This window comes from Gymnoscopelus microlampas (assembly GCF_963454915.1).
Source record: "Gymnoscopelus microlampas genome assembly, chromosome: 2".
In the NCBI taxonomy this organism is placed as follows: domain Eukaryota; kingdom Metazoa; phylum Chordata; class Actinopteri; order Myctophiformes; family Myctophidae; genus Gymnoscopelus; species Gymnoscopelus microlampas.
In genome coordinates, this window is record NC_139939.1 from 4,958,274 (window position 1) to 5,030,362 (window position 72,089).

Consider the following 72,089-nt stretch of genomic DNA (forward strand, 5'->3'; position numbering starts at 1 on the left):
CAACAGCGACACCCGCAGGCAAAGATTTATTTTTTCATTGCAGTTGAAAAGGCTTTCAAAAATGTGAGAGAAAAACACCTGCCATGGCTCAATGGAGTGGATTTTTTGTTAAAACTTTTTATACACGTTTGAAGGACCATGACAAAGACTTTTAATGTGTGGTAAAACTGAACGTCATGAAACCTTTAACATGCAGTTGGAGAGCTCTAACACAGAGGTCGGTGAGTGCATGCAGGACATCATAAAGTTCATGTTTTAGAAATGTTTTTCAAGTGAAATTGAAAGCGGTCGAGTGGTTCTGGACGTACCATGTTTCCACCCGACAGCGACGATATAAAACAGGTCGTCATGGTTGAGTGATTCGAGAAACACACAGCACACCTAAATGCTTTCACAGGTTGTTCAAATAAACAAACACATAAATGATATAACAGGTTGTTGGGGTCACAGGTTGATTGGCTGTGCAGACACAGGAAGTGTAGAACTCACTCCTCCCTTCCTCGCAGAAGAATGGAGCTGGTCCACTTGTGTTTTTATTTTTCCATTAATTTACACCCCCCCCCCTCTCTCTCTGGCTCCTGTCTCCATACCTCTCTGCCCTTCACTGCCCCCCTCTCCCTCTATCACTCATATCATGCTCTCTCTCTCTCTCTGTCTGTCTGTCTGTCTGTCTGTCTGTCTGTCTGTCTGTCTGTCTGTCTGCCTCTCTCTCTCTCTCTCTCTCTCTCTCTCTCTCTCTCTCTCTCTCTCTGTCTGTGTCCTACCTTGCTCTAAAGCCAAATTCCAATACCGAAAATCTCGGCCACTCGCTCACTCCCACTCGGTCACTCCGACTTCGAACCGGAAGTAGTCGCGGTCCAATTGTTCATGTGCGTCATGGAGGAGGCGAGTGGAGGAGGCGAGGAGGCTCTCCACTTCCGCATTGAGCGAGTGTACATCAAGTGTATCCTCGACCACTCTCAACAGCTCCTCCGCGGCAGACTTCCGCATCACGTGTACACTTTTTTTTAGTTTTTTTCCCCTTCTCCCGTGACGTATACATGGTCCTCCTCCTCCACATGTGCCGAAAACACCGGCCGCACTCCCCCCCCCCTCGCCCCCGCAGCTCACTCGTTGCGCATCACACACACACACACACACACACACACACACACACACACACACTCACACAGTGTAAAGTAACTGAAAAGACCGCAACAAGCCACTGGCTTTATTGCGTTGTATGATATAAAGCATAATACAATTATACATTGTAAAATGTATTGTGCACATTTATTCTCTCTCAAAAGCTGATAGTTTATCTTCGTGCATGCCTCAATGCAGTGCACGGACTACTATAAATTACTGTGACAAAGATTATGTAAACATTGTTAACTTCTGGGACGAAGAAAAAGAAAAGACAACAGGAGGAAAACGGAACGCTCGTCCAAAACACACTGCCCCATTTTTTTCGCGGGCCGAGGCCGCCGGATTAGACCTGGGGCGAAGGTGTTTTAGGACGAGAGGTGCGCGAGCAGCACAATGGAGAAGAAGGACCCGCCGATATTTCCTTTTTGCTTGTTATTGTTTGATGGCGAAACAATCATGACTGATACACATGGAAGAAGACCATTCACAGCTAATAGGGAATTTTACATTTTAAGAATCTGTTCATATTTGAATGAGTATGGCTATAGTTAAATGTGAAGCTGTTTCTGCTATAAATATGCATCCACCCTTCTGCGCGCCCCTCGGCTGCGACGTTTCCTTTTTGACACACATCTACACTTCATGGAGTACATTTTTGTACTGGGGTTCTGGGGACTGTACGAGCAAAAAGAGGGACAGGTCAGGATTAAATTCATAAATGTACGTTTGCTCATCCTGGCGCTTCATTCACTATTTCAGGAATAAATGGCCTTGCACAACAATGTTAACTATAAAGATAACAATGTTGTGGCCGTCCACATTGAGGAATTGTCTATTCTTATATTCTGTATAATTCTATAGCTGCATATTATTCTATGCATGTATATTTTCATCCACGGCTCTGGTCCAGCTGTGTGAGATGTCATAAGTGATCGCGGAATTTGCCGTCGCTTTGAAATGACGCTGCTGAGTGCAGTCCGATCCTTTGAGGGAAACCGCTCGACCACTCGTCCTCTCAAATAATCCTCGGCTCCTCGCAGGGGCGGGGCTTAGGCGCGAGTGGAGGAAGCGAGGAGAGGGAGCGAGTGACCGAGTTTTGGGGAATGGAATTTGGCTTAAGTCTCTCTCTACTTTGATACCCGTGCTCTCTCTTCCTCATCATTCTCTCTCCTCCTTTCTTCCTCCCCCTCTGTCTCTCCTCTCCCCCACTCTCTTCATGTATATGTATTTGCCCCCTCCCTTTGTTCCCCATCTACACCACAATCTCTTCATAGTTATGAGACTAACACTAGGGTTCATGTGGTTAAACATGAACGTGTACATTCAGCTTAGAAGCATCTGTGGGTGACTTAAGTTTGTATACATAGAGATGGGTTTTCAGAGCAACTCATGATGCTCGTATCTAACCTTTACAGTAAGGTGAAAATACTGTGGTGATAACAAATAAATAAAAACACCCAGTTCCGAGGAAAATATCCAATTCCTTTGGAAATAGTATAATATGTTGCTAATAAATTAAGCAAAGAACATATGAGGCCAGATTACCCGCCCCCCCAACACACACACACACACACACACACACACACACACACACGCACACACACACACACACACACACACACACACACACAGTCCCAACTGTTTACTGTACTGTACTGTCATTTCCAGTGATGAGTTTTTAGACATTTTACTTTTCACAGGGGCCAGTTGCAATTTGCAGCCTCCTGTAGGTGGGGGCGGTAGTTGCCAGGGTCTAATTTGCTTCCTTTTTTGTACAGATTGGTGACTCTCGCTAGTTTGAAATGTTGCGGGACGTGCCCCTGGCTGATGGAGACGTTTGATATGTGGGCAATAGAGGGGGCTGCGTCTCTGAGAAGTTTGGAGGTGATGTTGTCGTGGTTTTTGAATATTTTTTTTTAAAGATGATGTAGTGATCACTTACACCGCATTCAAAAACCCCCACTCCTGCAGATTCTGGACCTGTCCGATGCCAGGATGAGATCTACGAGGGTTTGAGTAGAACCACACACTCTTGTGTATTGGGTAATCAGCTGGGTGTGGCTGTGTAGGTTACAAAACGTATTAAAGGACTTGAAGACGGGTGCGTTTTTTCCGCCCCATGTCCGTGTTCCAGTCCTCAATAAGTATTGTCTCCTCACAGTCCTCTATAGGGCATCGCAGTTGCGGCCACTTCCGGGTTCCACTGCAAAATACTCAATGCATTTTTCCCATTGACATTTCCAAAAATATTTATATCAATTAATTTAAGCCTAGAATCAAGCTGTCCAGGGTCCTGGTGAATCATGACCATTAAACATTTTTTTCCTGTGATTTAATTATATGATATACTATATTTAATAAATACCCTTTGTTTTGCCGTTTTCAAAAAAGTGTTTTCACAGAATCAAACGTTTTATGGTCATGATTCACCAGGACCCTGGATAGCTTGATTCTAGGCTTAAATTAATTGATATAAATATTTTTGGAAATGTCAATGGGAAAAAATGCATTGAGTATTTTGCAGTGGAACCAGGAAGTGGGCGGGAACTGCGATGCCCTATAGTAAGTGTGTCTATTTGGTCCAGAAACGGTTGCCAGGTTTTATGGAACAACTTCAAGGAGCCGTTAAGGGAGAACCTGATCTTTTAAAGTTTGATACAATTTCGTGAATCCATTTATTATGCGTTTAAGGGGAGATTAAGGAGGATTAGAAAAAGCGCTCCTTGGAGCACAGGTCTCCGCCAGGTCAGGTATGTTATTGTGGCCTCCTGGTGGCGCTATAACAGGCCAATGTGAAAAGGGTGCCATTTCTTCCCCGGCCTAGTGGGAATGTGCGTGTGAAATTTCACGGAAATTGCAAGCTGCGTTCATGATTTGAGGAATTTTGTTCAAAACGGACCAATCCTGCAATGGAAGCCAATAGCCAATGAGGATGGAATATGGGAAATCGGACAGATCCGTGTTGATCACATGACTATAGAGATACTGTGTACCGATTTGCATGACGTTTGGATAACATCTACAGGAGTAATATTAAAAAAATGGGTTTTGCACAAATCGGCCTCCTGGTAGCGCTATAACAGGCCCATGTGAAAAGGGGCAGAGGTTCTGAATTGCTATCCAGGGAGTGTGTGTGCATAGTTTCGCAGCGACCGGGCTAACGGTGCCAGAGATTAGCTGCTCGCGGACGGACAGGACACACTGACACACGGACACGCGGACGGACAGGGGGTAAAACATACTCTCTCGCCATGCCTTTCGGCCTGGCGGAGACAATAAGCCTCCTAGCAAGCAATGTTGTGAAGGCAATAACTCGACGGGCGGAGCCGGACGCATCAGGCATTGAGGGGTTTCCGAAAAGGGCAGTGAGGGGACCAGAGTCAATCGGTTCACCCAACACCTCCCCAAGTGAGTCAAACACAGCAGAAAATGTGCATGTAATCCGCTGGCGACTGCTTACTATAACAACCCTGGCACACCGTGGATGAGAGCACATCCTGGCCTACCTTCAAACAGACACGACTCTGTGATCTTTGGCACCCCTCCCCAAGAGGGGGCCCACCCCGCCCCCCGGGACCCCAGCTTGGGGAGGGAGGGGACCATCTTCGTGAGGATGTGAGGAGTGAGCGACGACCTTGACCCCTGGACCTTCAGAGCTGTCCAGCCCCCTGGCTACGATGAGCAAGTTTGAACCATCCCACGTCCTTCCTGTCTTTGTCTGTCGCCATGGTTACGCGATGCTTCCGCGGAGGACAAAATGGAGACCCCAGACTCACCTGTAAACACCATGACATGGACCGAGGGGCCCGACGCAGGAAAAATAAACGTGCGAGGGGGGACAAAGAGTGAAATTGTTGTCTTTTGGGACCTTTATCTGGTTTTTAGGTGTTTTATCTTCAGTGACGCAACAGCGGGCTGAGATGTTATGTCATCTTAAGACACTGTGAACTCCATCCCGAGGCCTACTGCTGTATACAGGACAGTGTTGTCACTCAAGGGTCCTGGCTAAGTTGTGAATAAGAATTATCGTGGCTGTCGGGTGGAAACCTTGTATGTCCAAATCGATTGCTTTTTTATAGTTATTTAAAAAAAAAGATGAAAATAGCTGATCTACAAGCTCACAACGTGTCGCATTGCGACGCGCTGTGAGCTTGTAGATCGGCTATTTTCACTACTTTCGCGCGACACCCTTATGACGAGGTAGGGCATTAATTTACGAAAACAAATAAATAAATATGGAGATACAAGGTTTCTGCCTGATTAACCCATTAAGACCTGAGGCGATTCTTAAAATGTTTTCTAAATCCTGAAAAAAATCAAAGCAAAAAAAAAATCACGATTTTTCAAAAATATCTACAAGCTCGTAGTGCGGCACCGAGTGCCGCGCTACAAGCCTGTAGATCTGCTATTTTTGAATAGCCAAATAAATCTAAAGTGACACAGATGCGTTCCAGGTCTTAATGGGTTTCTGCAATAATATGCATTAATCAGTTAGCCTGCTAAGGTAACAATCTAACCATGAGTTATGCAAATCTATGCATCCGTGTACCCCCAGGAATCAAACCCGGGTGTAGAAAGTCAACTTCTTATCCACTAGCAGCCTAAAGGGGAAGTCTGGGGGTTCGAATCCAGAGTACTTGAGTATAGATAGATACTCAAATAGATAGTACTGTAGATAGTGTAGATCAGGGGTCTTCAACATTTTCAGGCCAGGGACCCCCTAGCTGAGAGAGAGATAGAGCAGGGACCCCCTCTAAAATAAGGTCTGCTCTTTTCTTCCTCTACACCTATACCTCTTTGCCAAAAATAGCAGATCTACAAGCTCACAGCGCCTCGCAGCGCGAGGCGTTGTGAGCTTGTAGATCTGCTATTTTTGGCTAAAGTTCTCCTCAGAAAAGGGATGCTAGGGTTCAAGTGGTTAATGTAAAAAAAAAAATCCTATCACACAAAGATTTGGCGGACCCCATGTAGTAACTCTGAGGACCCCCTAGGGGTCCCGGACCCCCTGTTGAAGATCCCTGGTGTAGATAGATGGTCAACTGTTACTCAGTAAAAGTTGCTCAGTCAAATTTCTACTTGAGTTAAAGTAGTGGAGTGTTTGCTTTTAAAAATACTTCACTACCATGCGAAAAGGCACCTGACCAAGCAATGAAATATGATGCCTCCTACCTACAGTACTGCTGCACTTCTTATCCTGTTGTGTTATTCAATGTGGCCACTAGATGGCCACGTTAGTCTAACTTGCTCTCATTACATTGGTACACACTCATACATTCCCCATACATTTTTGGCATATTTGACATCTACTGCTATTTCATATGTTTTTATTTACACAAGACTAACCAGAAATCTGCCTTCCCAGGCTTCAAAATGAACAAAACATGTGACACAGGTCCAGTCCATGAGGCCAAACATGGTCAACTAGCATTGTGGGCCAACAACATGTCCTAATGATGATGCTACAGTAACCATCCAAATATCAAAACTTTGAAACTGTCACGATCTTGGCCTCTGCCCCTGCCCTGTCCAGTGACCAGAGTACCAGTCCAGTCATGTCCAGTGCCCCCTGTGTGTTTTCTGCCCACCCCAGTGATGTAAAATAACTAAGTACATTTTCTCAAGTACTGTACTTAAGTACAATTTTGAGGTACTGTATGTTTTACTTTACTGGAGTATTTACAATGTTCAATACTTTAATTCTACTCCACTATATCTCAGAGGCAAATCTTTTTTTACTTTTACTCCAATACAATTATTTGAAAACTTAAGTTACTAGTTACTTTGTAGATTTAGATTATTACAAAATATACATTAACCACTTCAGCCCTATATACATTTTGGCCATTTGAAAATAGCAGATCTACAAGCTCACAATGTGTCGCAACGCAACACACTGTGAGCTTGTAGATCTGCTATTTTCAAATGTTGTTTTATACTGTACCATTGAAAACTTGAAATGGGACATTCTGCATAATGAGTACTTTTACTTTTGGTACTTTAAGTAGAGTACATTTTGATTACCTGACTTTTACTTGTAACAGAGTGTTTCTACATTGCAGTATTGATACTTTTATTTAGTACAAAACATAAGTATTTCTTTCACCACTGGCCCAACCCCTCACCTCTACAAATGCCCTGAATTCTCTCCCTCCCTGATTGAACTGAGTGGACTCACCTGTGGTTGCCAGCTGAGCCTGGTCTGACTGACGAGGCCAGAGACCATAAATACTGTGTCATTTTTCCATGGAGTGCTGGATTGTGGGTGATGTGCCAAAGTACATGTCTGGTGAAACTGTTGTGGAGGGCTCTTTGTTGTGGTATAAGTGAAGTTTTATCAAACTTCATCCTGGTTCCCAGAGTTGGGTAACTGCGTATGAGTCCTACATTTGAATAACATTGGGTCGTGACAGAAACAAACATTCACTAAAATGCAGGCCCAACTGAGCAGACATTTTCATATGCGTTGAGTTTGTAGGAATTATCAAGTCAATCACTCCATTTGAGTCATAAACTGAAGCCAATAAAACCTCCTCCCACATCTTTTTGCTCATTATGATGACAAACTAACTACAGAGCAGCACCATACTGTCCTCCACAAACGATCCAGACAAAACATTTAGCCCACAGGCCATCAAAAATGTTTTACTGTAAACCGTGGCGTAAATCAGATGCTAAATCAGGGGTCTTCAAAGTTTTTCAGGCCAAGGACCCCTTAGCTGAGAGAGAGATGGTGCAGGGTCCCCCACTACATATTGTATATTAAATAATACAGTCATGATAAACTTTTTGTTCCTTTGATTTCGTAGATAGCTTCATAGACTTGTTTGACAGCACTATTATCAGTGGTGTGTAAATGTTTTGTTAAGTTTTATGTTAACGTGTATTTTCAGACACTTAACCACTCACACCCTCAATACTTAGTAACTTGACCTTTGGCTCTGCACTTGGTCTTCTTTTTTCCCTGTACACCAAATCTCTTCGCCGACAATAGCCGTTCTAAAAGCTCTCGAGTCGCGCTGCATTACATTGTGAGGTTGTAGATCGGTTATCTATACCTTTGCCCGGGACGCAAAATAGTGAAAATAGCAGATCTACAAGTGTGCTTCGTGCCGCGTTGCGAGCTTATGGATCTGCAGCTGCTATGTGTTTAATTTTTTTGGTCATGGATTTTTTTTTTTTTTATTTTGTTCCTGAAATACTTTAGACAATTTTGGGAATTGTTTTTAATTGATGAAAAGTTGTGTTTTTTTGTTTAAAACTACATTATTTATTGTTTTCAAAAGATTTAAAAAGTTTAATGTAGGAAACGAAAAAAAGGGGATATTTCCTCTTGACCAATAAAAATTGCTCCGCGACGTCATGTTTGGGAAACAGTGATATAGTGCAAGCAAATGCAGCGGCAATGAGGGATCAGCAGGCAGATGACCGGGTGCGACGCCGTTAGGTGTCTGCCTGGTATTAAGCAAACGGATGACTTTTTTTTTTGTTTATATATCTGTTTATTGTTTTTTTTTTACAGGTTATTTTTTCCTCCCATATGAGGACAACATTCGTTAACTCAAAATACGAGCATATATATTGTACATAGGTACCCCTCATTTCCCTCCCATCCACCCACCCACTCTTCCCGGTTACTGACAGTGCTGCAATCAAAAAGAAAGAAACCAAAACAAAAACAAAAAAAACAACCAGAAATATAAACAACTTTTCCTTTACCTCTCCTTCCCCGCCTCCCCTCCCCACCCCCTTCCTTCATTTAAAAAAAAAAAAGCATTTACAAGTTCTTAGAAAACAAGCGAGGAGGAAAAAAAAAGTCAAAGAGAAATCAAAAACAAAATGAAAGCACCAGTAACAATCATTTAGCAATGAAAATGGAGATGGATGATACAAATCAGATGACCAAGACATTGCATAGATTTTTTTTTATTATTATTATTTTATTTTATTATATATATATATTCTGTTTTTTTTTTTCTCCCATAAATTAATTCTCCCTTCCCTCTCTCCGTTCCCCAGAGGTATTTAAATAGCAGGAGTGAGATATAAAAGTAAATACATAATAATAATACTAATTTAAAGGTAAAAGGAAGGAGAGAAGAGAGGGGACCACAAAGGAGACCACCTTTGTGTGCACAGACACCAGCTCACACGGACAATACGCAAGTCTATATTATCACCATTCCCCAATTCAAGTATCGCTTTCCTCCGGGGCCACTGTCAAGGTCCTTACGTACTCCACAAGAGGCCTCCATGTTTGGTTATACGTTCTCAAAGAACCATTAAGTGAGAATCACATTTTTTCAAGCTTGAGATAGAATAGTACGTCCTTTATCCAACCGTTATGTGTGGGTGGGAAAACTTGTTTCCATTTAAGGAGTATGAGACGTCTTGCTAGAAGAGAGGTGAAAGGAATTATTCTCTTAAGGTGTTGAGGGATGTTAGTCCCTGGAAGAACACCAAATAGGGCTGTTAAGGGGTTGGGTGGGGTGGGTACACCTGATATATCAGAATAAGATTTAAATATGTGTGTCCAAAAGGCCTGTAGTCGAGGGCATGACCAAAACATATGTGTCAGATCCGCAGAGAATTGCCTGCAACGATTACACTCGTCACTAACATCTGGAAATATCCTTGCTAGTCTCGCGTTGGTGTAATGGACACGATGAATAATCTTACATTGTATAAGGCTATGTCTAGCGCAAATTGAGGAGCTATGGACTAGTCTCAACGCCGTCTCCCATGTTGCATCAGGCAGTTCCACCCCCAGGTCTTGCTCCCGGGTGCAGTACGTTAGTCCGACAGCGCATTCCTCCGACAGCGCAGCGCTCCGACGTTTCCAATACTAAACCCGAACCAAACCCGCGCCCTAACCCTAACCGCACGCGGATGCCACATAGTCGGAGAAAAGGTCTGTCGGATTAACGCATGCCTCCCCTTCCCCTTTCTCCCATGCCATTTTAAGACGGTTAAGAGTCTCTGGATTTATTAAATTTAGTTGATTATATATCTCTGAAATAGTGCCCTTTTTGTTGGGATTCAAAGAAATTCAATTGCCGAATGAATAGGCTGGTTTGGGTAATTTGGAAATTGTTTTTGTAGAAAGTGTCTAATCTGGAAGTAGCGAAATAGGTGCGAGCTGGGTAAACTGAATCTCTCGGTCAAGTATGAAAATGGTGCCAGAATCCCATTGCTATATAGGTCTTTGAAACAGATGACTTTTTGCAATCGGTAAATTATTGCATTTAATGTAGGCATTCGCTGTGTTTTAGTTGTTTCACTAGTCAGTCATTTTGTTTTATGCTTTATTCCAGACAGAAGAGGCCTAGCACTCAGTATGTAGCCTCCACACATACTGTCCACAGACAAGCATGCAAAATGACACATTACACTGTGTCATTCCTACTGTCTTCCAGGGGGACCCCCCCTCTCATGCAATGACTATGTCATTATGCTTTTCAACTCACATGCATGTGGAGGTATTGGTGTGTTTATTCTGAAAATAATGATATATCACACAAGGCTGTTCCATCAGACTACTGTCTCCCTCCTGTCCTTTCCTTGAACACATTTGAACTTGTTGAACTTGAAAGGTTCCCTTCCCGTCACAGAAAACGGATAGGCTTGAGTTGACATGTTTTTTAGCGGCGCTAGCCGGATCCTGCTCTATACCTGACTTTGTCCGTTGTCACCGTCAACGTTCTGATTGGTCAGACCCGTCAACGTTCTGATTGGTCAGACCCGTCAACGTTCTGATTGGTCAGACCCGTCAACGTTCTGATTGGTCAGACCCGTCAACAAAGTGATTGGTCAAGCTTCATGTGACACATGGCTATAAACACATTATAAACACATATCGATGACATAATGTATCAAAGGCGCCGCTACCTTCACACAGGGTGTGATTTTTTATTAATAAATCAAAATAACAGCTTTAGCCATAAAGTTAAACGTAAAGTAGGTCTATAATAAAATGATAACACAAATGCTAAGAAACATGTAATGTTTTATTTACATTTAACACAGAAAGAAGCTTGCGCGTGAGGTCAAGGATTGAGTTTTCATGTTTTTACATACATCAAAATGACAGCTTTAGCCATAATGTGAAACGTAAAGTAGGTCCTTATAATAAAAGGATAACACAAATGCTAAGAAACATGTAATGTTTTTTTTATACACCACAGGGTCACCTCAATGGCCTTTTGCAGATGACTTGGTTTTAGTGAGCGACTCCGTGACAGGGAGGGAGGTAAACCTGTCAATTCTGCAGGCGTTCGGTGATATCATGGGACTCGAGTTACAGCCAAAGAAAAATCAAAATCAACAAAAATGATTTCTTACATGCTGGAGATTGTCCATGACTCAATTTGAAGTTGGGTTGATTTGGATCAAGAAAATGTAGATGTTGCTCTCTGTCCTCTCTTTATGAGACCAAGTGACTGCCTGCAAAAGACAGGTCGGATTGCACAGCTGATGCTGATTGCCATGTGGTGCCATGTGTACTGGTGGGGGAGGGGAAGGGATTGTCTATGGGCTGCCCAGCTATGGGACGAACTGCCTCCCGGGTTGCCAGAAGATCATGTGCGCATATCCCCCCACGGATGCGTCGACCGGGTATGGTCTAGTGTTACGTAACAAGCACACCGGAAACAGGTTGAAATCGGGCAAGGCCAAATGTCCATTTGGCAGGTTTTCAGGTTTAGTTTTTTGAAAATGAAAACGGCCCTAGCCCCGCAACCGTGTTAGCTTTTGACGACAGCCGGTTACATTGTAATTATAGCCCTAGATAGTGTTCATACATTATCGGAGCTTGCGGGGGTCCAGAAAATAAATAGTATCAAAAGAGTATCGACTGCGTCGTTTGGGTATGATCTGGTTTATCCCTTTTCAGGCCTGAATCCCTTTTTTGGCCACGGAAGACCACCTGAGGACCCCAGATTTTCAGCAGCATGCTTGAACTCGGGGCATCTGAATCCTCTAAGAAGATTGGCCCTTCAGAGCCTTTTGAACAGAAGTTGATCATTTAAGCCAAACTTTTTTTCTACAGTTTCTGAGCTTATGATTCTGACATTACATATGTTGATCAGTACTCGATTAAGCGCATCCTTGTGGTGGTTTTACGTCTCTAGGTGTCTTGGGAGGCCCGCAATATTGCGTCCAAATGGCAAAATTGACATCAGTGTTTTTCAGCCAAAAAAGCATCAAATGAAAAAAAAAATTGCAAGGCACCTAAATACCACCTTATACACCAGAATCCAGAACGTGTGGTCTGTAGCACCTATTGTAAATAATGTATACATACAAATTAAGCCTTGGTACACTACCATATTCAGTTTCAAACTGTGGTAGGGCTCGCCAGCTGTACTCCAAAGACCTTCACCGTGTTGGTAGTTGGTGACTGTTTTGGTTCTGTTGTACCCCTTCTTGATCTTAATGTCGTACTTGGCTCTGAGCTGCTGCACCGCCATCAACCGCTGCAGGCTGTCATCCACATCCATCAAGCCCTTCTTCAGGCCCATGGAGCCCTCAGGACACCGGTCAACATAGCAAGACAGCATCGTTGTTGGTTGAAGAGCTGGTTGAAGAACGTCAAATCTGACGGAGGATGGAGTCGCGACGAAAAAGCTTAAAAGGACAAGTGTGGCCTTAATGGGTTGCAAAGCTGGCAAAGGTCAAGAGGTCATCCGATGTTCACTTGGCACGCCCCGTGTTTAGGGCCATGCCAAAATGACTGTCCTTTTGGCATAACCCTTATCCACTCGGGCATGACCCATACCTTTTGTGTAACTACGGGATTTAAATTATGTTGACCTGGCATGGCCTTTCACAAGTCTAAACCAATTAGACTGTCATTTTGGGATGACTTTTGTTAACTTGGGCATTACCGGTACACAAGCCCTTGTTTTGGGCCATGCCAGATGGACTGATTAGATTTGGACTGTCATCCCAAAATGACTCTCCATTTGGCATGAGCCCCAGAGGTAAAAGTTGGCAAGTACACTCAATGCCAACTGGACACATACCGGTTTTGGGTGAAGCAGACAGGATTTAGCACTTTTTCAAGATATAAATGGCAGCAGAAGCTAGTGAATACATTAGTGCAATTTCGAATAACATAACAGAACAAAGACCTGACATTCTCTATACATAATATGTATAGAGCAAATACAGTATTTGCCCTAATGTAAAGAGGTAGATTACTACTGGTATAATGGTATGCCCAAAATAGGGACGCCAAGATTAGTATGGCTAAATTGAACGTCATACAGGAGTTTGACAGTCTTACTTAAGAAGAAGCGTAGCTCATTCATGGGAGCCATCTTCAACCAGGAGTTATGGTCAACATCATAGAGCCACAACCCTTGTCATTTCTAAAAAAAAATGTAATACCAAATTGTCAAATATTACGTAAGAAACAGGCAAACACAGCGCCTCGAGCTTGTAGTTTGGCTATTTTCACAATATTTATCTGTGGAACTGAACGCTGTTGGTACACACCTCTTTTCTGATTATACAGACCCCATTTCTTCTCTCCCCCCCCCCCCCCCCCCCCCATGGTAGAACAGTTTGAACCACACTCCAATACTCCTGGTCTTACTCCCCATCCACCTGCTCTCTTGGATGCACACTACCTTTCTTCTTTCCATCATATAGCTCAAACCCTTTTACCAGTCATAGTGCCAACATTTCAAGTTACGTCTTTCATCTAAAATAAATACCAAATAGCATTATTGTTTAGACAGATGGTAAGGTTGGGCGACATGCCAAAATATTTCTAGCGGCCATCGCCGGCCCAAAAATCGCCGCTTGACGATATATTCGTGCTAGACAAGCAATAACTTGAGAACAGCTCCCCAGTCGTTTAAGCTCGAGTTATACTTCTCCGGTCAATACCAGAAAGACTGTCCATTCACAAAAAAAGACTGTCCATTTGGGTAGTTTTCTGTCAAATGGACGGTCCATTATTTGCAAAATGGACCGTCCATTTGTCAGTTCAGTCCGCCCCAGTTTTTTGAAAGAAGTCTCTGCCAAATGGAGCCTATAGGCAAACCCAAATGGTGTCCATTTTACATGGTTTTCCATTACCCACCTTGTTCTAACATGCGATCAAAGTGCCTTCACCTTGGAGACCTGCTGTGGATATGGGTACGGCCTGGCGCAAGATTTACACCTTCTGGCCCGGATTTTCAAGGGCCGGCGAGAGCTTGTTGGACTGATCCACTCATGGGCCCTCATTTATCAACGCAGCGTATAAACCGCCATATATTTTTCCATATATTCGGCCGTACACCAACGTCGAAGTCACATTTATCAAAGGATCCTACACAGCTGATCCGAGCGTACATTTGGTCCCAGCGTTGATAAATGTCACGGCTGAAACCGAGCGTCATTTAAATAACACGCCCTTAAATATTCTCAAAACGCCCCGATTTTACGACATGAAGACGAACCAGAATACGACCAAAGACATGAAAAGCCAATAAGAAATACTTTCCCCCGATCGCTTCGCTTCATCTCGCCGCACACGCACACGCCCCTCTCTCTCTCTCTCACACACACACACACACACACACACACACACACACACACACACACACACACACACACACACACACACACACACACTCCGTACCGTAGCGGTACAATCTAATTGTCACGTAGGCTTGTAGCCTACATGAATGACATATTATGAAACCAATTACATCGCCATGAATGGAATACGTTTGTATATTTATTTATTTACCCCATACCGAGCAGTGCGCGTTCCAAGTTACACTAAAGCAGTCATGTAGTAGGCTATATTCCCCATGAGACTCGGGCGGTCTGCAGACTGCAGTGATCCCGCGCCGCCCACGTTATAAGAGATTGGAGCGTCAGGTTTATATCCTTAACCCAGCCAGGTTGTAACCTATAACTCCCTATGACATAACTCCATACCATAGGACAAGCTACTGTAAGTTAGTAGACCTCACTGTCCCGACCGCGCGACTCCCGACGCAAAAGCGCTTGTTGTTTTGAAAATAGCAGATCTAAAGCTCACAACGCGTCACGATGCGATGCTGGCTTGTGAGCTTGTAGATTTGCTATTTTCAATGCAGCCAGATCTACAATCTTATCTGAATGACTGCTAAAGCAGTTTGTTTAAATTAATTTATAATGTTATATTTTCACAGGGATTATTTATTAGTGTAGATATACATTTTGGAGTGGATATATGTGTCCAGATGCCTGTCAGACCGTCAGACAATGCTGCTCCGCAGGTCTAGGATGAAATAAACGGGTGCAGCCAACGTCAACAACTGGTCTCGACCAGACGTGAGATCTCAGCGTACCGTAGGATAAAGCCCACGTCAGGATATATTGATAAATGCCGAAAATTGCGGTGAAAACGCCGTACGCCCATCATTTGGGCTGCACCGCGTTGATAAATGAGGGCCATGGTGTTCAGACATTCACTCGGCCGGTAGTTAAACAGTGTGAAAACAAATATTTTGAGATGGGGGGGGGGGGGGGGTCCGTGGCCAAATACATATCATTTAGGGGGTCCTTGACATGAAAAAGTTTGAGAACCACTGTGACATTGAAGACATGATGGCTTCTGTGGAGATTTAAATGACTGATATCAGTCGTGGCGACTGAATTGCGATTAATGATTTAATTGTGTTTTTGGCATTGAACATTGGAACAACAAAATTAAACGTCTGTTTTCCTTTCAGGCTGTGTAAAACATTCGCCCATGTGGACGAATAACCTAAATATCGTTGCTGTCAGGCAGAAACATCTTATCTCCATATTCTAGCCTTTTGTGTTTTTTCGTAAATTAAATATAATTAAGGCAATAGATCATACAACAGCATCACGCAAAAATCTTTACACGCGTCGCGAAGCGATGCGTTTTGAGCTTGTATATCTGCTATTATTTTATTTGAATCCAGAACAGTAACAGTTTTGGACATATGAGGTTTCCACCCGACAAAGACAATACAATGACTGGAACCAATAAACTAAAAAAGAATGCACTATGGACAAAAGAGGCCATACATTTTATAACTTCATACTTTAAAAAAAAAATAGTAATATTGGAAATAGCAGATCTACAAGCTCACAACATGTCACAATGCGTTGTGACTTGTGAGCTTATAGATCTGTTATAGACACACAGGGACCACACATTTTGAGACAGTGCCGCTACTCGAGGTCTGTTAGAACGGGGACAGTATGTAAGTCCGACATCCCATTACTCCGACTACGTGGCTTCCGCTTGCGGTTAAGGTTAGGGTTAGGGTTAGGTATAGGGTTAGTATAGTAAACGTCGGAGGAATGGGCTGTCGGACTAACGTAGTGCACCCGTTAGAACGTTGAACTGCAGCTCTCAATGCAATCTCTATAGCCCCCTTTCCATTGCAGCTTAAGCACCACACCACACCACACCGTATCAAAATATCTACCGTTTCCATTACACAAAAGTACCCCTGCTCAAATCCACAGGTATGAGTAGCAGACTCCGGTCATTCACACTCATTTGTAATGTAATTTTTTGCCTAACAATGGAATGTAGGTGAGTGGCCAACTGTCCTGTATACGAATGCAAATCACCTGTGCACGTGGCCCAGCTTGGCCTAGCTCAGACCTACCCAGGACTGGGTACTTTTTAGGCACCAGTTTAGTACCACTTACACACCACTCTACCCACTTCATTGTAGTGGAAACCAAGGCACAAGCCAAGCCTTATGAGAGACATTGTAAAATACCATAATTTCACTGGTTAACTACTGATGCTGTAGCGATTTTTTTGTGTTCTAAGAAACTGTCCCATTTGTTTAATTAACTGTACCGTAACTTGTACACCAGCCATTCCATGCTAACGTCAGGAAAGGAGAATGCATGCACGTTATATATCAATATTCGCTGATTACCAATTATTAGACTAATTTCTGACAAACTGTAGGCCTACTTCCAAATAACTTACCTGCTCCAGAAATGTTATGGAAGCCCATTGCACATGACTGCTATACTGCTCACTATTACTGATAGTATAAAACATGAGGCACATTAACTCTAGGCTACTTTCTCAATACATTGGCTAGGTGAAGACAAAATAGCCCAAACACCCCCTAGTGGCCGGTTGCTGTATAGATCATAACGTCAATTCGGAAAGCTTAATAAATTGAAACAATTGCTGCAGATTTTTTTATTTACAATGCAAAATACGCCATTTAGACTACAAAATATAACAATGAAATCCAGTAATATGGACATATTTGTTCTCTTGTAGCTTTGCCACTTTAACAGGAATATTTTTTTAAGGACACTTAAAACAAACCTTGACACTTTAACAATAAAACATTTCTCTGACAAATGTTGAATAAAATGTATAAAACAAGTTCACCACCTTCAACACAGCCTCAGCCTCCATATTGTGGGCATGTTATGGCCAAACAGAAAACCATTCCCTGACGTGATCAGTCATTTGACAATATCAACTACACTAGATACTAGTTCTGGCTAGTCCTGAGCCAAACTAAAATGTCTGGCTCCTGCCAAAATATGTGACCATCTGTTGATGTAAAAACAGTGATTTAACTGTGTGCAATATGGTCAAATATTTCGGCAGGTCACCAATTTCTCCATATAACCCTGCCATGCTGAAGACACTTGAGTTAGTATTGCCCTGAGATTCCCGAAGGTGGCATACCCATTTCCTGTTTACTTCCTCACAGCTTAGTTTGATTGGCCCAGCAGAATATTTGATAGGAAGCTGTCATTTATACCTCATTCAAAACTGCTGCTGAGCCAATCAAACAGAGCTATAAGAAAATGAACTTGACGGGAAACGGGTAGGGCACCCTCAGGAATCCCAGGACATACCGGACATACAGGACAGTGCGGGAACACATCTTGTGCTAAAAGAACAGCACTGGGGAAAAAAATTGTAAAGAGAAGAAGAAAAACACAACACTTAAGGGACAGTTCACCCCCAACATGACTTTCTATCGATTAGTCACCCTTGAATTCATGGATATTTGGATATGGATATAAAGAGTCTCCTTTAAACAGGGATCAACAGCCTAGCTTTTCTCATGGCCTTTATCTTCTCCTTCACCTCAGGCAGGTCTGAGATAAAGGATTGGAGCGATTTAGGGTACTGAATGAGTGTCTCCCCTTCCCGTGACGGTGGTGTTACTTCTGGGGCAGCAATTTGTAGTTCTGCAATTGATGCAGTGTTGGCGCTCGCCGTCTTGTCCACTTTGAAGTGTTCGATGGTTCTCCTTACACTCCCACAATTTTTGTAGAACTTCAGCAACACTTTGTATCGTTCCAGAACACCATCATCCACAACTACAAGAAAGAAGGACGAAATGAATCATCGCAAAGTAAAGCAACGCATTTTGAACTTGCAGATAATCTATTTTCCCTAAATCTAAAACAAAATGTGGACTTTTAACAGAAATTCTGGACCAAAAATAAATAAATCAGAACGAATTTCAGATGGCGGTCTGGCCAAATACATTTTAAATTAAGGGGCCTTGACATGAAAAGTTTGACATGCACTCTTCAAAATTATATAAGCAACACAGAACAACGACCAACAAAATAGTGGTTGAGAACCACTGGTGTAGTCTATAAGAGCGAAGCACTGGCGAAAACTCCAGAAAACTGTGCCCATTTTCTACCAGTGTGCCACTACTTGGTGGCAAGCACAGCGCAAACTGCTTTCAGTGTGAAAGGGCCAACAGAGATACAAAAAAGTGCACATACCTCTTAGGGGGAAATGCCCTGTTAGTCCCTTCTTTTTCTTGGGCTTCCTCTCAGAGGAGTCCTCAGAGCTGTCATTGGCTGCGTTTACATGGACAGGTTTATTCCACTTCAATTCGGAATTAATGCTCATTCAGAATAGAAATGCTCATGTAAACGCATCGGTATGGCCATACCGGTCTGATCCGAATGAAATTTCATTCGGGTTTGAAGGGCTGGTATATACCGATAGAATCGGGCTACATTGCCCATGTAAATGCACTGGTATCAGACTGGTATACATTTGTTCTTTTGCGCATGTGTCATTGGCTAGCGCGGTGACGTAGACATGCGTAAACCCCGTAAATCCCGCTATCTCCACTGCCTCTTCATCACTTGGTACACGTATGAGCTGTCTAACCGGCCCGGCCATCATGCCCTTACAGAACATGTATAGGAACTTTTTCACAGTCGACTTGTGGATCCCAAACTGGTTGGCCACAAGTCGGTACTCCCCGCAGCTCCCAAGTTTATACAGGACTATGGCCACGCGCATCATGAGGGGGATTGGGGCTCTGACTGTCGCGTCATCTGGGGCCATATAGCTCTCCATCAAGGCGCACAGTTTAACAAAGGACCGTCTGGTCATGCGAAAGTCCTGCTTCCAGTCGGCGTCGGTGTACTCCGTGAGCACAATCCGCTCCCACCAGTCCTTACTGCGGACCTTCATCCATTGCCCCCTGGTGCTTCTGGGTGGGGGGGGGGGAGAGGCGCAAGCCATGTGGAGTCTGGCGCTCCAAGCCCAAGTCGCAGACGCCCGTAGTTCTCCGCCGACCGGCTCCTCCTCCGGGTCAGCAGCAAATATAACAGGAGCTGATTTTGCTGCATTAAACTCATCAATAGCAGACCAATGGCCGTAGCCAGGATGCGGTGTGCTTCCATTATCAAACCTTCTCTCTACCTTCTCTCTTAACTTGTTTTATTGTCTCTTTTCTCTTCTTCCTCATTTACCGATATAGCTGGCAGCTTTGATTGATTGTGAGCTGTGGCTTGTTATTATTTCTCTCTGGCAGCCGTGACTTAATTGTTATTATTCATTACCAAGGCTGCCAGAGGTAAATAATAAATATGTTTACCTGTCAAACACCCCCGCCCCCTCCCCCCGTCCCCCGCCCCCAACCTGGCCCGAAGCACTCTGCGCATGACCAGAGTTCTATTCCGAATGAATGCTTTGCTCATGTAAACGATTGAGGAACAGGAATACTTTTATTCAGGTGCCATGTAAACAGTTGGGTATACATTTCTATTCGGAATGAGTTCATTCTGAATGAATAAATATTGTGCATGTAAACGCACCCAATGTCACTGTCAGAAGAAGCATCCCTCTTACTCTTGTGAGCTAAAGAAAACATTGAAATGCAATTAATTATCTACAAGCCATCAACAAGCTATGAGTTCACGCAAGTTCTCACAACAGTCATCCTTAACTGACATCTGTCAAAGTTAGGTCATGTACATCCTAGTCATAAATAATTAGTAATTGCAGGCTTGCGGATAGGGCACAGCCTTGGGTGTTGCCAGTCTCCATAGCATTAATGAACAGTATCGAACTCACTAACCGCTTTTTGAAGACTTGTGGCGTCTTTGACGCTTCCTGTTCTTCTTCTTCTTGTCCCTTCTTTTCTTTAATTTTTTTATATTGTCATCGCTGCTGGATGAGTCATCGGTTGTGCCAGAGCTGCTATCACTGTCAGAGGAGGATTCTCTCTCTGGGAACTAAAATTAATAACGTAATTAAACTACATACTAATGAGACAAACTCTTAAGGTCAAAAGCATACATTAAACTTGTTCACTAAACTTCCCTGGAATATTAATTATGTATTATTATAAGTTCCATAACATGAAATGCATGATTGTTTTTCATCCCGTTTACTTTCTCATCCATTGGAGATCAGCTTAAATTTCTAACCATATGCTTTACACTTTGTAGCCAAACGTGGCATGTCATCAATTAAGGAAAATAATGCAACACCATTTGCCTTGATACTGGCTGATGAGACCGACAGAACAACAAAACGGGAATTAACTTAGTCACCCTAAGAGTGGCTCAAAGTGGAGACAAAACAGACATGCTCAAAAGTTACTGAATAAGACATAAAGTGTTAGTGAAATACAACATACCTGGTAATGTGGAAGCTGACGTCCTAGCTGACGATCGCGCTCATAAGGCATTTAAAAGTTTTACACGAAGGTCATCCCTTTCGTTCTCCAGTTTTTGGTTGATTGCCTCTTTCCTCCGGACCGCCTCCACTCCAGTAGGGGCAAGTGTTGGCTGGGGTGCACCTTCAACAATAATGAATTCCATTTAAGCACTGTCTGTAGTAATTTATTTCAAAAGCACTGTCTGTAGTCATCAATGATGAAGACTGATTTAATTTATCATGATATTTCTACAAGCTAACTGTAACATGTGTTGTTGTGAGATCGTAGATCGTCTAGTTTTGCTGAAGACAAATTAATGTTGTGCCCTCACTTATATTACCTTGATCAGAAGTGTCTGGGGCTCTCTTGTTGGAAGCGGTGGTTTTCTTGTTGGAAGCGGTGGTTGTCTTTGGCCTAACCGTAGAAGTAGTAGGCGTGTCTGGTAGAGGAAAAAAAAGACACCAACACATTGTCTAAATGGTCACAGACTGAGCCACTGACAAACAATGAAGGGTTCATAAACACATGTGGTAAATCAATGTATCACGTCGGCTTGCATTATAAGGAGTCCATGTTTGTAACTATACAGTAGGCAATTTAACCATACTGTCTCTATTCTGGAGCAAACATTTCCCAAAAATTGCCAATCTACGAGCTAACAACGCACTGTCTCACATGTTGTGAGATTGTAGATCGGCTAGTTTTGCTTAAGACAAATGAAGGTTGTGCCCTCACTTACTCTTACCTTGAACATCTGAAGTGTCTGCGGCAACAGGTCTTCTCTTGTTGAAAGCAGTGGCCCTCTTTGGCCTAGCAGACATCTCTGGGGGGGGAGGCATGCGATAATCCGACAGACCTTTTCTCCGACTAGGTGGCATCCGCGTGCGGTTAGGGTGCGGGTTTGGTTCGGGTTTAGTATTGAAACGTCGGAGCGCTGCGCTGTCGGAGGAATGCGCTGTCGGACTAACGTACTGCACCCCTCTGGGGGGAGGGGGGAAATAAAGATTATACAGTAGATGTTTCAACCATACAAACAGTGTCTCTATTCTGGGGGCAAACATTTGGCAAAAACAGCCGATCTATAAGCTAACAGCGCATTTTAACACATGTTGTGAGCTTGCAGGTTGACTGGTTTTGGGCAAGATTACAAACCACGGTTGTGCTCTCCCTTTTCTTACCTTGACCATCTGAAGCACTAAGGACAACCTTAGGGCATAAAGCCAAACGAGTGTCACTGCCATTTTGTGCAGTATTTGCTGCAAATAATAAGCCATCGATGACGGTAAATTCTAGGTAAAATCTTACTCATCACGGTCCGGCTCAACTTGTTACATCCGAGTTTGAAATCATTTATGTTCTCCTCCACAAATGATAAAACTACTATGCCCAAGATTAGCCTCACGTTTTAGCATTTAGCCGTACTAACATTAGTCTCACGTGTTAGCAGTTGGCCTTGCTAGCTGTACATATTGCAAGCTGAAAATTGGATAATCCTTTAGTTAACTTAAAAATAATATTGACACACACAGTATAGTTACGTGAATACACATTGAAATATATAACTTACACATACCTAAAATGTTTAAAAGGTTGCCAGCTGCGTGTGTCCCAGCGTGGTGGTGAACAAACAATGCAAGCTGGAAGGCAGGCAAATGCGAAGTAGCCAAATACTTCTACTAATGCCGCGCGTGATTAGTTGAATTGACCCCACCTGTGCGAGTTCGTATGGACTACGTACACTCTTCTTCCGATGTTGATGCCAATAGAGCAGGCGCACTAGGGATTCAGGCGATAGAAGCATGCTCAATAGGCTCTATTCACAGCAGCCATATTATCACTTCCTTCACAGGTGTTACCAATGATACTAATGAAGGCTCTGTTCCATTTGGTCTGGCACAGTGGTTTCCACGAGCCCCATAACTCTGAGTGTACAAATGGGTAAGGGTCCATTTGGTTCCATTTGTACACTCTCAGAGTTACACACTGGTAAGGGGCCATCTGGAAGCCCATGAGGGTCCCTGGACCCCAACTGCAGACCCACTGTGTTTCCAGTGAGCCAACATGCACAATACCAGCACCCTGACTGTTTGACCAGAATGTAACAGAGCCTTCATTAGTATCATTGGTAACACCTGTGAATGTCTTCACAATATGACTGCTGTGAATAGAGCCTATTGTGTGTTGTTTGAAATGGTTATAAGCAGGTTCTGCTTATAACTACTTTTTTTTAGGCACAGAAAAATGAACAAGGCACCTTGAAGCATCAACACTGTCATTGGAATGATTCGCAAATTATACATACAAAATAAAATATATAATAATAATAATACACATCCAAAGCTACATCTTAAATCACCTGCTTTCACCACCTGAGTACATCTTTAGTTTCCTTGGGCCCTTATCCTGGCCCTGGGTTGTGCGCTGCGCTGGGCGGTGGAATGTTGTAAGGTGGTAGGGTTAACGGCAGCAGGAGGGGCAGGGAGCGGGGGGATTGGAGCTGTGACTTGGCAAGAGTCTGGCCTCGGGGGGCAAGTGAGAGGGGAAGGCTAATGTGTGTGTTCGCGGGGTGGGTGTTTGGAGGGTGGGTGTTGTCGTCGCGAAGGGCGTGGCAAGGGTGCTTCCTCAGTCCGCCTGCCCCTGTAGTAGGAAGATGTAGGTGTAGATGTAATGACAAGAGTAGATGAGTAGCAGAGTATGCCGTTTTGATCATAGACAACACATATGAACAGGTCATGAATGGACAGTCGACACAAAAGGAGAAAGAAGAGGGGCTATGCCAAAGAGCCGACATACACCATATGATATTAAATATCATTATTTTTTTTTTAATTCATGGTGTGTCTCCTTTAAATGAGCATTCAGCTTCCAAATGAAGAAGAGGACCAAGGCTTTGGGGTCAATCATTTCAGCATTCAGAGGAAACAATAATCCAATACGCTAAACCAGGGGTCTTCAACAGGGGTCCGACTCCGGAACCCCTCAGAATTACTACCCTGCCTGCCTGCCTGCCTGCCTGCCTGCCTGCCTAACCCGCTTATTGCTGCTTGCAGCTATATTTTTTTTATTGAATTCACTCACCAAGTAGCAGCCAGCATGACAGACATAGCCCACCGTCGTCACTGCAAATGCCGCTATGGCGCCAACACGTGCTCCTGCCTCTGCTCCAACATCTAAAAATTTCTCTCCGAGCAACGCGCCCGATGGCACCGTACCGGTGTAAACCAAGGCCATCGGGACGATTTGTTGGACCAGTGTCTGCACCTGAGGATATGAGAACAGACATTTAACACATTGTGAGCTTAAAATAGGGCTAAAGTGGTAAATGTATGTTTTATAATGTAATGTATGTCTACAAAGTAACAAGTAACTAAAGGTTTCAAATCACTGTAGTGGAGTAAAAGTACAATACTTGCCTCTGAGATGTGTGGTTGACAGTGAAACAAGAGTGTTTTATTTTAATTTATGGCACTGGTGCCCTTCAGGTTCTGTCATAGACACACATTCACATACAGTACAGGCACAGAGACACGCACAGACACATGCACAAACAAACACATTCCTTCACCTCTTCAACAGGGGTCCGGGACCCTTGGGGGGGGAGTCCTCAGAGTAACTACAGGGGGGCCGCCAAATCTGTGTGAGATTTTTTTTTTACATTAACCACTTGAACCCTAGAATTCTGTTTCTGAGGGGAATATTAGCCGAAAATAGCAGATCTACAAGCTCACAACGCCTCGCAGTGAGCTTGTAGGTCGGCTATTTTTGGCAAAGAGGGGATAAGAATAAATATGACGTTGTGCTGAAAAAGTTCGATGAATACTTTGTTCCCCAACGCAACATTATAGGCTACACGAGAGAGCCTTTTTCTACCAACGTGACCAGCAACAGGGTGAAACGGCAGAGATATACATCAGGAGATTGTACGAGTTGGCTGAACACTGTGATTTTGGAGACAAAAGGGACGAGCATAACCGCGATCGCCCTGGCAGGTAAATAAAACTTGCGGGCAGGTGGAGTTTGCTTTCAGGTTGCACGACCGGGCAAGTGCTCGTTTGAGAGGGGACGCAACCGTCTATAAACACAACAAGATATTTCTGTCTAAACACCTGAACGTGGCCAGAGCTCTGTCTTCTGATCTGTGCACTGTAAAATAAGAGCACTGTTTACCTATAATGTGCTGTTTTCACTGTCGCTACATTTAGAAATCACACCCTGTGTGAAGAGAGTGGTGCCTTTGATGAGCCCCGTATTGATGTTGTCATCAATGTTTGTTTATTGGACATACATACATACACACACACGGACACACAGACAAAGTCAGATATAGGAGTGGTTGGCACCACTCAAAAATATAAAATAACAAGTGTGAGCCCATAGTCATTTTCATAGCTATGTAGGTATTTGGCATAACAAATTATATGATTTTTTTATCGCACAGCCCTAGAAAGTAAAAAAATAAGTGTTAAATTGAACGGTAATTCAAAGTTTACCTATCATTTTACCTCAACATTTTATTATTACACTGTTGTGTGTTGTGTGTTGCCTAAACCTTCCAGTCACTGGGTTGGTGAAAACACCCCGCAAAACGGTGACCAGAGCCGAGAGCAAATGACTGTTCACTTAAAGTCTCTGCTAAAGGTGGAGGGTAAAGCATGAATGCAGTCTGACATGAGTGATATTCAGTCACATCCTGCATATGATTTAACGCTGAAATTACACAGTGAAAACTGTCCAAATGTATACTGTACCTGAAAATGTATTTATATTCTGTTTACCAAAGAGCTGGAGAGACCCCTGTGACTGAACAAACACTCTGTAGCAATGATTACTATCATGATATAGTACTTTAACCTTTTAACAAAAAAACAAAAAAATATATAATATAGCCTTTCGTGTGATTTTTTTTTTTAAGAAATAAAAGTCCTAAAACATGACATCGGCACATTGCATTTAGGGTTTCTAGCCATTTTTTTATTATAATATTCATTCTCGCATAAATATTAATCACAGAGCACCCGCGGGACTCATCTTCTCTCCATGGTGGCTGCCTCTCTCTACAGGGAGCGATGGGGAGCGGTTCCCCGCGCTCCCTAGTTCCCATCTATTGTTGTCAGCTGTTTAAAAAATATATTTAAAAAGAAATTAAAAGACATTGCTTTCATGTAAGGGTCACACTAACATTTAAATAAAAGATTAAACAGTCAGACGTACATTATAGTAGCGTATCATTATCCTAGCCATAGTTCACACGACGCTCGTCTGTCACAGGCGTCATGGAACCGTTTGTTTCTGGTATTCGTTTTTTTTACATTTACAATTCACATGTACATAAATGTTCATATTTCAAATATAAAGTGCTGACCCCCATGCCACGGATGTAACAAGTTGAGCCGGCAAAGGTCTTAAGTACCTGTATATTACGTATTGTTCAAGAAAAGCTTTTTAATCTGATCGCCGGCCATTTTCTCTGATGCTTTCAACTATGCAACACTACTGGTTGGGAGGTGTATTGCACTCTGATACATTACAAAAAAATACTAGAAAATGGCCGCCGATCGGATTAAAATGCTTTTTATTGAACAATACGGGAGATACAGGTACTTATTGCGGTCCGGATCAATTTGTTACATCCGTGGCTAAGGGGTCAGCACTTTATATTTGAAAGCTGAACGTTAAATGTGAGTTGTAAATGTTTAAATCAAAAACTAGCAACAATCAGTTCCTTGACTGTCATGGTATGACAGTCATGTTTCAGGGCTAATCATTATCCCTGCAGCTAAAAATACATACCGTAATCCAAACCACTTCTCCAGGCACCCACTTCGACTTCGGCCTCTTCAGTTAAAACTCTGTTAAGGAAATTGAGATAATCGTTGGACAAGTTTATACAATTTGCGCATTAAACATAGCCTAGCTAAAACACGATCAGCCCATTATGAGCTACACGGTTTGACCCAACTTAATTTACTATCCCTTTTAAAAAATAAACTTCCACAGCACAAAGGTTTGAAATAATTTGTTCTCCCCCACACATGATGAAACTACTATGCCCAAGATTAGCCTCACGTGTTAGCAGTTGGCCTTGATAGCTGCACAATTGCATGCAGAAAATTGGATAATCCTTTAGTTAACTTCAAAATAATATTGACACACACAGTATAGTTACACACAGTATAGCTACGTGAATACACATTGAAATCTATAACTTACACATACCTACAATGTTTAAAAGGTTGCCCGCTGCGTGTGTCCCAGATTCCCAGCGTGGTGGTGAACACACACTGCAAGCTGGAAGGCAGACCAATGCAAAGCAGCTAAATACTTGTACGCCCGTGATTAGTTGAATCGACCTCACCTGTGCGAGTCCGTACGTACTACGTACACTCTTATTCCGATGTTGGTGCCAATAGAGCAGTAGGGATTCAGGCGATAGAAGCATGCTCAATAGTTTTATGTTCTAAGCTTGCAATATCACATTTGTCCTCTAGTTTCGGCTTGCTTCTGAAACCCCTCGCAGTCTTGGTAAAGAGTTATTTCCGGGTCATGTTTTCAGTTTTTGTTTTCCAGTTGAACTTGCAAACGAACGAACGAACAGAAATACTTTTTTTTTTTAAAGATATTTTTTTGGGGCTTTTATGCCTTTATTTTGGACAGAACAGTAGGCTGACAGGAAATGGGGAGAGAGATGGTGGGGAGACATACAGCAAAGGTCGTCGGGAATGGGAGTCGAGTGCTTGCTCAGGGTGGGATGGCGGGTCTCTTCTCTACATGTAAAGTGTCTTGAGACAACTTGTTGTGATTTGACACTTTAATAAAATTGAATTGAATTGAATTGAACCCGCGACACGCTGTCATGCTGGATTACCAGCGCCTGGACCGCTAGGCCAGCGGACTCCCCACAAAATACATTTTTATCCCATTTTCGAACATTACATTTTTTTTTTTAGGGTTAATCCAAACCCTAAAACCGAAATAAAGAAACCAAAAACTGGGAAAAAAACAAACCCAATCCGCCCAGAACCGCGATGCACGCGCACCGCACCCCTAACCTAAAAGGTCTTCCCACGGCTATGAACACCAACTCCTCCTTTTAGTCATGCCCTTCAGGGTATTGGACTTGGCGATAGCCCCGAGCCCTTAGCCCTTAGGGGTGCGCACCCTTAACCTAAAAGGTCTTCCCGCGGCTACGAACACAGACACACGCACCACCAAACTCCTCCTTTTAGTCATGCCCTTCAGGGTATTGGACTTGGTGATAGCCCCGAGCCCTTAGCCAATCAGGCACGGCCATATCCCGTCCTCGCCCTGTTCCTCGCCCAGTCCCTGGCACGGCCATATGCCCTTCCGGGACTTGGACTTCCGGGACTTGGACTGTACCTTCTGTGAAAGGGGGAATGCGGAATTGACCTTCAGGGACTGGGCGAGGGACTGAGCGAGGACGGTTTCTAGGCCACAGCTTATAATCAATAAAGTTGACCTTGAGGTACTGGACAGCGTCCTAATATTGTTCTAGGGTCCTCTGACCCCTCCGGTACTGCCTCCGCAGTCGCGTCAGCCTCTCCTCCTGCCTCCTCCACTCCTTTGAGGCGGTGGGTGCTCACCGCGTCCCCACATACTGTAGGTGTGCTCCATGTACTCGATGAAGTCATCCAGTTCTGGGTGCACACGCGTCAGCCGCCTGGTCTGTCGGGATGTGGCCATGAGCTGGAAGTGGATACAGTGCCAAGCCTCTCTTCCAACAGAAGTAAATAGTAAAAGTCTAATGCCTGGTGGATGGGTTCATGTTTTTTTTTATAGAAATAGAAGCATTCAAATATCAAAAGGGTCTCCCAGGTCATCTTAGCATGTATCTATCAACCAAATGACTTGTTGTGTGCTGTTAATACACTGCCACTGACCTGACAGGTCAAGCTCCTGGATCTTGCGCCACAGGCTCTGGCAAGAATGGAAGTAGCATGCAGTGGTGCGGACTCCTGGTATCTCAGCACGTAGTGCATTCATTGCAGCTATCTCGAAGCCCGTCACCACTCTGGCTGGCAACCATCTTTTAGATTTATGACAGGAGGGATGAAGGATAGATAGAAACACAGACAGACAGAAACAGACAGACGGATAAATGTGTTACTCTTATTTCCCACAAAAAATATAAAGCAAGGATACAGTGAATGTGCAAACAAACACACCCACCCACACACACACACACACACACACACACACACACACACACACACACACACACAGTGTCACTGTGTTACTACTGCCCCCGATCGGCCAGCCATGATAAAATCCCATACTCTAGCTAGCAACAGCTATATTAGCATAACTTGTTGATTTTAATTTGTAACCAATAATCTAGAGATCAAATATATCTAAGTTTACATTTCCTATCATCTAAACCTTAGACAGCAGATGGAAAATACCGTACCGCCAAATATTTACGTTTAGACCTCAAAATCAGTTGTTTGTGGAAATCTCCTGCTGGGCTTAAATGAGCCTGCTGTTCTTTCACAGGTAGAGAGAGGATGCTACTGGGCACCTGCACGATAAGTTGCATCACTCCAGCTTGTTTCTGATTGGAGCAATTGAGCGTGTTACTTTTGTCCCGTTACTTTTGTCCCCGGTCTCCCCTACATCTCTTTGGTTTTGCCGCTCATCAGAACCATACAGAAAGGGATGGCCCTCTCCCCCATGTACAGGCCATGGACAGTAACAAACTGATAAAACGGCCTAGGGCACGTCTTAAAAGTCCCGTCCATGTAGATCTGAAAAAAAAATCAAATATTTAATTCCTACATGACTAGATGTTCATAATTTTGTAAATGAGCAAACTTGCTTACAGTATTGTGGAAAATAGCTTTCTGAAAATGAAAAAAATATATAGTCCAGGCCTAGGACCTGGCTCAGATTTGTATGCCCTTCATTTGGGAGAGATATCTCTTCTGTTCTAGACTAATAGAAATTTAACTTATGGATATAACCATGAAACTTCACATGTTGGTTACTGGCATTAATACAAATACTTTTTGTATTACAATTAAGTTGTCATGAAATGTATGTTAACATACCGGTATGCTAATGAAGCCTAATCAGATTTGGTCAACTTTACCAGTTAGGGCTAAGATATTATTAATATGAAATAATAATAATAAGGGTAATAATAATAATAATAATAATATACTGATAAGGATATGGCCTTTTGCTCGATAAAGCATTGACGATCACATTTATTCACTATTTAGACCAGGGGTGACATCTTTGATGATGGAGAGGGCCACTATAATTTATGTCATTCCAGAGAGCCACATTGCATATACTGCCGGGCATTTCGGCTATTTTTGCTACTTTTGTGTGACATAGAATGACGGAGTAGGGCACTCATTTACGAAAAAGGTTAGTGTGGAAATATAGTGTCCCTCTCCATCATCAAGCCCTGCACCCCTGGTTTAGTCTAACCTTGCGAATGAGATAAGGGAATGATGGAAGGGCCTTAAGTTACCCATTGTAACAAATTTAGGTCCCATCAATACATAACAATTAGCCTAATATTTCCATCAATCATTATAGATTTAATTTTGACCGATTTTCATAGGGGAGGTTTTCTCACCTGTTGGCACTGGGCCAGCTTCATAAAGTTGTCTTCGGTCCTGAAGACAAGGTAATGTTTGTCTAGGTTGTGCTTCGACATAAATTTGTCGCCCCCCCCCCCCCCCCCCCCCCAGCTCGCGGCCCATTCTCCCTCCACGGCCACGTTTCGGAGGGTATTGGGGATGGAGGGCATGCGGCTGGCCCGTCTCCGCTCAACGGCCTCAAATGGAGGCATAGCCGCAACATTTTGTGCCTGGGCCAGGATCTGATTAAATAACATTATAGGGTTATGTTTTGCTCATATAATTGACTTGGAGAAGAATGACAAAAAGTATGACAACAAAAGCATTATGCTACAGATTATCTTACACTCAAAAAAATAATCTATTTAGTGGAGTCACAAATGGAGGTTCCGTGACCATCCTTTGGCAAGGATGGTTTGACGATTGATTTGACCTCTATGGACCCTTTAAAAAAGATTTAGCCCCCAGGTCCCTCCCAAAAATCCCGGCATTTTTTGCTAGACAGCCAAATTCAAAATGGCGCCCGGCGCCATCTCTAAAAATTAACTTTTGATCTGGATGACCTAGAATCATGTATGAAGGCACTTTTCCATACAAGTCAACCATGAGGATTCCAAATCTGACACAATTTTAATTGTAAGACCTCGTTTTGACTCTGAAATTCAAGATGGCCGACATCCACTAGAGTAAAAACTTATACCCAGGGGGCAAAGGGGGGTATGCTGCATTTGCCCTGCCATAAAAGGTTGGCCACCAGAAATAATATCTATGACCCAGTAGGATCACACAACAAGAGATAAACAAGACATCAACACCTTGGCCCAGGGAAGAGAAGGGTCTTCGATAAGAAGGTCTATGACGCCATGTGGTGAAAGCCAGAAGCCTCTGGAAGCGACACGGCCGACCACCCTTCTTTCGACCAGGGCTGCCTACATCGGTACGTGGAACGTGAGAACCATGTATGAGACAGGTAAGACATTCCAAGTAGCAGCAGTGATGAGGAACTACAATCTCACGCTGCTCGGAATATGCGAGACGAGATGGACACAGTCCGGACAGAAACGACTGCCGTCAGGAGAGATGCTGCTGTACTCTGGACACGAAGAGGACAACGCACCCCACACCCAAGGAGTAGCACTGATGCTATCTAAAGCAGCACAGCGTGCACTCATAGGCTGGGAAGCCCATGGTCCGAGGATCATCACCGCGTCCTTTCATACCAAGAAAAAGAGGATCAACATGAACATCATACAGTGCTATGCTCCTACCAATGATGGCGAGGAAGCAGATAGACCAGTTCTACAACAGACTGCAGTCCATTATAGAAAAGCACCCAGAGAGAGACATCACAATCCTGATGGGAGACCTTAATGCCAAAATCGGAACGGACAACAGGGGGTATGAAGATATCATGGGAGGGCATGGACTGGGGACCATGAATGAAAATGGGGAGAGGCTGGCGGACCTGTGCGCCATGAACAACTTGGTCATTGGCGGCAGTGTTTTTCCCCATAAAAACATCCACAAGGCCACTTGGGTATCGCCAGACCACATAACTGAGAACCAGATAGACCACGTCTGTATCAGTAAAAAATTCAGGAGGTCCATGCAGGATGTAAGAACGAAGAGAGGAGCAGATGTGGCTTCAGACCACCACCTCGTCGTAGCCAGCCTGAAGCTGAAGTTAAGAAAGAACTGGATGTCGGCACACACAACACGACACAGGTACAACACAGCTTCCTTGAGAGACTCCAGCAAGCTGGAAGAGTTCAGAGTAACACTCAGCAACAAGTTCCAAGTTCTACAGGAGCTGTTGGAAGAGGATGATTGCAGCCTGGAGAGCAGGTGGAAGGAGATAAAGGAGGCCGTAACAACTACCTGCCAGGAAGTGCTTGGCCCCAAGAAGCACCAGCACAAGGAGTGGATCTCAGGGGACAGTCTGCGAAAGATCCAAGAGAGGAGGGAGAAGAAGGCGGCAGTGAACAACAGCCGGACAAGAGCGGAGAAGGCCAAGGCACAAGAAAGGTATGCAGAAGGAAACAAGCTAGTAAAGAAGAGCATCAGAGCAGACAAGCGAAAGTACATGGACGACCTGGCAACAGAGGCTGAGCAAGCAGCAAGAGGGGGGAATATGAGAGAACTGTACAACATCACCAAGAAGCTGGCAGGAAAGTACAGCAAACCAGAACGACCGGTGAAGGACAAAGAGGGAAGACAGATAACAACAGGAGATGAGCAACAGAAGAACAGATGGATGGAGCATTTCGAAGAACTTCTAAACCGACCAGCACCACAGAACCCACCAGACATCACACAGGCTGACACAGAACTACCCATAGCCTGCAACGCACCAACCATGGAAGAAATCAGGAAGGCTATCAAGCAGCTGAGGAACGGAAAGGCTGCAGGACCAGACAACATCCCCGCGGAGGCACTGAAGTCAGACCTAGAAACCACGGTGAAGATGCTCCACCCACTCTTCTTGAAGATATGGGAGGAAGAAGAAGTGCCAGGAGATTGGAAAGAGGGCTACCTCATTAAGATCCCAAAGAAAGGCGACCTTAGCAATTGTGCAAATTATAGAGGGATCACACTGCTATCAGTGCCAGGGAAAGTTTTTAACAGAGTCATCTTGAACAGGATGAAGGACCTCATTGATGCACAACTCCGCGATGAGCAAGCTGGTTTTCGCAAGGACCGATCCTGCACAGACCAGATTGCAGCGCTGCGCATCATCGTGGAGCAGTCGATAGAGTGGAACTCGCCCCTGTACATTAACTTTGTGGACTATGAGAAAGCCTTTGACAGCCTAGACAGAGAGACCCTCTGGAAGCTTCTCCGACATTACGGGGTGCCGACCAAAATCGTTTCCATCATCAGGAACTCCTATGAGGGACTGACATGCAAGGTGGTCCACGGAGGGCAGCTCACAGAGGCATTCCAAATGAAGACCGGGGTCAGACAAGGTTGTCTGCTCTCGCCTTTTCTCTTCCTGCTGGCCATTGACTGGATAATGAAAACATCCACAGCACAGAAAAGGTACGGGATTCAGTGGACACCTTGGACGCAACTGGACGACTTGGACTATGCCGACGATCTAGCACTACTGTCGCACACCCAACAACAGATGCAGGAGAAGACCAACAGCGTGGCATCCACCTCGGCGCAAGTGGGACTCAACATCCACAAAGGCAAGACCAAGATCCTCAAGACCAATGCAGCAAACAACACCAATGCAATCACGCTGGAGGGCGAGGCATTGGAAGAGGTCGAAGCCTTTACCTACCTGGGCAGTGTTATTGACAAGCAGGGTGGCACAGACGCTGACGTTAAAGCACGAATCAGGAAAGCACGTGCAGCATTCTTGCAACTACGGAACATCTGGAGCTCAACTGAACTGACTTCCAACACCAAAGTCAGATTCTTCAACACCAACGTTAAGGCAGTCCTCCTATACGGAGCAGAGACATGGAGAACTACAGCTGCTACCACTAAGAAAGTACAAGTCTTCATTAACAGCTGCCTGCGGAAGATCCTCCACATCCGATGGCCAGACACCATCAGCAACAACGAACTCTGGCAGAGAACAAACCAGCTGCCCGCAGGAGAAGAGATCAAGAAACGCAGATGGCGCTGGATAGGCCACACCCTGCGAAAGCCCGCAGGTACCATCATCAGACAAGCCCTAACATGGAACCCGCAGGGCAAGCGAAAAAGGGGTCGGCCGAGAAACACCTGGCGCAGAGACCTGGAGGCAGACACCAAGACCATGAAGATGACCTGGAACCAACTGGAGAGAACAGCTCAAGACAGAGATGCCTGGAGATCGCTTGTTGACGGCCTATACCCCAGAAGGGGTAGTAGGCGTAAGTAAGTAAGTAAGTAAGTAGGATCACAACCTATATGGACAACAAGGTCACCTTGCTGCTGGAAATCCAATATGGCCGCCTCAATATTATCAGAAAATAGCTTTGGCAATAACTTTTGAATCGGATGGGCTAGAAATAAAAACTTGGTGTCTATTTCATGGTTTCAGAGCAGGAGAAACTCAATGGAATACTTATCTTTATGATTGGGTGTGTCTGGACCTTTCATTTGCATATTTCCAAGATGGACGCCGCGCGGAAATTAGTTTTACTATGACTTTTACAGTGACAGCTGACTGTTATGGCAAAAAGTCTGCTTTTTAAGTAATATGAACACATTTGGTCAGTTTGAGCTTTAATTTATATGTTGTCAATATGGTAGACCCACACCATGAGTCTGGTCAGAGTCGTGTAATCCGCGATGCAGAGATGGTAGTCAAGGCAGCAGTGGAGACTAACCCATTTACAGTGAGCACATCATCCATGATCAACATATCTACAGGACAGTGTGCTGATTCCACAGTCAAGGACGACTTGATGAGTGTGAAAGAACTGGGTCTGAAGACACTGTGTGAGTCACTGTCCAGTGAACAGAAGAAGACAAGCATAATGAAGCTTAACACTTTCTACACTCAAAACACAACATCTAAAACATCTAAGGGGAAAACCTCAGCACCTGGCAAGAGCAATGAAATTACTGCCCTCCTGCGCATGACCCAAATCATAGCCAGTGGTGGAGAACTCAACCTTGTTGACTTTATAGGCAACCACGAGTGCAGTGACTTCCCCCCTTCCCTCTTCCAGGAAGATGGCAGGATGAGAACAGGTACCAAGGCAAGCCTTGTTAAGGTCCTGAAAGAGGAGACCAAAGTTGCATGCATCCCTGACCTGCCTACAGAAGACATAAAAACAGCAGTAGTTATTGATGCCATGTATGCCATGCGCCATTGGTCGTTCCTGAAAGGTGAAGCATTTGGAACAATCGCTGAACGATACCAACGTCTGCTGTTGAATGATGTGCCTGCTGGCACAGAGATCATTCACTTCTATTTTGACCGGTACAGTGGACCTAGTCTTAAGACAGCTGAGCAAGAACACAGATATGCTTGACCAAAACCTACCAAAGAATATGAAGTCAGTATGCATTACACAGCTCCAGATCCTCAGGAGTTTTTTGCTGTGTCAGCTAACAAGGCAAACCTATTGAGTTTCCTCTGTGACGAATGGTGTGAAAATGAGAAACTTAAGTCGGCCCTTGGTCCAACACATCTTTACCTGGGTGGGGGGTTTAAAGAAGAGACAAGGAGTGTGGTGATCAAGGAGGGGTCTATTGAAGATGTCCCTGCACTAGAATCCACACAACAGAAGGCTGATACAAGAATAATACTCCACACCCTGTACAGTGTCCAGAATGACAAAGTTGACAGAGTTGTCATCCATGCCAATGACACAGACATCATCATCATGTGCCTTTACTATGCAGCAACCCATCTCAGATGCCTTCCAGAGCTGTGGGTGAGAACAGAGCAAAATTCATACCTTCCTATCCATCAAATGGTATCAGCACTGGGGCTCGCACAGTGTCATGCCCTGCCCTTTATCCATAGTTTACGTGGCAGAGATACTGTACCACCAGCTATCCCTTCTGCACTGGGAAGAAGGCATGGTTCAAGGCCATCATGCATCTGGATCTCTGCACTTGAGGAGTTTGGTGAAAACTCTTATGATTCCCTCTCAGATGTCGTCCATCAATCAGGCACGAGACCTCACAATTGCTGTATATACATCCAAAGCGGACCACCAGGAGGATTTTGACCTGAGTAAGCTTAGAGTGTACAAGTTCCTCAATAATAGATCAACCCTCTTAAAGCTGCTGCCCCCGACAGAGAATGCCTTTGACCTGCACCTGAGAAGAGCTGTTCTAGCAACAATAATAGATAAATGTGCACATATCGCCAAGCCGGATATTCCTTCTTTCACAGAGTATGGATGGTCTCTCAGTGCTAGCAATGCAGTCCCCCTTGTATCTACCGAGCCAGCCTGGCCTGTGTCAATGAACAAGGCAATATCATGCAGCTGTATCAAAGGCTGCCAGAAAAACTGTTCCCGTGCAAAGAAGGCAATTCCATGCTACTTAGGATGCCGTTGCCAGGGACTAGAGACATGATGCAGCAGGATCAGTGCAACACATGACAACAGTGACAGTGAATAGCATTGTACCATAGTATCATTGGCTTTAGAAGCAGGCAAGACAGCACCATAGAGGTCAAAATTAACCTTTTGTAGGCAACCTCAACTCCGCCTTTACCCTATTTGTCACTAAGTAGTCTATCTTTTGTTATGTTACTTGAATGCATACCACTATGTTAATTTGTATAGCCCTAAAGTTGAAGTTTTTGGCAAGTCTTGGAGTGTGCATGTGTCTGTTTATATTGTATTTAGTTTATTAAAATTATACATAAGATACATTGTGGGCTTTTTCTCCGATTTTTCTCTGCAATCATCCCCACAACTATAGATCTATAAATTAATAAATCTGAGGGAAAATGTAATACCATACATTATTTATGACTGCAGCCATATTGACAACATATAAATTAAAGCTCAAACTGACCAAATGTGTTCATATTGCTTAAAAAGCAGACTTTTTGCCATAACAGTCAGCTGTCACTGTAAAAGTCATAGTAAAACTCATTTTTGCGTGGCGTCCATCTTTGAAATATGCAAATGAAAGGTCCAGACACACCCAATCATAAAGATAAGTATTCTATTGAGTTTCTCATGCTTTGAAACCATGAAATAGACACCAAGTTTTTATTTCTAGCCCATCTGGTTCAAAAGTTATTGCCAAAGCTATTTTCTGATAATATTGAGGCGGCCATATTGGATTTCCAGCAGCAAGGTGACCTTGTTGTCCATATAGGTTGTGATCCTACTGGGTCATAGATATTATTTCTGGTGGCCAACCTTTTATGGCAGGGCAAATGCAGCATACCCCCCTTTGCCCCCTGGGTATAAGTTTTTACTCGTGGATGTCGACCATCTTGAATTTCGGAGTCAAAACGAGGTCTTACAATTAAAATTGTGTCAGATTTGGAATCCTCATGGTTGACTTGTATGGAAAAGTGCCTTCATACATGATTCTAGGTCATCCAGATCAAAAGTTAATTTTTAGAGATGGTGCCGGGCGCCATTTTGAATTTGGCTGTCTAGCAAAAAATGCCGGGATTTTTTGGAGGGACCTGGGGGCTAAATCTTTTTTAAAGGGTCCATAGAGGTCAAATCAATCGTCAAACCATCCTTGCCAAAGGATGGTCACGGAACCTCCATTTGTGACTCCACTAATTGGATGAACGCAATTCAATTGTAGGCAGTTTTTCCATCCCAATAACTATATGCAGCCCCAACTCAAACGAAGTACATTCAATCCAACGAATGTTTTTTCAATTAGTCGAACTCATTTTTAGGACATTAAGGTAATATAGAATAAATACTTTAAATGAATCAAATTGATTTACATTTGTCCAACTCAAACTAATATAACTTAAATGTGCTGGTGCAACTCATTTCTATCCAATATAGCCAACGTATAATCATTACATTAATAAAGTTACACTAAATTTACTTTTTACAACTCAAACTAATTGTACTTAAAGTTTTCAGCCCCATAAGACATGCACTGAAGACAAAACTTTGGTTATCATTTGTTTTCATTTAAATCCTGCAGGGTTAACTCTTTTCCCCCTTTTACATTTTGTGCAACAATGCAACATGAAATACAAAAAACAAAAATATCAGTGCAGGTTATAAAATGTTACAGAGTAGTTCACCCAAAAAAACACTTATTTTCTAATTGCACACCCCATGAAGCCTTGAATTCATTTTTAGTTTTTGTCGTATTCCTAAGCCAATAATTTAATGACCTGCCGAGTCAAGACTCAATGGAGACTGTCTCCTAGATCCGCCGGTCATCAAATTATTGGCCTAGGAATAGGACAAAAACTAAAGTCTCCAGGAATTCAAGGCTTCATGGGGTGTGTAATTGATAAAAAATAAGTCATGTTTTGGGTGAACTACCCCTTTAACAGTTAAAACATTAAAGTGCAGGTTAAACTTTGACCTTTTAGGTTTTTTCTCTTAGACAGCGGCAAGGTGAACACGTTTATGAACTTTTTTTTTTCCACACAAAGGTGAAAACCTTTAAAACATTTTATAATAACAATTTGGTCAATGTGTATTCTTCTTTTCAACAATACCTTTTTTAAAGTATGACCCTTTAAGTTTTTAAACTTTCGCAGCAAGGTGAAAATGTTTTTAACAAACTGATTCACTCAAAGGTGAAAACCTTTTAAAATGTACAGCTTTAAAAAAAAAAAAAAAAAAAACAATTTAAGAGTGTTACTCCTCATGTGCCTTGAATCAAAAGTCCAGTTACAGCTTCAGAACTGTTGAAAACAATAATGCCCAGTCTTAATTACGCCTCTCTAAGATAAACGTGCCACTTGTCCCAGCAGGTAGGTGGCAGCTGAACTCCCAACAGGTGGTTGGTAGGTAGGTGGCAGCTGAGGTCCCAGACATACTAGGAGTCCATGAGGTCATGAGGTCAGTTAAGCTCAGGTCTGTCTTAGACAAACCAGAGTCCATGAGTTCAATGATGGTCGCATTGACTTGTAGATAGGTTGTAGATTAAAGTGGAAGAAAAAAAAGAAAAAAAAGATCAAGCATGCATGGTGACAAAGAACAATGTCCAGCTCTTATGCAAACAACTTGATTTTCAGCTGCGCTATCTTTGTATTCAGCTTGTGTGCATCCAAATTCATTATGATCTTCTGGATGAACTAAAGGTGTACTTGAACTTGTCTGGGTAGCTCAAGTCAAGCGCATAAATGAGGCCAAAGAGCATGATGAACCCAAGTATGACACTGCCGATGTTATTCAGGACCTTAACGCCTTCGATGACAATGCCAACATCCTCTGGCTCCCCATTTTCATTCTTCCCAGCCGTGTAGATCCCCATGAGTCCCATGTCGGTCTCTGCACACTCAGCATTGGTTGAGTCCTATAAAAGACAAACAAAGCCACACTATAAGCAAAATGCTGAACACCATAGAGAGGAAAACTATATCCAAAAACACAAATAAACATTCTTAGATAGAAGTAGACCAAGTGTTTAGTACATATCGTCGGTGTCCAGCCGGGACCAGCTAACTCCATTTTCAGTTTTTTTTTTTTTTTTTTTTCATAAATCAACGCTATTGAACCCCCTTTACGTCTGTGTAAAAGGGAAAAAAACAAAACAATGAAAAGTATTAAAAAGCGCCTCTGACGAAAACTCCCAACTCCATTGGATCCTCAAACTGTCCGTCAAAAACAAACAACTTCCCCCTCTCCTCTACACAGTGCTGCTTCACAGCATTAGCAGTGCGCGTTGCGCAGTGAAAGAGGAGGAACACGTAAATAAACAAACTCCCCGTAGTCTGTTAAAACTATGCAGTGTACCTGTTTATCAAACTTAGCACTGACGCTAATGTTATGAAAACAAGTAATTATATTTCTAAAATCTATGAAGTGTTTAATGAGGAGAGCAATGTGACAAGAAGAAAGGCGTTCATAGCATTTCTGTCGCGCTAGTTCTACTCCCTCATTGCAGAAGTTATTGTAATATTTAAAGTCCTGTTTATTATTGTAGGACTATTATAATAAGTGTCATGCAGCATCAGGGCATTAATTCACACGTTGTTGTGATGCATTGTGAGCTTGGAGATCCATTTTTAGCTTTTGAAGATTTGTACCCTTTTGAAACCTCTCCCTCAGCAGCGAGTGGAGCTACTGTTGTTTGGACCCTATGGTTTGGACACCTAACTCCACTTCAGCTTGATTTCTGCTCGTCTGAAACTGCTAACTCCACTTGCGCTGGGTAAAGTGTTGATTTACCCGCGATTTGGTTAAAGTGTTGATATTATAATGACACATGCAAGTATCTGACAATATATAAAGTCACTATACCAACTTTGATGAGGCAGTATTGCTTTGTTTTAAAAATATAAGGTTTTCTTCATTTCCTGAAAAACGTATATTTTGTTTTTTCGTTTCCTGAACAATGCGCGTTTTGGAGTTAGCAGTTTCTGGCTGGACAGCAGAGATATATAACACTGTTCCAACACTACATAGGAAACAGTGATAAAGTAACTTACCAGATATTCCTTGAAGAGCAAGTTGGGATCCTCATTGAGGTACAACATCAGGCATTTCAAGACGCGCTCCCTCCTTGCATTTATGTTGTTAAGTGATGACAAACAGAAACAGAATTTAGACAAATTGTGTTTGACTGAAGACCAGAGAATTGAATCTGTCCAGATGTCCCTGAGCAATATACCCAATCCCTAAATGCACCCAATGAGGTTGTAGTTGTCTTGCATGGTTTACACAATCATTGGTGTGAGTGGATGAATGAAATGCAAACAATGTAAAGTGCTTTGGATAAGAGCACCAAATGAGCAGGCCATTTGCCATGTGTGCATATGTTTGAGCAGATATGGACAAGAAAACCATACAGTTAACAGCTCAATATAGTGAAAATGTTTTGATGCATTTCTACTAACCAAATCTATGTCAGCCAGGATGCCATTCATCTTCTTCCCCTTCACTTCCTAGAAGAGAAGAAGGAAGCAAGGTTAGTATTGAGGCGGCGGAGGTAGTTGGGGTGGACGGGGGGAGCGTTCGAGACCACGTAAGTAGTAGGAACATGGAGCAAAGGCTCGCAGCTGCATTTAAGCTCGTCTACTGAGGTGATTGTGACGTGAGATTGGCTGGCTGATAAAGGAAGGCAGGTGTAGGTGATAAGGTGATGGCGAGCAGGGAGTTGCCGTGTTAAGCAGAGGGAGGTCTCCACTCCTGAACTTGCGTTGTTATATACAACTGCATTTCACTAGTAAGAGACCACACCTTCTGCTCAAGTTAACGGATTGTATTGAACGAAAATGGGTGGATGTGTGTGGATGTGGAACCCGGGTAGGGCGAGACTCAGGGTGGGGGGAGTATGTCTCGGGAGCGGACGGCCACAGGGCTCGAATCGGGTGGCGTTGCCTTCGCTCGGGATACTGCCCCCAAAGAGCAAGGAGATGAGCGGATAGTCTAGGGACGGAGGGGAGCGAGTGTGGGGACCCCCATCGGGGGGAAACAGAGTGACAGGTTACGTTCGACCCAGGTGGAGATGGGCATTCCGAACTTCCTGGATGTTACTCCTGATGTAGGTGTGGTAAGCCTGGGAGGACAAGCGGCCGAGGATGCGGATCAGGTGGTCCGAGAGACCCTGTCTGGAGGCGGTGGAAGCGGCACCGATGCGGAGGGAGTGGCCCGAGTAGAGCTGGGAAGGAAGGCCTGATAGGGTTAGGATTTGGCGGAAGTGGCGGTGGAACCAGGAGCGAGTGGCTATGGTACCGGTCTCAGTGGTGGGGCGTCGAGAGAGAGTCTCAGGGCGACGTAGCGTGAAAGGGGTTCGTAGGGACTGAGTGGAGTACCGGTTTTGAAAAATGTGAATGACTGAGGTGCGCCCTAGCTGGTCGGTCTTGCTACGCCTGAGAGTGAAGGTGAGGGAATCGGTGGAATGGAGAGCGAGGTCGGAGAGGCTAGGGTGACATGAGGGGTTGTAATGGGAGGAGGAGGATGTAAACTCGGAGCAGCGCAGGAACCCGAAGAAAGCGAGCAGGAGCATGCACTCGAGGGTGAGGTCGATCAGGGGGGAGTGGTAGCCGGAACGGAGGGTGACCAGGCAGCTGAGGAGCAAGCCGGAGGTGAGTGGGTGACGTCGGGAAGGAACCGGGGTCTCACTGCGAGCGAGGCCTCGGAGCAGCATGGAGACGTGGGGGTGCGTGATGGCGGGGCAGGGGGAACCGTGTATTAGTTTGAGGAAGAAATTGATGCCGCTCAGGTAAACGTGCAAGGTGGAGGTGCGGAGTTGGAGACGGGAGTGAGCGTGAGTGACGAATGCGGCAATGATCGAGACGTGAGTGGAGGGGACGCCTGCGGAGGCGTGGAACCGCCTCCGCAGGCGTGGAACCGCTTCCGAAAACGGAGGAACGGGAGTGGGGTGCAGGTCTGCCTCCGGGGCTAACTGCCGAAATCTCTGAAATGAGAAGCGAGAGAGGGAATCGGCTATTAGGTTGAGGTGACCGGGGATGTGTGCTGCACGGATTAAGAACTGGTGGGTGACGGAGGACCAGGTTAGACGGCGGAGTAGGGGCGAAATGTCAAGGGAGTTTGAACGGCCTCTGTTAATGATATCGACCGTGGCGGTGTTGTCGGAGTGTATGAGGATGCTCCTTCGGGACCATTCGGGGCCCCAAAGAAGCGTGGCGATGACGACCGGGTATAGCTCGTGGAGGGCGGAGGAAGGGTGGGTGGCTGAGTGGGTGAGGGTGGCGAACTCGGGGGGCCAGGCGGGGGTGTGGGGGGTGTGGGACGAGGGCGGGGGGGTGGTGGTGGTGGGCGGCCGGTGAAGGTGGAACTGGGTTTGGGGCGGGGCTTTGGGGTGGCCGTGTCGACGGCCGTGGTGCAGGCAGCGGCAGGGTGGGAGGGGGCGCCGCACAGCAAGCAAGACTGGGCGGTCCGGGACGTGAAAACTCTGCAGTAAATTTCTTGGTCCTGGACACCCCAGTAAGTGCCTAGATTGAGCTGCTGAAGGCGGGCGGCGGCTTGGGTGGCGAAGAGGACGTGGTAGGAGTAGAACCCCGTGCCGCCGAACCGAATTCGGCGGGGGTTAGGTCGCGGGAACGAGAGGGGAGGGGCTGACGGAGCTCGGCGAGGCAACCGGACGGGTTGTGATTTCCCTGTTGCGGAGGGGGTCGGTGATGGAGGGCTGGATGAGCTCCGCCAGATCGACATACGCACCGTTGAGGATGTGCTGGCGGAGGTTGGCTGGGACCGGGGATGACCGGTTGGCTGAAAGCACGGGGGTGTCTACCGGGGTGACGGTGGCCAGAGTGCAGTGGGTGGGACGGAGCTTAGGGAGCGTGGGTGAACAGGGAAGAAAGTAAAGAAAATACTCAGGCTGGGTCGTTTGGAGACGTGGCCTGAGTGGCGAGCGCAGGATCTGGCTGGGCGCGGCGGCGTGCCGCGCGGCGAGGGGGAGTAATTATGGAGGAGCGGATCTTGGGCGGGGGGCGGGGGGGCGGGTGGCGGTGTGCCGGACGCTGTGGAGGAGCACCCGCCGTGCGTGAGAAGTAGAAGGGAGAGAAGGGGGCGGGCGAGGTGGGGGCGTTGGAGGGGGGCGAGGCGGGGGAAACCTGCCGGGGGGGAAAGGTGAAAATACCTTTTACTTCAGCGATGGTGGGACAGATGTTGGTCTGGTCACCAAATATTTGAGCCTGAAAGACATTTACACATTTAAGACGTAGTGAAATGAAAAATAAATTTCTCCCACTAGAGCATATCTGAGGTCTTAATATGGACATACCCAACAATAGATGTAAAATATTTGTGTATTTTTATATAAAAAGTCCAATCTTAAATACATCATGTGAATGAAAATATGCTGCGTGATGACATAGATAGACCTGTATGAATATAAACAACTTGATTCCCATAGCTCAGTGGTTCTCAACCAGTGGTCCAGGCACCACCTGTGGTCCTTGAGGGGTAAATGATGGAGTTGGTAACCAAATGGACCCTTATAAGATCTTTAAGAGCGTAAAATGAAACCAAAAGGACCCTTGAGGGTTTGCACGCAAAGGTCAGACCCATGGTTTTATATTAGGCTCTCAAGAGTAAAATTCTGTGTATAAATTATACACATACACACACACACACACACACACACACACACACACACACACACACACACACACACACACACACACACACACACACACACACACACACACACACACACACACACACACACACAGGGGTATCGACCGTAGTCTCACCGGTAGTTGGCTGGTTTTGTGTGGCTGAGGGAGCTGGACTGCATGCCTGGATAATAGGGTTAAGATGGGCACAATGCCCATGAAGACTCTCCCTGACCACCTGGCGCAGGGCAGACAGACATAGTCATGTTTAATGCTTTTAGTTGATAACACGTTATTTTGGCAGTCGAAGGTTTTATATTATCGTCTCTGCCAGTACGGAAGACCAAAGGAGCTAATCTCCGGCACCGGTGTGAAACTTTGCATGCACAATTCGTTACACATTATACACATTATCTCATAATGATTGCCGTGGAAAAGTAAGATAGATCTGCACACATTATACACATTATCTCATAATGATTGCCGTGGAAAAGTAAGATAGATCTGCAGACAATTAACATTCAAATGGATGAAGGAAATCGCTCTGACCGTTTTCAGATTCTCCAACTCTTCCTGAATCTCTCTGTTTCTGGTCTCTGCCTGGGCCAGGGAATCACTCAGGCCCTGATGTTCCTTGGCTGAGGCCTCCTCCATCTTTGAGATGTCCAACTCCAGCTTACGCTGACGTCTGGCAGAATCTACAAGTGTACATGGTCAGGGATCTAAGATGAGCTTGTGCATAGCTCATAGGCAGAGATGGGAAAAGTATTGACATTCTGTACTCGAGTAGAAGTACAACTACTTGTGTAAAAAACTACTTTGGTAAAAGTAGAAGTAGTCATTCAAATAACTACTCAAGTAAAATTAAAAAGTACAGGCTCTGAAATGTACTTTATGAGTAAAAGTAAATGTATTTTTACCGGATGTTTCTGTGAACCTATGAAATCTATATGAAAATGTTTAATCAGCAACATCATTTTATACAATATGTAGTGGGGGTCCCTGCTTCCTCTTTCTCTCAGCTAAGGGGTCCCTGCTTCATCTCTCTCTCAGCTAGAGGGTCCCTGCTTCATCTTTCTCTCAGCTAAGGGGGTCCCTGCTTCATCTCTCTATCAGCTAAGGGGTCCCTGCTTCATCTCTCTCAGCTAGGGGGTCCCTGCTTCATCTCTCCCTAACCCTAACCCTAACCCTAACCCTAACCCTACTATACAGCAATGCATTTCTGAATTGAAATGAGAAGAAATTCAAAGATTTACCAGAAGTGTTCAAAAGTTATCAATAGTAGAGGCCTGGGCCGTAGCGTGACGGTCCAGGCACCCTAGGCTGCAATGCCAGACTGACAGCGTGTCGCGGGTTCGACTCCCGTTCCAGACGACCTTCGCTGCATGTCACCCCCCATCTCTATCCCCATTTCCTGTCAGCCTACTTTCCCTGTCCCTCTCTGAATAAAGGTATAAAAAGCCCCAAAAAAAAAAAGTTATCAATAGTAGTGAAAATGGCAGATCTACGAGCTCACAACGCGTCGCATTGCAATGTGTTGTGGACTTGTACATTGGCTATTTTTATAATATTTTAGAAAGGGCTTAAAGCGACACTATGTAAAAAATGTTTAATGAATACATTTTAATTTTGTCCAGTCTTAGATCTAGTTGTTTTGTGTCCAGTTGTAGATCGTGTCTAAGGTCATGTCTCACCTAGACACAGGATCTGACACGAATTTTGACCTGATGGTCAATATTCAATTTATCCCCTGAGCAAGATGGCCGGCTCTATTAGCTCAATGGTAAAAAATATCAGGACTTGCGCAGGAAACCGGGTTCAAATCTGGGGTAGAAGAGGACAGTTACATAGTGCAGCTTTAAGTGGTTCATAATGTATGGAGTGCGCATTAAGTATCCAAAATAAACATACTCAAGTAAAGTACAGATACTCAAAAAATATACTTAAGTACAGTACTCAAGTAAATGCATTTTTTTACTGTGCACTTTGTAAGTATGTGACACTTAGAATAAGACACATCAGCAGGAAATGGAGGCATGTCCTCAGCGTGTCTGAGACATAGTGGCCCTCATTTATCAACGCGGTGCAGCCCAAATAATGAGCGTACGGCGTAATCACCGCACCTTTCGGCATTTATCAATATATCCTGACGTGGGCTTCACCCTACCGTACGCTGAGATCTCACGTCTGGTCGAGACTAGTTGTTGACGTTGGCTGCACCCGTTTATTCCATCCTAGACCTGCGGAGCAGCATTGTCTGACTGTCTGACAGGCATCTAGACACATAATCCACTCCTAAATGTGTATATCTACACTAATAAATAATCGCTGTGAAAATATATCATTTTATAAAGTAATTTAAACAAACTGCTTTAACAGTCATTCAGATAAGATTGTAGATCTGTCTGTATTGAAAATAGCAGATCTACAAGCTCACAAGCCAGCGCGTTGTGAGCTTGTAGATCTGCTATTTTCAAAAATATACGAGCGCTTTTGCGCCTGGAGTCCCGCGGTCGGGACGGCACCTTTTCATGGACAGTGAGGTCTACAAACTTACAGTAGCTTGTCCTATCATGTTATGGAGTTATGTCATAGAGAGTTATGTAGGCTACACAACCTGGCTGGGTTAAGGATATAAACCCGACGCTCCAATATTAACGTGGCGGCACGGAATCACTGCATTCCGCCCGAGTCTCATGTACCACTACGCTACATGAAAGACAAAGTTGGGCGGGCGCGCGCGTGTGTGTGTGTGTGTGTGTGTGTGTGAGAGAGAGAGCGAGAGAGAGCGAGAGAGCGAGAGAGAGCGAGAGAGAGCGAGTGAGAGAGGCGTGTGCGTGTGTGGCGTTTCTTATTGGCTTTTCATGTCTTTGGTCGTATTCTGGTTCGTCTTCATGTCGTAAAATCGGGGCGTTTTGCGAATATTTTAAGGGTGTTATTTAACGTGTTATTTAAATGACGCTCGTTTCAGCCGTGACATTTATCAACGCTGGGACCAAGTGTAAGCTCGGATCAGCTGTGTAGGATGCGTTGATAAATGTGACTTCGACGTTGGTGTACGGCCGAATATATGGAAAAATATGCGCCGGTTTATACGCTGCGTTGATAAATGAGGGCCAATGTATTGTGGGTGTGAAGTCTGCTTTTAGAATGTGGGCCATCTTGCACGACACAACACGCAACGTGTGAATTTGCTACGTTCCTTTAACAGGCTTTTCAACGGGTTAATCTGTCAAAATTCTAAAGCCTTTTCTTTTAATGTTTCAAAATTGTCATCCATATTTTTTAAGTGTAGCTACACATTTGCTTGACTGGGTCTACATTGTTTAGATTGTGGTTTATAAATGTGCTACTGTCCTCCTGTAATCAATAGACTATTTTCTTCTTCTAAATTCTGTTTTTATCATGCAGTTTGCAATTGTATTATGGTTATTATTGTGATTGTGATTGTGACCCAAAAGTCTGTGCACTGCCCTGCCTGTTTGTGTGTGTGTGTGTGTGTGTGTGTGTGGGGGGGGGGGGGGGCAGGGGTGAGCGAGCATACAGGAAAAAGCCACTTCAGCCAGTAGAAAGCTATATGTCAAACCACACACTGCCGCTCTCACTCAGTTAGACAGTCGCTCAGTCAGTTTGTCACGATGATGTTTGCATCAACATCTATACTATCATGTGAGTAATTTATTTCACTCTTATTAAGTTGACATGTTCCTAGGTTGTATTCTTTAGTTTGCCATCAAGTGTTGCCATTTTCCATATTTTTGTCAAGTCTTATTTAGATTTTTGTTATTTAAGGCCTTCACTTATTTGCTGCACTATAACTGTTGGTGGACGATTTGTTTGGGTAAAGATAAAACCCCCAAACTTTGCATCTCTGGACGTGTCCACTTTTTAGAGCCTTGGTCAATCGGTCACTTTTACATGGTATTTGAGGGATAACAATGATAAGAGACATATTTGACAACCAGATTCTATTGTAAATGTGTCTCAGCAGCAATAATAATCCATTATGAATTATGTATTGATTGCTTAGCCTTTATAATATGAGTATAAAGTGTCCAGCTGGGTAAGTATTGCGTGTAGAGAGAGCCCTGTCTGTACAGTTAGCTAATGTCGCGGCTGTTTGCACGACACTTGTGGTTGAGGTCAGTTCAGTTCCCAGACAGTGACGCAGCACTCTGTGGTTTCTCTTTAGAAGGCCCTTAGCAGTGGTGTAAAGTAACTTTTACAGTTCAGTACATTTACTCAAGTACTGTACTTAAGTACAATTTTGAGGTATTTTTACTTCATGGAGTATTTCCAATTTTCAATGCTTTTACTTCTACTCCACTATATCTCAGTGGCAGATATTGTACTTTATACTCCACTACAATTATTTGAAAACTTTAGTTACTAGTTACTTTGCTGATATACATTATTACATTATAAAACATACATTAACCACTTTAGCCCTATTTTATACATAGGCTATCTGAAAATAGCCGATCTACAAGCGTTGTGAGCTTGTAGATCTGCTATTTTCAAACATTTTTGTAGTTTTACTTTTGGTACTTTAATTATATTTTGATGCCAATACTTTTGTATTTTCACTCAAGTAACATTTTGAACACAGGCCTTTACCTTGAAACAGAGTATTTTTAGATATGTACATTTCAGAGGATTAAAGGTGTGTGGATGGAATGTATGTACATGCAGGCTGCAGGACAATCATATAGTTGAATATTGAACTAACTAAACATTAATGAACATCTCTCTCTCTCTCTCTCTCTCTCTCTCTCTCTCTCTCTCTCTCTCTCTCTCTCTCTCTCTCTCTCTCTCTCTCTCTCTCTCTCTCCACACAGTGGTGTATCTCCTCATCTGTTGTGGATCTGCTCAAACAGAGGGTGAGACAACTTAAAAGCATTGCATTATGGGTAGTGTGAGACAAGCCATCTGATGTGTTCCAACCAACACAGTCTGGTTCCAACCATCCTGTTCAATACACTATAAACATTACTTCACACAACTTAATTAAATAACTAAATACACAACTTAATTCAGAGATTTTCAAACACACCACAATCCACATCATCAAATAAATGCATGTATACTTTTTTATGGATTCATAAAATGAATAGTTCATATACATAGTTTGTTTTAATAGTATTAGGCACTCAATGTATACGGTAGTTAGTAGAGGCACGTCCCTATTCATTTTTACACCCCCCCCCCCCCCCTCTCTCTCTCTCTCTCTCTCTCTCTCTCTCTCTCTCTCTCTCTCTCTCTCTCTCTCTCTCTCTCTCTCTCTCTCTTCCAGTGTCTCTGAGAGTCAGTCCAGATAGAGGTCAGTTCTTTAAAGGTGAGTCCATCTCAATGAGCTGTGAGGAAGCAGGGAACTCTACACTGGAGTGGACTGTGAGAAGATACTACAGTAAGAGGGTGAATGGAGCCTGCAGTAAATGGGGAACCACCAAAGGTATATAGGGATGGATGCATGGATGGATGGATGGGTGGATGGACAGACAGACAGATAATGAAATCCTTCTTTCTTCATTGTGATTCCTTCTAGCAGTTTCCTGTATCATCAGGTCACTGCATCCTGGAGATAGTGGATCTTACAGGTGTGAGTCCAAGTCAGGAGAACGAAGCCGGTTCATCAACATTCAGATCTCTGGTACAATCAATATAATGATATCAATATAATTAATAATTAATATATTGTAGTAGTTGGTAAACAGACATAACATAACTCAACCTGCTGTTGGTTCTATAGATGTTCATAACTCAACCTGCTGTTGGTTCTATAGATGTTCATAACTCAACCTGCTGTTGGTTCTATAGATGTTCATAACTCACTGCTGTTGGTTCTATAGATGTTCATAACTCAACCTGCTGTTGGTTCTATAGATGTTCATAACTCAACCTGCTGTTGGTTCTAGATGGAGATGTGATCCTGGAGAGATCTCTACTTCCTGTGGAAGGAATTGATGTCACTCTCCGCTGCTTGTACAAAGACAAGACAACTGGTAAACCATCCTCTGACCTCCCAGCTGATTTCTATAAAGATGGATCCCTCATCAGCACTGAGTCTACCGGACAGATGACCATCCACAGTGTTCACAAGTCTGATCAAGGCTCCTACAAGTGTAACATCTATGACCTTGGAGAGTCACCAAAGAGAAGGATGTATGTGAGAGGTGAGATAATAATGAAAATGTATAGATTACAAGACCATTATCCATAATGAATAATCCAATTGGGTTATCTAATCAAATTTCTGTGGATTAAAGGTGTGGTTCATTAGTTATCTATGGATGGAATGGCAGACAGGATAATCATATAGTTGAATATTGAAGTGTGATTCATCTACGTTGCAAAGTGAAACATTATTGACATGTACTTCACTGACACTTGATATCAAATAAACTATTGAAATGAATTGAATGGAGAGCTGAATGAATGATTAACTTGAATAACCCTGGACACTCTCTCGCGTGCGCTCTCTCTCTCTCTCTCTCTCTCTCTCTCTCTCTCTCTCTCTCTCTCTCTCTCTCTCTCTCTCTCTCTCTCTCTCTCTCCACACAGTGGTGTATCTCCCAGTCTGTTGTGGACCTGCTCAAACAAAGGGTGAGACAGCTTTAATACATTGCTTTATGGGTAGTGTGAGACAAGCCATCCTGTTGATACACAATAAACATTAATTGGAAACTTTATTTATTGTCCATTTGAACCATTTATATTCACATTGTACATAGTTTGTTATTTTATACCACCCTGAAGTGGAGCACTATAATCTATAGCAACCCATGTGGTTACTGGGGCGCCAAGTGTGATCATACTCATTCCCTGTTTTAATTCTATGATTCTAGGTCCACACACACTACGAACTATAATGACTGGTACAGTGGAGTTAACTTTTTGTCTGACTCTCTCTGTGTGTCTTTCTCTCTCTCTCTCGCTCTATCTCTATCTCTCTCGGTTTCTCTGTCTGTCTGTCTGTCTGTCTGTGTGTGTTTGTGTGTGTGTGTCTGTGTGTGTGTGTGTGTGTGTGTGTGTGTGTGTGTGTGTGTCTCTGTCTGTCTGTCTGTCTGTCTGTCTGTCTGTCTGTCTGTCTGTCTCTCTCGCTCTCGCTCTCGCTCTCGCTCTCTCTCGCTCTCTCTCTCTCAGTGTCTCTGAGAGTCAGTCCAGAAAGATCTCAGTTCTTTCAATCTGAGTCCATCTCACTGAGCTGTGAGGAAGAAGGGAACTCTACACTGGAGTGGTCTGTGAGAAGAAAGACCGGAGAGGAGGATGTTGAAGTCTGCGGCTATGAATTTGGAAGAACCGAAAGTATGTAGGACAGACAGACAGAAATACGGCTGGTGACAAACAGACAGACAGACAGACAGACAGACAGACAGACAGACAGACAGACAGACAGACAGACATGCAGACAGACATGCAGACATGCAGACAGACAGACAGACAGACAGACAGATGCTCTTTTAACCAAAATCTCTGTTTCCTTACATTGTGATGTTGTGTTACAGATTACTGTGTCATCACGTGGGCGGGGTCTTCGGACGGAGGAGTTTACTGGTGTCAGTCCAAGTCAGGAGAACTCAGCCAGTCCATCAACATTACAATCCAATGTACGATCAATATAATCACATCAATATTTTCAATACATTCAGCATAGTGGTAAAGTAGCTGCCCACCACCGCGGGGGGTCTGGGGGTTCGAATCCACTGCGGCGCATCTGGCCTTATCGAGCATCTATGCGAACACATTGGCCCGTTTTCGGGGGAGGGAAGACGGGTAGGGAGGGTGATATAACTGTATAAGATACGATAGCATTGACAACACACAGAAATGTGTGTGGGGTAATGAATTGGCATAACGGAATTGGCATAACGAGCTAAATAAATAAATGTATATATACAGGGAGAAGCAGTGGGAGGTATTCATGTGCATTATCGTTGATTCTAGATGGAGGTGTGATCCTGGAGAGTCCTGTACTTCCTGTGATGGAAGGAAATGATGTCACTTTCCGCTGCTTGTACAAAGACAAGACAACTGGTAAACCATCCTCTGACCTCCCAGCTGATTTCTATAAAGATGGATCCCTCATCAGCACTGAGTCTACAGGACAGATGACCATCCACAGTGTTTACAAGTCTGATGAAGGATTCTACAAGTGTAACATCTCTGACCTTGGAGAGTCACCAGAGAGCTGGATGGATGTGACAGGTGAGATAGTCATGCAATAATGATGAATGAATAAACACATTACAAGAGTTTAAACCTCCCATTAGTGACCCCTAGAGGCTGTGCTGCTCTGCTGCACCTCACATGATCAAAGTCTGATCCACATGGTCCATCCTTAGAATAAACCCCAATCTGATTTGTAACGGTGGTTCTGCCCTGCTCTTGTGTAAATGTGTACATATATGAGTCTGAAATTGAAATGTTTGACATTTAAAAGAGATTCACAGTTCTTAAAATGTTGTTCAAGAGGAATATTTGTCTCATTTTTCTTTAGAATCAGACCCTCTGCCTCCATATTTCTACCCTGTGATTGGGGCTGGAGTCTCCATCTTTCTGCTGATTCTGGGTCTGTGCTTCTGGAAGAAATGCAGAGGTACACACACACACACACACACACACACACACACACACACACACACACACACACACACACACACACACACACACGCGCACACGCGCACGCGCATGCATGCACACGCGCGCACAAACACACACACGCACGCACGCACGCACGCACGCACGCACGCACGCACGCACGCACGCACACACACACACACACACACACACACACACACACACACACACACACACACACACACACACACACACACAGCCAATTAGAGAACCTATACAGTAAGAAGGCATTCCAATGAATATAAGTCACATCTGCATACAGGATGTGAACTATGTTCTCTACAATTTGGAGCCAAATAATGTTTTTTTTGCACATGTTTAAACACTATAATATACACAATACCTGTGTCTTATCACCCGTGCAATATCATTTTTACATTCTACATGCCTCTGCCAATATTATATGATAAATGCCTTATTTCATAATACATTTTGAACTTCTTATGCTGTTAACACACTGATCATAATGCAGTGTTAATTTCATTTAGCTTTGGTCATAGCAGTCATCCGAAATGTTTAACTTTTAGTCTACTTTTAGTTGACTAAGTATTATTATGGGAAAACATTTAGATTACATTAAGGGTAACTTCCCTACTCTTTTACAGTTTGAAGATACTTATGAAACAGAGGTGTTGGAATTAATTTCTAAATTGAAGATATCAGCAGCTGGTCATGATGATATTGGTGCTTCATTGATCAAATCAGTATCTTCTTCTATTATTAAACCTCTTACACACACATATTCAACCTAGTATCTCTGCAATCTGGGGAGGTTCCAACTGATTTAAAAATTGCCAACGTTATCCCTCTGCATACATCTGGAGATGCAAGACTTTTGAATAATTATCGGCCAATATCAGTGTTGTTTCTCTAACATATTGGAAAAACTGGTTCATAACAGAATGTTGCACCACTTAAATTAGCATATGGCCCTATTACAGCTGGTTGAAGATATCTACTCAGCCATTATTTATAAAGAATTTGTCGGGTGGAAACCTTGTATGTTCCTTTTTTTATTATTATTTAAAAACAATTTAAAATGATGAAAATAGCCAATCTACAAGCTATGATTATTATTAATAATTAAGAAATACTATATTTGAACTAGTGAACAATCAACTTAAGTCATTATTAGTGCAAGTTAAATCACATTTCATTTGAATGAAAATAACTTTAAAGAAATACATGAAATCTCTAATCTGTGAATCTAATGTGATTAATGTGATCCCTACTTCAGTCAGTGAAGTCCAGGGCTCAAGATTTTAAATCTCACTAAATCTCAAATCAACAAAATGACATTTTGGCAGGCCTTGATGCCTGATTTATATCGGCTATTTTCTGTGCCGAAAATAGCCGATCTACAAGCTCACAACATGCGTTGTGCTTGACACCCACACACAGCCACGTATAAAATGTCTTAGTTCTACTCTAGTTTTTATTTGTTGACGAAATCGGCAAAATGTTTCGTTATAGTTTTAGTTGACACTGTCATAATGTATGAGTCCTTTTTCCCCTTTTAATGTACAGATCCATGTTGTATCAGGTAAGTACAGTATTGATGTCTGTCTATTCACCTAAATAACACCATAGATTACATCTAGTTTTCTACTTTAATTGATGTTAAATATATTTATCTTTTGATCACAGACCAGTTCAGTCTCAGGGAACCAATAAAGGCTCAGCAGACCAGAAGACCAATCAAAGTGGAACTCCTGATGATGTGTACCTCCCACTGCAACAAGGTCAGTTTTTGAACCAATCATGTTGGTTAAGAACAATTCTGGCTACACAATGGCTCTAATTCAAATTTAAATTAATCTATAACTTCAAGCTTAAAATAATTTTGTATTCATTAAACAATTGATGTCATTTTTGGAACTACATTATGTCAGTTCTAATTAGCAGAATAATTAACTTAATTGAAACCGTGTTTGAAATAATAAAAATAAACACCACATTAATGTTTATTTGTTCACCTCTAGGTGACACAAGCATATACAAAGTCATTCATCACTCTGAAAATGGTAAAGTATAAACTTTTTAAAGACACATTGAATCAAGTTTTATTTTTGAATATTAATGTTATAATTTGATTAGTTATAAAAGTTTATATTTTTCAGCTTCTGCTTCCAACCCTCAAAAACTCTTTGAAACTTTCTCTCCTCCAACCACCACCCCCTCCTCCCACCTCCTCCGCCAACTTCTTCGGCAAGAAGGTTAACGATATCCAATCCTCCTTCTCTCACCCCCCGGCTGGTGCCCTGCACACCAACCACACCCGTCTGCTTTCCACCTCTCCCTCTCTACCATCATCTACTCTTTTTCCCTCCCCGCCTCCCTCTCTAACCCACTTTTCTCCCCTCTCCCCTAACGACGAGGTCCTTCACCTTGTTACATCTAGTCGCCCCACCACATGCTCCCTGGACCCGGTCCCATCCACTCTGCTGCAGTCCACTGCACCTGAACTCCTTCCCTTCCTGACCCACATCATCAACACGTCTCTGATGTCTGGATGCTTTCCCTCTGCCTTCAAGACTGCCAGAGTCACCCCCCTGCTGAAGAAACCAACCCTTGACCTCTCTGAGATCAAGAACTACAGACCGGTTTCCCTTCTATCCTTCCTATCAAAAACTCTTGAACTTGCTGTCTTCAATCAACTGTCCTCGTACCTCCACCAGAACAACCTCCTCGACTCCCACCAGTCTGGGTTCAAAGTGGGTCACTTGACCGAGACTGCCCTCCTGGCAGTGACGGAGTCGCTCCATACCGCTAGAGCGAACTCTCTCTCCTCCGTCCTGATACTCCTGTACCTGTCTGCAGCGTTCGACACGGTGAACCATGAGATCCTCCTCTCCACCCTTGAGGGGATGGGTGTCTCAGGCTCTGCACTCTCCTTGTTTGCATCCTACCTGACGGGTCGCTCCTACCAGGTGACGCTGAGTCTGTGTCAGAACCACGCAGGCTCACTCCTCGGGTTCCGCAAGGCTCGGTTCTGGGTCCTCTTCTTTTCTCTCTCTACACTACATTTCGTCCGGAACCCTTACTTACTTAAACCCTATAGACCTGGGACTCCCAGGGTTACGTACTTGGTCCACTCCTCATGTCTTCTATACTCATCATGTGTAATGAATGTTTGTTTGTTGTTCTTCTGTAGAGATGGACCAGTCTGGTCAGATGGACAGTGATGACGGTGAGAAGTTGAAACAGGAGAAGTTGAGCAGAAAACAGGCTCTTGGGAAGTGGATTCAGCCCATACGTCAGCGATCAACATCTCCCCTTCCTCTTGGTGTCAAGGTGATTATAGTTTTTTTTTTTTTCATAATTGATAGTCCATCAGTTCAAACGTTAGCAGAATATTTAACACAATTAAAACATGTTTCAAATGAAACAGGCGGGGTGCCGATGGCCAAGTGGTTGAGGTGCATATCGCATAGGGCCCTATCCCTTTATGCCTAGTCTTATTGTCTTATTGAAAGTCCATCCATCTGTGAACAGCTAATCTCCGGCACCGTTGGCCTGATCCCAGCGAAACTGTGCACATACACTGTCCCACATGGGCCTGTTATAGCGCCACCAGGAGGCCGCTTTTTGAAAAAAAATGTTTACAGTACTCCTACAGTACAGATGTTGTCCAAACATCACGCAAATCGGTACACAGTATCTCTATAGTTATTAAACGAAACGGGTGTTTCAGATTTATCATATTCCATCCTGATTGGCTAAGAATGGCTTCCAAAGTTTGCAGGAGTGCTCCGTTTTGAACAAAATGCCTCAAATCATGAACACAGCATGCAATTTGCAAATTTTGCAAGCACATTCCCACTCGGCCGAGGAAGAAATGCCACTTGAAATCAGCCAATTAAATCGGCCAAATCAGTTACCTGTAACTGCACCGATCTGTGTAAAAGTTTGTATGTGCACTCACTAGAGGCCAAGGAAAAACCTCTGTGCTGCATTTTTCACATCTGCCTTTTATAGCACCACCAGGAGGCCGACATATGTAAAACACATTTTTGAATATTACTCTTTCAGATTGTATCTAAATTTCACGCAAATCGGTACACATGCTCTCTATAGTCTTGTGATCAATATGGATCTGTTTTCATATTACATCCTGATTGGCTAAGATTGACATTTGAAGTTTGCAGGAGTGGTCCGTTTTGAACAAAATGCCGCAAATCATGAACGCAGCGTCCGATTACGGTGAAACTTTGCACGCACATTCGCATTACGTTGAGGAGCAAATGCCACCCTTTCAACATTGCCCTATTATAGCGTCACCAGGAGGCAGATTTTTGCAAAACAATTTATTTTATATTACTCCTACAAATGTTGTCCAAACATCGCTCAGATCGGTACGTATTATCTCTTTAGTCAAGTGATCAAGACGTAGCCGTCCAATCCATGCGATATTTTACCTTTCAGCCTCATTGTTGAATTCCGCACATTGCTGGCTCACACTAACCTACCTGACCTGGCGGAGACCTGTGCTCCAAGGAGCACTTTTTCTAGTTAGGCATATTTTACTATTTTGAAAAACAACAATCGATGATTATAGTTTTATTTTATTTATTTTTGTTTTAGTATTTTACATAATAATGTAAAACGTATAATATAGGATATTTGTCAGGATTAAAAAAGAATCTGGAAAAAGTATTGTTGAAGAACCAAACCAAACTGCATACTATTAAAAAAGTAAATCTCATATCCAGTCATATCCCAGACTGCCAGCGATTTTTCATTTTTCTTACCTTTTCAAGTAGTCACAGAATATTTATCTCCAGTATGATCGATCCCCTGATGATTGCGAATCACGGAGGGTTTCACTGTGCTTCCGGAAAAAAATGTTATACGCCGTTAAAAATTGCATAAAAATTGCAAAAAAAACATTTCAAAAAAGTAAAAAAAAGACACAGGAACCGAGATACAGTATTTTTAAGTAATACGTTAACCAGGAAGTGAATGGAGCAGTAAATCTTTGGATCACGTTATCTCCTGGTTCTGTGTGAAAAAACGAAGAAAAAAAACCTGTCCAAACTCGTTGTTGGGAGGCTGACCATAGCAGAATTTGTCGAGTTAACTCGTCCATGGCAGGCAATGAGTTAAACTTTACTGTCATACTTCTTCTAAAAAAACTAAGACAAGCATATTTCAGTTCTGCACTTGATGTTATAACTGATAACATTTTAGTACAGCTACCTAGCTTAGAATGTCATAACAATATACTAATATACACTATTACTATTTATTTAATGGTAGAGATCTGTAAATTACTTGATAATTCTCTAACAAAAAAGCTTCAACTTATTACTTTGAAAATAACAATATGTAGAGATAAAAAGTAACAAACAGTGGTGGAAGTAACAAGTAACCATAGTAATTCTGGCCATGACATGATGAACAAATATAGGTAAACATTTGCGTGAAGCAATGATACCTCTCATCATGACTGGTGGGAGGAGACTGAAAACACCTGCTGTAGCCTACTTGGACCGCTTCATATCTTAGATTGGCATGAACACTTTTTGCCCAGCTAACAGCCTATGATATGGGTATGGCTAGATGTTCGCTAGATGTTGGGGTTAGAGTCTTTGCATAAAGGCTAGATGTTGGGGTTAGAGTCTTTGCATAAAGGCTAGATGTTGGGGTTAGAGTCTTTGCATAAAGGCCAACTCCTTCTAGACAACACATGAGAATGCAGAATAACTGTGTTGAGACAGTAAACACAAGTCAGCAGAATACATTCCTACGGTATTAAAATAATAAATTAAATAATGTATAAATAATACATTAAATGACACATTCCTTGTTCTCCTCTCACCCTGGCAGACAGCTGTTCTCTGGTTTCACCCTGAAATATTGGCTTAATACTGAGTTACGATGCTCTCTGCCTCTGTGTTTACTAGTGTGTCAATGTGGTTAATAAGTTAAATGTCCATGATTTAATTTTCTTTTCTCTTTTTTAGGGAACTGGGAATGAGTATACTTATTCCCATGTTGTCTCTGGGACTAAATTAAAAGAAGAGAAGATGAGCACTGTAAAGCAAAAAGGACGTCTCACAGCCTCCTCCTCCACAGCTGAAGGAGTGAAGCATAGTGAGATGGAAGACATTTTAGGTCAGAAGATAGAAAAAAGCAGAGTAATGGTGTTCTCTGGAAGAAGGAGAGAGTATATGAGAGGGGTTACACGTAGTGAGATGGAAGACACTTCACATGAGATGAAAGAGTTAGATGTAGAAGAAGACAGAACAAGAGTGAAGCATATGGTGTCTTCACAGAGAACACAAGACAGAAAGAGAAGAAAAGAAGAGTTGAAGGAGACTGATTTGTCAACCACAGACCAGCCTGTTACAGAGTCATTGTCCTCTCTACATCCCTCTCTGAAGCTCCAAGATGAAACTGATCTAAGTAGTGGTTTGAGGATAGAAGAATCCATCTCTCTGCCTCGTTCTCACAGCTTACCCTCACTGAGCCAAATGCCATGTTTAGAGAACAAGGCAGGTTTCAGAGCAAAGCGCTCCCACAGCTTAAATGATGTTACGCTACTGGACAAAACACAGAAAATTACACCTGATATCATTGTTGTGGAAAACAAGGAAAGCTACAGGTTCCACTGCACCCAAGCAGGACTGTTCCAATGCAGTGTGACCGGCCTGGTGTTTAAGATGGAGACAGAGGGAGATGTGACTTACAGGACAGTCCCCTGGGCCCGAAGGCTTCTACCCCAGCTTAGCAAGAGGCCTGCAGGACCACTGTTTGACATCAAAGGTTCTCAGAGGTCTGTGTGTCAGTTACACTTTCCACATTGTGAGATCCTCTCCATGGGTGGAGGCAAATCCTTGTCTGTTTTCCATGTGATGGATGATGATAGCATTGAGCTGATCAAACCCCATGTGATCACAGAAACTCACGTTATCATAAATGTAACTGGATTATCTTTATTTGGTGTCATCATGGAGATGTTGTTCGGGCCCAGTCCTGTCCAGGCATTGGTGTCACTGTTTTATACACCACCGATTGAAGATGATGATGATGGTGATCCAAGTTCAATCCTGAATGTGTTGCTGCTGCCAGGGAACGTTGCACGGCATGACATGCTGAAGGAGAGAAGGAGCATACGAGAGGAAATTTACATTGAAAAGCCTTCCTGTGAACTAATCCCAAACCATGAATACACCCTCTCCACTTTCCCTCAAGATGATTCCATCAAAATTGAACCAAATAAGGCTAAATTTAAAGTTGATGAATCCTCCTATCACAATTACATTTCAACATTTGAAGTGACATTAGAGGCAAAGTTTAAGCATGTTAAGCTGTTTCTAAGACACAGTAAAACTTCTGACTGTGCATGGGAACGCTGTGTAAAGCTTTCAGCTCCTGCTTTAAGAAAACAACAAGTTCAACGCACACTGACTCTTCCAGCAGAAGAGAGGCTGTTTGCTGTGCGGAGTAGCTTCATCAACAATGTTTCAGTTGGCACTCTCAAAATTCTCCACGACAAGCTTTTAGAGAAGAGTGTGATAAACAATGCTGATCAGGATGAGGCCAACGCGATGCATGTGAAAAATGACATGGCACGTTTTGTCATCGATACAGTGAGGAACAAAGGAACTGCTGCGAGTTCAATCATGATATTCATTCTCTGTGATATTGACCCATTCCTCTCTGAACATCTTGGGTTGGTGTAAAACTGCACTGATGTACTTAAGGTGGACACACTGAAGTTGGATTATTATATTTAAGTGTTATATTTTTCACGACATGATCATACAGAGTAACTTCAAAGGAAATTAACAATGACAGGTTTAATGCCTTGCTCAAGGACACACATGGATGCACAGTGGCTTTTTTAGGGAAACATGATGTTTTTCAATACGACTTCAGGACACAAAGATTTTAGAAAATACTTTTAAAAAATGATTTAACTTAAAAACATGAAGTGGAATCATGTGTTTGTTTTCATAGAATCACAGCATCGCTCGTTAAGATTTTTCATTATTTTAGTTATTTTTACTTTTGCCTAGTGTGTTGTTTTTTTTCGTCGTTTTTTTTGTTTGTTTAATTTTTTTAAGCACTTGGTGGTACAGTGGTAAAGTCCCTGCCCACCACTGCTGAGGTTGTGGGTTTGAATCCACCGCGGTGCATCCGGCTTTGTCGAGAGTCTACACAAACACAATTGGCCCTTGTTCGGGGGTAGGAAAGCTGGGCGTGGAGGGTGATAATTGGCATTGCATGTACTCCTACCGAATGGGGGCGGAGTCTGTCAACAGTGAGTGTTGGGTGGGACGGAGGCTCCAGGTCCTCACGGTGGGGGCTCCTCACTGGCGTGGTGTTTTTTTTTACGATGACAATTGTACTGTAGCTGCTACATTAATGATCTACTGGCTTTGTTGAGACCTTTCTATGTGTGACATTGTAACCAGGTTGAACTGATTTTTAGTGTTACTCTCAAAGAGAATTGTAACAATATTACATAATAATGTAATAATGATACACAAAGGGAATTATGAACATATTTATGGGTCCAATGGTGGTGCAGTAAACAGGAGGGGCATGTGATTGACAAACATCAGGGCAGAAGAGATTACAGTTGTACATGTGCACACACACGCACACGCACACACACACACACACACACACACACACACACACACACACACACACACACACACACACACACACACCAGGGACACACTAGCCTCGGTCCCAGCCTCACTCTCTCGCTCTCATCTGCGAAGAGAAGAGCCTGGTCTCGACCTAAAGCAGCGAGTGTCTAGGAAGTCCTGAGTGGACAGGATTTCCGTTTCCCCCGGAAACTATATTTTTTGACCAATCACAACACTCGTTTCATTCGCGGATAATGTTAACAGATTTGTAAAGCACTAGAAGTTCGGGCCGCTACGCGGCCCGAACGTCTAGCGTGACGCGTCGTTCACTTTGCAGTGCCACCTTACAGGCACCTAAAGAGGTGACGTGCGCCACCTCTGCAAGGACCCAAACCCACTTTGTGATTACTCACACCTGGCATGGCAGACCTGTGAGCAGTGTGCAGTGGTGTACAATGTTAAAAGAGAGACCAAATGGCAGGAGATGAAGTGAGCAGTTTATTGGTTGCGACCGTAGGTCGCACTTACTTCAGAAAGCTGCTCCAGGTGTCCGTCCGTCACTCCGTCACACACGTCACACTTTTGCCCTGCTCATATCTCCGCACCCATTGCCCCGATCCATGCCACATTTTGCACACACACTCCTTACCTGCCAAACTACACCCTCCAAGGACCCCCGGAGCTCCAGGGACCCCCAGCTGCCTCGGGGACCCCCAAGTGTAAAAAATGAGCACATGTGGACAAATTACCAAATGACCACCCCAACGGGGCTGCTCACGGGGCATTCCCGGGGACCACCCACTCCTGGTGCTCCAGAACGGATGCAAAAGTGGTGGCGCCCCCAGTGGAGGACCCCCTGCCACTGCAGCTCACATAAAATGCCGTAACTCGGGGGCTTGCCCCCCACAAACAATCCCTCCTTTCCCCTATAAACACACTCTCTCTCCCACACCACACACACACACACCAACAGCTCTTGCCTGCACACCTTTGCTTTTGGTCTGCCATACGACTGCTGAAACCTTCCCGCAGCTTTTCTTTCTTTCAGGACTTCAGACAAACATGTCACAGCTAACCCCACATTTAGACCACCAAACAAAACTATCCATTGCCCACACAACTAGGAACCAATCGCCGTTACAGCCCTCTTCTGTATACATGTGACCTACGGTCGCTTATCTCCCGATTAGGGAGTCTTACTGGTGTAAAAGGTGTATAAGAATGAAATGGTGTGAAAGACAGTGGCGACGTCATCAGGCCCACAGGTTGTCATGGCAGAGCCTGCAGAATGGGAGAAAAGGCGAAGGCAGGAGTCAAGCACACAATGTGAGACGTCCACCATGGATCATGTGAGAGTGAAGACAGTGATGTTTGTGTGAAGTTGTAGGCATTGTTAGTAATGTAGAGCAATCAGAAACGACACATGGGAGAATGCGACAGCCTTACCTCAGTGGGGAAGAAGCACTTTTGTGAAAACCACGTTTTCAGTGACGTTTTCAGTGTGGTTGTCCTGCTGGTGTATGGCATACTTCAGGGCTGCTGGGTCACCGGTTCTTGAACTGGCAACATAGAGCTGTCCGTGAGTGAAGACAGGGGATCGAAGCCAGACCCCAACTGTTGTAAGTGTTTGCCCTTGTGATTTGTTGATGGTGGTGGCGAAAGCAGTGCGGACTGGAAACTGTCGCCTGGCCCAGTCAAAAGTGAAAAGTCCAGCATCAGGAATGAACTTGATTCGAGGGATGAGGACCTCCTTTTGCGTGGCTGCTGTTTTGCACAGCAGCAGCTTGTTGTTGAGGGTCCTCTGGAATAAGAGTTTTGTCCCATTGCAGAGTCCGTCTTTGGGGCTGATGTTGCGGAGTAGCATCAAAGGCATGCCAGGCTTGAGGGTGATGATGTGCCTGGGAAATCCATGGGGGCAGAGGGTGTTTAGATATTCCACGTTGAAGCGCATTGCATCTTGGTCGTGTTCCAGGGTGTCAGCACTGCTGAGCTTGGTGGAGGTACCTGGCATCCAGGTCTCCATGATGTCATTGATGGTGTCGACTTCCCTGTTGGTAGGGGCAAGCAGTGATCTGCCATCCATCCACCCAGTGTTAGTGAAGTTGTTGGGCAAGTCAGGGAAGATGGTGTTGCAGAACTCCTTCATGGAGTTCTCCGTTGAGCTGTGAAGAGAAGAGAGGTGGATGTGAGGTAGTTGAATGGGCAGTGGTGCGGCATGTAAGAAATGTAAGGGCGAATGTGTGGTGGTGTGTGTGTGTTGATGGAGTGAAGTAGTTACCTCTGGCCTCTGCCGTCTCCAAAGAGCGTCTCTGTGCCGCTGTGTGCCGCAGTTTCTCCAGCCGTTGAGCTGTGAAGAGAAGAGAGGTGGATGTGAGGTAGTTGAATGGGCAGTGGTGCTCCATGTGAGAAAGGTAAGAGCTAATGTGTGGTGGTGTGTGTGTGTTGATGGAGTGAAGTAGTTACCTCTGGCCTCTGCCGTCTCCAAAGAGCGTCTCTGTGCCTCTGTATGGCGCTTTTTCTCCAGCCGTTGAGCTGTCGTCATTGTGGTGGAGAGAGTTGTTGTGGTGGAGAGAGTTCCTTGTATAGATTATTACTATTTATCACTATGGAAGCCGTCGAACTGGTGCGATCTGACGGCATCCGAAGGGCGGCGATCTGACGGCATCCGAAGGGCGGCCGAGCGTCTAGCCCTTCGGGTTGCCGAGGGTCTAGTCGGGGACCGGCCTACACAGGAACGATGTAAATAGGGAATGAATGCTCCACCCTTTAAATCAAACCCCATTATACCTGTTGTCATAGGACCCGTTTTGGCCATCTGTTTGCCTGTGTCCATTTATGCCCATCTGTGTGTGCATTTATGCCCATATATGGAGCTATCTGTGTCTGTGATATATGGACATCTCTGTATGTGTCTGGGTGTGTCCATTTTATGCCCGTATATGGAGATCTCTGTGTCTGTCTGTGTCCATTTATGCCCATTATCCTAAAGGAGTTCGCTATAAACAATGTTGTCAGTAATGCCCTTGTCATTATCCACAATGAAAACGTTTACAGCGCTGGCTCTCTTTCCTCTAGAGAAGGCTGTGTAGAGTTGGCCATGAGCGAACACAGGTTTAGGCAAGTAGATGCCAACTCGTTCATTCTCTTGGCCCTGACCCTTATTGATTGTAACAGAGAATGCTAAGCGGATAGGGAACTGTCGTCTAATGAAGGTGAAGGGAAGCTCACCTCTGTCATAGTGAGGTATTCTTGGTAGGAAGATTGTTTCACCCCTGTTTGTGCCTACTGCAATCTCACACTCAATGACTCTGTCCATCATTTGCATTACCACCATTCTGGTGCCATTCTTGAGAGTGCGGTCAGGACCTGATTGCAGGTTTCTAAGCAGCTTGACTGGTGCGCCTACTTTCAATTTGAGGTTATGATCAGGGATTCAACATAACACTGGCATTGATGAATCTGGAGATCTCATCCCTGTCTTCAATATCGAGAGTGCCAACATCAACTCCTTTATGGACGTATTTGTACAGGTACTTGATGGTACGGAAGGAGCCAACAAATTCAACATTGATGTGGCATTTATATTTAAGTAGGACCCAAGCGTTGTAAGGAACGACCCACCTGCTGTCAAACAGAAAGTCATTCTTCTTATGGGTGTGACCGACAATGGGCCGTCTGTACTCTGGGTAGCCATGACCATCATGAGGCAGTCGTGTGTTGGCACAGAAGTTTTTAGGGAATTTCTTAGTACAGATACCATTGACCATGCAGGGGCTGTTGGGGTAGGCCGGGCCACAGGGTCCATGTAGCATGAATCGACACACCAGCTCATACAGCTCTGGCTCCTTTTGTTTGTCAGGTATGTCTGCTCTAATTATTTGATCAATGTCATCGACAGTCAAAATCTCATGTAGGAGTAGCAGTATGTGGGCATGTTTCAGTCCTCTCATCTGTCCTTCAATAGTGTGCATTCTAGCCTTCATCTTCCCAAAGACGCCGAGCTTTGTGTCGTGGAGGAGCTCATCCAAACTCCTTTTGAAAACTTTGTTAACAATGTCTGGTCTGTCAGTGGGCTGCTGTCCTGGAAAGATGTTACTCAGTACACCTTCACTCCTTGCGTTTGACGTCATGGTAATGAAGAGGTCAAACCTTCTATATCTGGCTGCTATGGCAAGGGCATCTTGAAAGCGCTTGAATTGGTATCTGGGGCTACCAGTGTGTGAGCCTGGAAGAATTATCTGTTGACCAATCCTGGTGGCCTCAGTCTGTCCTGGCTGTGCTTGCTGTGCAGTTAGGGCATCATCCAGACCTGAATACTGGTGGGCCCTGTACTTGTCTTGTTGTTCCCTACTCCTGTAGAATTTCATCCGGCAACTTTCAATTTTGGAGTATTGATCACAGAAGTATTCTTGAGTAAGTCTCCCTGACTTCAGAAGGGTGTTGAAAGAATTAGTTCTTTGTTGTAGATGGAATCTGAAGAACTCCTGAAGAGTGACTTTGCCTCTGGCTGAATTTGCATTAACCTTGAGGATGGGATTGTCGATGCTGAAGCCAGCATCTCCATATGGCAAGATCAAGGGATAGGCAGCTGGGTCATACATAGGGTGGAGTGAATTGATATGTGTAGTTTGTCTGTGATTAGGTGCATCAGCTGGAGTTCTGTACAGAACAATGTCTCGAGGTTGTGTCTGGTCTCCTGGTGCAAAAATAACAACGTCAGGGACATCAGGAACACTGTCTCCTCCTCCGTCTGCTCCTCCTGTCTGGCCAGCAGATGTTGACTGTCCCATCTGATCCCCTGTCATAGTTTTATGCCCATATATGGAGATCTCTGTATCTGGTTGTCTGTGTCCCTTTATGCCCATAATGGAGATCTCTGTATCTGTCTGTGCCTTCGACTGTGTTGCAGACACAGTGCCGGTTCCCCCTTTAATGCAAACCCCATTATACCTGTTGTCATTGGACCCGTTTTGACTTTATTATGGAGATCTCTGGATCTGTCTGTCTGTTTCCCTTTCATGCCCATATATGGGGATCTATGTATCTGTTTGTATGTGTCCTTTTATGCCCATATATGGCATATATCTCTGTCGCTTTTTGTTTGTTTCTTCAGCCTGCAGCCTGCATAAATCTGCATCATTCAAGTCATCATCCCAGTCCCACGCTTTGTTGCTCTTTTCTTTTTTGTAGCGGGAGAGTTCAGCTTGAGTTTTTTCGGAGAACTTGTTTTTTGTTGGTCTTGTGCTGTTGATTTAGCTTGTCTTATGTTTGTCTCCCCCGTCTGCACCTCATCCAACTCAGATCTTGACTGATCCTTGTTTTCTTCAGTAAAAGCAGCACAGTTAATTAATTCTTCATCACCGATCTCATCAAAAAAACTGTCTCCTCCTCTGTCTGCTCCTCCTGTCTTCCCACCAGATGTTGACTGTTCCATCTTCTCCCCAGGAACACTGTCTCCTCCTCCGTCTGCTCCTCCTGTCTGGCCAGCAGATGTTGACTGTCCCATCTGATCCCCAGCAACAGCATTATTAGCTTTCCATTTCGCATAGCTTTTCTGGAGTACTCATTTTTTTTAGAGCTGCTTATAGACTATATGCAGAGGTCTGTCAAGAGTGCTGGACTTAGCTTAGAAGCCGGCTTATATACTTTCATCTGACACGTATGCCACGTGATGTCAGAGCCCTTTATGGTGTGATGTCACAATGAGTCAGCGCTTGCGCGAGAAGTGATTGGCAGGTGAGATTGACCACCCGGAAGTAAATTTGGAGCAGACACTTTATGACACTTTATGATTATTTTAAAATGAGGCACATGTGAAGGTTGTAAATTAAGTAGAATTACTTATATATACTTTTGCATGAGTGATTTTTGTAGAAAGTTGGGAGGGAAATGGAGCAGTGCTTTGGCCGTGAGTTGTTCCTTAGTGGTTGAGGTTCCAAAGGCGCACGGCTCTCTGATTGTATTGTTGGGATGGGATATAGATCAACGTCATTTCCTTGGACGGTACTTCCGCCAAATTCAACCATTTCCGGTTGTCAACTTCCTAGACAACCAACATCCCAGGTCTTGCCCAGCGTGGGCACACACCAGGGATCGTCAATGTGTCCGTACGCAGACAAATATGCCCTTGGCAAGATTTGTCCATATCTGTGGCTTTGATTTTGAGAAAGACATTATGACAAATATATAGCCTGTTATCTTTTTTTTTTGTTCCTGCAAATAAAATATATCTACTGTAAATAATCACATCTTTTCTGAATTTGTTTGAGTTACATACTTTGTTTAAGTGTCGGGGTGATGTGGACATTCAGTTACACACTTCAACGAAGGAATGATTCCATAGCAGTGTGATTTGAGTTGTTCATCCTTTTACTGCAACAAGACAGTTTAAAGTAAACACATAAACAAACAATTAGACAACGTTTCTGTCCAGTCTGCTTCATTACAATGACAGGATGTACTGAATCCTTCTCTTTGACTGACCCTTATACTGTAACTGGACATACTGAATCATACATAAACATAAATATCATCACATTAATACAACAATCAGTTTTACACAAAATAACATAAATCGCACCAAATAGTTCTGTTCCAACATAGTATTACTATTATTGTGGGTAGAATGAATTAATTATTCACAGCAAGAGTCACACAGTAGCAGCTTGGGGCCTCTGTAGTCACTACCTGGAGTTAGCCTTAGCTGCTAAGCTAGTAGGCTAAGCTAAGCTGCTAAGCTAACCTGCCAGCATGGAGGACAATTACTACTAAACAAACATTGTGGAGTCAAAACGGCCAACCTTTCCACCATCAAAATACCCCCTGGTTATATTCTACTTCATGTGTCTCAGTTAACCCACTTTCTCATATCTCACCTGCAACAAGACAGTTTAAACACATAAACAAACAATTAGACAACGTTTCTGTCCAGTCTGCTTCATTACAATGACAGGATGTACTGAATCCTTCTCTTTGACTGACAGACACCTGTAGCGCTCACTGGGGTGTAATGCCCCCTTGTGGCGTGGCGGAGCTATTGCTCTGTATGTGTTATCTTTGGCAGGATTGGAACACAGTGACTATTTTAGTGAAGACTAACATTACAGAAAACAATATTACAGAAATGAAATACACTTAAGCATGAACTCTCTCTTTTTAACTATTTAACTTGTAATCCCATGAAATATACTATGAACTTGAATAGCATGAATTACAATGAAATCAACAAAATATAGCTCAATAACCACAAAAAATAGGGGGTGGCTTAGGCTTATCCCACACATATATGATAGAAACATTACAGTAGATTCTTTATCTACTGGTGGATTTATTAGGCTCCACCATTGAACCGTTAACACATAAGACAAATACAAAAATAAACAAATGCCCACATTATGCATATATGATAGAAACATTAACATTGGGTATTGTACAACAAACTTAAATGTCAAACAATGATAAAATACACCTCAACATAAACAAACCTTACTGGCTGCATACAACAAAATTATAATGAAATCACTCCATACACCAAATGTCCATAATAAACAATAAGATATGCTCATTTAGACATTTAGTTACATATATCGTGTGATAGACTTTCATGGACACATCAGTGATAGTACATGGGGTCATATGGGGGTCTTTCAACTTCAGACCCCCTCACCCAGTCGACCAGACCGGGAGTGATCAGTTCTAGCATGACGACTTTCTTGGATGTTTCTGACAACAGGACAATGTCTGCTCTGAGGCTGGTCTCCACGGGAGGCATGCGTTAATCCGACAGACCTTTTCTCCGACTATGTGGCATCCGCGTGCGGTTAGGGTTAGGGTGCGGGTTTGGTTCGGGTTTAGTATTGGAAACGTCGGAGCGCTGCGCTGTCGGAGGAATGGTGTCCACAATGTTTTGGGGAATTTAAGTTGCTTCCCCGGGTCCACCCTCATCTGCCATTCATTCGCTGTTGCCAGCAGACCTGTCTGAGCTTTCGGTCGGGAAGTTGGATATTGTCCTGCTCGAATGAATGTGATCGAGCAGGTACAGTAGGGCTGCCAGAATTGGCCAAAAACAACGTTCGAATATTCCTTTCAAAAACCCACATGCATTCGATCCATTCGAACCTATCGAACGTCGAACGCATATGTTTTGGATTCGATCCATTCGAACGTCGAACCCATATTTTTGGATTCGATCCAGTCGAACGTCGAACCCATATTATGTTGTACATTATATTTACACCAATACAACAGGAGACCGAACCAATTGTGTAGATACAATTTATTCAACACAAACATGTCTTCAAAAATAGACATTCAACACAAATGTTTTGTAAACATTTTTTTCTATTTAGTTAACATATATTGCATGCCATAACACTTTTATGTTAAGATCACTGGCGCAGATCTCTCTCTCCCCTCGCTCTCTCTCTCCCTCTCTCTTTCTCTCTCTCTCTATCCTCTCTCTCTCTCTCCCCTCGCTCTCGCTCTCTCTCTCTCCTCTCCTCTCCTCTGGAGTCATCAGTCACACATTATTTAATTGAAAACCAAGCGACCAATGTATAAATGATCTCTACCCTCGCCTCTCTCTCTGTCTCTCCCCCCCTCTCTATCCCCCGCTCTCTCTCTCTCTCTCTCGCTCTCCTCTCCCCTCGCTCTCTCTCTCTCATACCCTCGCTCTCTCTCTCCCCCCTCTCTCTCCCCCTCTCTTTGAGCGAGATGAAATGAATGTATATTTATATATTCAGTCAGCCTGAGACTACTAGTGCTGCTTACAATGTAACATTCGTTTTAAATAAAATTAAGGAAAAATTACAAACAAACAAATAGGCCTAGTCTATGCTTTCTTTGTTTAAATAAAATTAAAGACAATTCCGAGAACTGTCGTTACCCTGGGGGTAGTTTTAACCCAGAGGTATGACTTAAAATAAAGTGCTATAAAAACGTAAAATAATTAGGCTGGTACTTATTCAGTCAGCCTGAGCCTACTAGTGCTTACATTACAATGTAACATTCGTTTTAAATAAAATTAAGGAAAAATAACAAACAAACAAATATGCCTTGTCCATGCTCTTTCTTTGTTTAAATCAAATTAAAGACAATTCCGAGAACTGTATAGATACTCTAGAGGTAGTTTTAACCCAGAGGTATGACTTAAAATAAAGTGCTATAAAAACGTAAAATAATTAGGCTAGTATACAATATCAGTGCAAAAACGTGAGCAGAAACTGGTAAAGCATATTTCCCATTGAAAGTGCAAGGGCTTTTAATCCACTCACTGTCAGGCCATTAGGCCTACAGGTTATTTGACAGAAACACGAGGCAGTCCACATTTTCAGAAGACAGCGCCAATCTCTTTTTATTCACTATATTACCAGCGGAGGAAAAGACTCGTTCGGAACGCACTGAGGATCCAGGGATGGCCAGATATTTTTTAGCCAGCTTGGCGATGTTAGGGTATCTCCCAGAGCACTTTCCCCACCACATCAGAGGATTTTGTTGAGCAGGTATTGGGGCCTCTTGCTCATACAACATCATTTCATTTTGAAGCAGCTGAGCGTTGTCCTGGTCTGGCATATCGATGCAATAAGTGTCCCCGAAGAGATCCCCCATTGCAGACAGCACGGTTTTCCGAGTGGCTGGTTGATCACAGGGTTGTTCGGTTCCGGTACCGGGCTCGTTCTCACTGTTTGTGCCGCCTTCCAAGTTCTGTCTCATCTCCTCCATTATAGCCGCCTGCACCTACATAGATCGATAGATAAGACAAGACAAGACAGATGCGGGGGGGAATTCAGTGTCCATGGCATTGGCAGACAATAACAACAATAAAAGTTGACAGGACAGATGCAAAAAAAAAAAAAAAAAACGTAGATATAGCGAGGCCTACCTCCCGTTTTTGTCCCACGTTTAAGTGAACGAGGCGATGGAAGCGTGGATCCAGGTAACTGGCTTTGTTCAGCAGCTTAAATCCGGGCTTTTCCACTCGATTATACCGATCGTCGAGGTCTGTGGTGATATTTGATTTCATCCCTTTCAGTGCGTCAGGTTCTGGTTCGTCATCGTCGTTTGGTGTCTTCTTTAGCTGGGAGAGCAGGACGTGTCGTGTCGGCAGTACAGCCGAAGTAGTTGGATAGTTCAACTATCATTATAGGTAGGTCAACACATTTAAGTCCCTTCCCTTGTAGTAGTAGGTTGACATCCAAGTATGAAAAACAGGTGAACTGAAAGGGATTGTAGGGAACATTAAGCCTAAATTAAAAAAAAAAATATATATATATATATATATATATATATATTGCATTTTCTCCTCTCTATCAGCCACTATATAATGATGCTGGGGTATTTTCTTGCATTGATATACCAATGATCTTGGACATTTATGTCAATATCTAGACAACTGTTTACAAAATCTGAGACCTGAAATGATGTGTCATCTGGTGACACTTTTTCAAGTCGTTTCATTAGAAAAGTGAGAAGACAAGAAAAAGAGAAAAATCTGTTAATACATCTTAGCTGAGGTGCTGGA